The 52873-nt window shown below is 34.4% G+C and overlaps 1 protein-coding gene and 1 long non-coding RNA gene across 3 annotated transcripts; one reads left to right on the forward strand and one right to left on the reverse strand.

Moving 5' to 3' along the window:
• Window positions 1-21481: 21481 nt before the first annotated feature.
• On the forward strand, window positions 21482-36678 carry LOC103487257 (probable UDP-N-acetylglucosamine--peptide N-acetylglucosaminyltransferase SEC). 2 transcript variants are annotated; one of them, XM_008445522.3, is made up of 28 exons: window positions 21482-21918; window positions 22456-22601; window positions 22762-22860; window positions 22945-22995; window positions 23794-23910; window positions 24212-24268; window positions 25021-25140; window positions 25272-25334; window positions 25460-25538; window positions 25872-25981; window positions 26093-26146; window positions 26232-26299; window positions 26404-26506; window positions 26709-26911; window positions 27374-27470; window positions 27942-28013; window positions 28106-28182; window positions 28258-28374; window positions 28454-28538; window positions 28614-28781; window positions 29232-29342; window positions 29420-29506; window positions 29598-29725; window positions 29815-29897; window positions 30020-30125; window positions 30222-30368; window positions 35723-35843; window positions 35915-36678. In XM_008445522.3, exons 1-28 carry the CDS (start codon window positions 21744-21746, stop codon window positions 36026-36028), a joined length of 2958 nt encoding a protein of 985 aa, XP_008443744.1. In that variant the 5' UTR covers window positions 21482-21743; the 3' UTR covers window positions 36029-36678. The 2 variants fall into 2 exon arrangements, with proteins under 2 accessions (XP_008443744.1, XP_050937154.1); XM_051081197.1 differs by lacking the exons at window positions 21482-21918; window positions 22456-22601; window positions 22762-22860; window positions 22945-22995; window positions 23794-23910 and adding an exon at window positions 24906-24955 and having other exon boundaries at window positions 24229-24268.
• Window positions 36679-38931: 2253 nt separating this feature from the next.
• On the reverse strand, window positions 38932-39600 carry LOC127147179 (uncharacterized). The gene is made up of 2 exons (XR_007818379.1): window positions 39288-39600; window positions 38932-39105 (listed from the first exon to the last, which is right to left on the reverse strand). It is a non-coding gene; the product is annotated as an uncharacterized LOC127147179 (long non-coding RNA).
• Window positions 39601-52873: the final 13273 nt, after the last annotated feature.

Genomic DNA, 52873 nt, shown 5'->3' on the forward strand with positions numbered 1-52873 from the left:
TCAGGAGAACTATACCACCATAAAGAAGGAGTTGCTCATAGTAGTCTTTATTATAGAAAAATTTAGGAGTTAAAATGTTGGATCCAAAGTTATAGTACACTCTGATAATTCTACGATCAGATATCTCATGGCGAAAAAGGACGTCAAGCCGCAGTTGATCATATGGGTTTTATTGCTCTAAGAGTTTGATCTGGAGATTGTAGACCACAAAGGTATCAAGAACCAAGTGGGGGATCACCTATGGCATCTAAACAATGAACCATTCCAACGCTCGAAGAAAGAGATTAAAGATTATTTTCCTGATGAACAACTATTTTGCGTTGAAGTAAAAGGAACCCTGGTATGCAAACATAGTCAATTACTTGGTTTGTAAAACATGGCTGCAAGACTTCAACAGCCAGCAAAAAAGAAGTTGTTTCGTGAATGTCGATTTTGTAGATGGAATGAGTCATTCCTTTACAAATTGGGCCCAGACCAGATATTCAAAAGGTGTGTTCCTGAATATGAGACAACTGAAATAATCACCAGGTGCCATGAAGCACCCTATGGAGGGCATTTTGATGGACAAAAGTAGCTGCAAAGGTCTTGCAGAGTGGATACTTCTGGCCCTCTCTTTCAAGATACGAGGAACTTTATGGTCAACTATGGTCGGTGCTAGAGGATGAGGAACATGTCTCATCGTGACGAAATGCCACAACAGTCCATTCTAGAGATTGAACTCTTTGGTGTGTGGGGAATTGATTTTATGGGATAGTTTCCTCAATCTGGTGGCCATTTGTACATCTCATAGGATATGGACTATGTCTCGAATTGGGTTGAAGCTATATTCTACACGAAGAACGATGCGATAACAGTAAGCAAATTATTGGAAAAGAACATCTTCATGGGATTTAGGACACCTACAGCCCTTATTAGCGATGAAGATTCTCATTTTATTAATCACATTGTGGCTAAACTACTCATGAAGTACAACATCAACCATAAAGTTGCTACCGCCTACCATCATTAAACAAATGATCAGACAAATGTCTCCAACCGAGAAATCAAGAAAATATTGGAGAAAGTCATAAATTCATTCCACAAGGACTGAGCCAATCATCTGTATTTAGCATTATGGACGTGTCGTACCTCATATAAGGTGCCCATTGGAATGTTGCCTTACACGTTAGTCTTCGGGAAGGACTGTCATTTACCACTAGAATTGGAGCATAAGGCTTGATAGGCGTGCAAAAAGTTAAACTTCGACAATCAAGTCATAAGGAAACTAAGGTTACTACAATTGCACGAGCTTCAAGAGTGGCGTTCTCAAGCCTATGAGAACACAAAAGTTTACAAGGAAAAAACGAAGACATGGCATGATCCATGCGAATTGCAAATTGGACAGAAAGTATTGCTCTTCAATTTGCACTTATGTCTATTTCTAGGTAAACTTTGTTCATGATGGTCTAGGTCGTTTATGGTTAAAGAGATATTTCCGCATAGTGTTGTAGAGATCGCATCACTAGACAAGAAGAATGTGTTTAAGGTAAATGGTCAAAGACTCAAGGCATACTATGAAGATGAGACCGCCTCAAAATCTTTATGAACTTAACATAAAATTTGCCTTCATAAACATTACCTTAGATGCATTGATGTGTTTCTACTTTACTACAGGATCATTTTTAATGCAAACGTATCACATTTTTATGCATCATTTTATCGCTTTGTTTTTCTTTATTTCTTTTCATTTTGTTATGTCTTTTATTTCTTTATTATCTTCTTTACCACTTTCTTATCTGCTTTCTTTATTGCTTTTTAGTTAGGTTAGAATAGTTGTTTTGTGCCTATGGGGAATCAAAGGAAAACTTCTACGTGCGTAAAGGAGTGACTTGTTAAAAGGTTTGCGACATACAATTAGGCGATAAGATACTAGTTTTCCAACCGAAAATTTAGTATTGCCTATGGAATTGTACACTGCATGGTGGAATTCGAAGTGTTGTATTGATTGCAACAACCATTTTCACTTCTAAATGGATACGCGACTCTATGTCAGATCACATTGAATGGCCTAAACCCATAATGATGACACATCTGTCACTCTTCGCTTATAAATAGCAAAGAGGAAATCCTTTCAAACCTTTACTAGCTCTTATAGCTCTAGCGAAGAATCACTCTTTCTCTTAAAACCCTAAGCCCTAGTCAAAAAACTCATCCTTCTTGCCGAAAAACTCATATGAATCTTCATTACTCAACCAATTCATGGCAAACAAAAAAAAGGACAGCTCAAAAACTCCCATCATCTCCAAATTCCTATAAAGGAAGGGGGAATCGTTCAAACCCTCACCTACCATGAAACCCATATCTAGCCAAACCAACAAATCTCATGAGTTCTTTTCACAGAAGCCCAAACCTGAGGGCTCTACGAGGAAGATCACCATCAAATCAAGAACGCACGAAAACCCCTCTCAAAGTCGCTTCATTAGACCTAATTCTGAGCAAGCTCAAAGAACTCAAGAGAGCCACGGATTCTGTCATAGAACCAAACGAATGGATGAAGCAAGAAGAGAAAATCTATAAAGACTTGACTGATTTGGAACTTGGGTTAAGTGTTATAGATCACAAAGAAGATACCCAGCTTGGGTATAAGCATGTAAAGCTCAGCTCGAAAAAGGTAAATTCTGGGCACTAGCGCATTGCCTGAAATTATTGTAGAATAAGACGATTCAACAAGGGTTTTAAGATTCATTGAGGAACTAAAACACGAAAAAGAAGAAAAAAGAAAAGAGGAAGAAAGAATGAAGATAATGAGAAAGGACAAAGAAAGAAGAAAAATGGAATGCGCATCCAAGATACGGATGTTGGATAAATAGAAAAGAAAAGAGGAAGCTGAGGCGAGGAGAACAAAAGAACAAGAGAAAGATGATCGTCTCCACCAAACTAATTTCTAGAAGAAGAAAAGAAATGTTAAGTCCCTGGCAGGGACAAAAGAGAACTTGGCAGAAGTCCAGACCACCGATAAAGCAAGGAAGGAGGAGCTTGCAAAGTTAAGCGAGCGAGTGGAAAATGTGGTGGAGAAGAATAAGGCTATCAAAGACCAGAAAGTGGATAACCTTGAGGTTATGAAGGAAGAGTTCACTTAGGAAATAGAAAATATGAGCCCTCTTGAGCCAAGACTGTCGTTTGAGGAATAAAGGCTAAAAGCCACAGCACATCCCAAGCAAACAAAGAAGAAGGTTGGGGCATCTAGACCTGTGGATGTCTGACAAGGCATGGAATTAAGTGTCCAAGACCTAAAGAAGCTAATCAAAATTGAGTGGGGCTTATTTCCCTTTAAGGGACCATTGCCAAAGTTCTTACACGACCCCATTAAGACATTTAAATGGGAGAAATTCTTTGAAGGGGACATCAAAGTCTACTTGGATGTTGTCAATATGTTTTATGCGGCGAAATTCCACCCAACAAAACTGTATGCGGCAGTAGATAGGGAGAAGGACTCCCTCGACGCGGAGACCATTAACGAATTGTATAAACTCCAAAATGAGGTGGAAGCATACCCTGGCAACAACTTGATCAACAAACTCAGGGTATCCCAAAGCAAATATTAAAGACAATCGTGTGGCCCGGGTAAATACCCTCATAGGGAGGTTGCAACTTTATCCACATCAGTTAACAACGGAAGCCAATGTTTGGCTTTTCTTCATGAAGAAAAAGATCTTTCCCACGCAGCATGACATCAATTTTGAGACTTAAGCTTGTCGTGTTTAGAATCTAGAAATATTTTCAAGTTTAAAGTAGGCGAGGAAAGGATGAAATGTTGGAATACAAGATCAATTAGAAACGCATCCTGAGAAGTTTAGTAAAGCTTACGAAAGGGATAATGATTAGAATCCTAGGATAATTCTTGAAGAAAAACATTATTTTAAATTTGAGGGTGTCATAACTTGTAGAAATACAAGCTATTGTAGCCTTTTACGTAAATAATGAGACCTTATTTCATAAGAACATAAGAAAACATGGGAAAAATTATAGAATTTGATTAACTTGTATATCGCATGCTATAAAAGAACTTCATCCCTGTTTTATTGCATTTGACATGTTTTATTACAAGCAAAAAGAAGTAGAGCTTGGTGATAGCACATTACATAAAGAGACACGTCTAACCAACTGCGGTAACAAGCAATCAAGCTAGGCGATCTGATGCACTAACAGACAAATTCGGTTGGCGCAAATGTTAAAAAAGGATAAAAAGACATCTGTACGACGCCAATGCAACTTTTCAGAAGCATTAATGATGCATGGAATGTATTGTCAATGTCATTCCTCGTGTATAAATAGATGCCTCTACTTTAGAACCGGGTGTGCAATCTTCAAGTTTACTCAAAATAGCTTTGGGATCTTAGTTTATTGGATTTAAGATTATAGTATTCAATTTCTCAATAACGACTTTATTGAATAGAATATGATTACAAACTACGAGTTTTAGGACATAAATTCCAACACAAGTTTATAGAAGATAGCCTCAAGATCTTAGTTTATTGGATCCAAAATTATAGTATACTTAATTTCACTAACAATTTCTTAATAATAAATTTATTGAATGGAATATGATTTTGAACTGCAAACTACGAGTTTTGGGACATAAATAAATATTGATTTAAACCATAAACTAATAATTGTATCAATTTAAACCCTGAACTTTTGGGGAAGTATAAATTTAAATCCCAAACTAACAGTTGTATCAATTTAAACCTTAAACTTTAATGAATATATCAACTCAAACCCTAATTTTCATACATGCATCAATTTAAACCTTAACTTTCATAAGTGTGTCCACATAAAATATAATGCATGACTTAAATTGATACATTTATATAAGTTCAAGGTTAAATTGATACAATTATAAAAGTTTAGGGGGCGTTTGAGGCAAGGAGTAACTTATAATAGTCTGGAGATTATAATAGTTTGTGTTTGGGTTGCAAACTATTATATAGTCTCTGTTGGGGTGCAAACTACTATAGTCTGTGTTATTATAAGTTGTATTTGGGGTGGAGATTATTATAAGCTGTGTTTGGGTGGAGACGATTATAATTTGGGTTTTTCACTACTCTTTTTTTGTCTCCATACATGATGTACAAGAAATAAACGTTTTTCTTTAAGTGATTTTAGTAAAGGTTTGTTTGGAATAACTTAAGAAAAAAATGTTTTCTAAAAAATGCAATTCCATTTAAACTTTTTTCTAAAAACTCCTTGAAAGAAAAACATATGCGTGTTTGGCAACATTTTTTTTTTCAAAAGTGATATTTGATGAAAACTTGTTTGATTTGTAGTAGAGTAAATGATTGTGTATAAATAAATAAATAAATATATATATATATATATATATATATATATATATATTTGTCCATAGAGATTTTGATAGAAGTTCGACAACGATCATCGAGGATGTTGGTTTGAGGTGGTGGGGGATAGTCACGGTAAAATGATAATTAGAGGTTGGTGGAGTGGTCATTGAAGGAAAACGATGACAATCACAAAAAAAAAATGGTTGTTGGTAGTTAGCCGATTACAGTTATAGAAAAACAATTGACAAAAGTTGACTAGTAAAAGGTTAACATTAAACAATTAACAAAAATAAGCGAACAATGGCCACAGAAAAATTATCAACAAAAATTGATAGGCAACGACCACGAAGAAATGGTGAAAGAAAGTTGGCTAACGATAATTGACAGAGATGATTGTCAAAGGTTGGTTGGTGAGAATAGCTGAAGGTGTTGACCGAAATGTTTCATACAAAATTAGAGAGATTAACCATTAAACACACAAAATTTATTTTTCTAAAAGTCAGCTTTAGGTGTTTATCTTAAACCACATTATTTTATAAACATTTTTCAACATTTAGTTTAGGTGGTTGTTAAACACATGATTTTTTAAAAAAAAAACTTTTTTTTTAATCTAATCACTTGAAAATGCAATCCAAACACACCCTAAATCTTGTTAATTATGATGTTAATTTAATAAATTAAAGTTAAAACTTGATTTTTTACTACTCTTTTTTGTCATGCATATATATGGTACGTGAAAAACACATAAATCCTAAATTGATATTATCAAATCTTCTTAATTAGGATCCTCATTTGATAAATTTATGGTTAATCTCCACAAAGTTGTAACACCCCGTTCTAAGTTTTTCCTTCTAACCTAGATCGTGGTGTGAATCTACTCTTTAAAACATTTCTTTTGAAATGTAAGATTGATAAAATGCTTTTCAAAAATTCTATAAAAATTTTGGCAACACCTCTCCTAAAATATAGGTTAGCCAAACCTGTAAATGGGAGAAATTTTGCACTTTTATATATGTATATGCAACTTCAGAATCCACAACACATCAAGTGTGTCTCACTACACACTCATCCTGACAATTACAGAGTTTCAAGTAGGGTTCAGATTCAAACTAGATATCACATTACAGTCCAATGAAGGATTTCTCAAAACACGAGTCCTTAGCGCTCTCTCGCTACATTTAACCTCCCCAAGATGCAATACAAAAGTTAACTATACACATACAAAACAATGGAGATCTACAATTGATGACGATTGTTCAACCTATGCTTGGCCCTTGATCGCTATCTGGGGGGGAGAAAACATTGAAAACGTAAGTTGAAAACTCAATGAGTGGCAAGTTTCTAGAAGTAAAACTCATAAATCATGCTCAAATAGAAAATATGTAAATATGCATTGATAATGAAATATTAGTTAAAACATCATTATCTCATAGCCACTAATCAACTAACAAATCTATAATCAATCTAACCATAACAAGGTGTCTAAATATACAACCAAAGATAGCTCGCACATGACAAAGAATCATGTGGCCAAAACTAGCTCACGCATATTTAGTACCCACCACGATAGAACCCTCCATCATCTAATCCAATTCAATCCAACCATGATAGCATACTAAATATACGACTCGGAATAGCTCACACGTGATCCATATCTACAAGAAAACACGCGGCCAAACGGAGCTCACGCATACTTCGCACCTACCACAGTAACAACATCCATATCGCTCCTATGTACACATAGAGCCACCCACCATGGGTTAAGCTAAGCCCGAAGCCATATCACAATCCTCCACCCACATCCTCACCTAGGCTCAGGTTCTTGGATCTCTGGTTATGGCCTCTTTTAACCCCAGAACCCCCTAACAACCATAAGTTGCACACGAAAATAAATAAACATCGGTTAAACATATTTCAAAACCAAGTATAATCAAAAACTTGAAACATGATTATATAAAGTTCAAGCCATATGCATTCTTAAAATGGTAATGAATAACATATTGTTTAAGTATAAATGGAAACAAGAATTTGAAACCCGTTTTTTTTATAAAATCCAAGGCATAACATTCTTAAAAACGCATTGTGTATACACATTGTTTCAACATAAATGACAACATGTCATAAAAAGCTTAAGTCGTAGTAGCTCCCAAGCCATATCATGAGATAACATGTACAAATATAAAGAATGCTTGAAAAAAAGCCACTCATAGTCAATAACTCGATCCCTCGGGGTTATACGTTTTTCCTACTTCAATTTGGCCTGAAACAACGATCAATTACCCTAAGTTATCTTCACATATCAAGATATCACAACTATCTCTAAAATACTACATCATGACAACTCAAACTATTTATGGTTCAATGGGTCGAACTCCACTTTTCTTATTAATTTTGTATCATTCACCACATGCTTTAATTTAGTCTAAAATTTCACTTTTGGACCCTTAAACTTCAACTTAAACTCCTAACGCTACAAGCACCCAAACTTAAGTCGTATTTTAAAATCGTATGCTCTTATATCCCATGTCCATACCCAAGAGGTTTAGATCCATTAACAACTCAATATCAATCTAACGAGTCAAAACTTAGGAACTTACCCAAACTTGTCTAAAACGACCTTAAACGTGTTGGTCAATGTTACTAAGTCCTCCAAATCTTCAATCTCTCATACAAAACAATATGGGTAATACCAAGTTCATGCTGAAACTAAATGGGTATTCACAAAACTCTAAGAAAACTTACTAGAACTTCCCAAAATCTTACAAAAGGCTTACAAATAACCTCAACTTCAATGGACAATACTCTAATGTCTTTCTAAACTTGAATCTAGCATCCAAAATTATGGGTAAGGTAAGTTGAGGTATCACCATTTGAAGCCAAAAATCAACGTATGTTCAAGAATTCCATGGAAAATCAACTATCAATGAAATTTTACCAAACACTAATCAAAGTAGTCTTATTTCTAAAGAACAACACCCTCACGACCTTCTAACTTTGAAAACTAGCTTTAAACACCATGGGTTATTCAATATTATCGTTAAAATTAGATGGGTACTCAAGATTGACTCTTAAAATGCTCAAAATGCCAAATTCCAAGCTTTCGAATTGTTGGACAACGAGTCAAACTCTTCTAAAACTCGAATCACCCATCAATATGTAATGGGTATTGTGAAAACCAAATCGAAACTTAATGGGTAATTGAAACTCATCAAGAAATCCAACTAAAATAAAGAAGATTTACCCAAAAACTTAGATTTGACGATAAGGAGTCAGAAAAGAACAAAGTTGGCAGCGATTCAGCTTGTAAAACAACAGTGAACAATGGTTAGGTGCTAGACAACTCGACTGACAACGAAATCCTTAGAGGGACTCGAATAGAACGACTTTGATAGAGCCCAAAGACTTCAAATTTACATCACCTGTAAAGGGTTCAATGTGGGGTGGTTGTCATTTAGTTAGATGGGCAGCGTGACAGCGATTTATTTGGCGTCGACGAGCCACAATACCCACCCTCGTCATCAATTGCACAAACCTGGGGTAATTACACTTATGCTTCATTAATATTGAAGCATAAGTGCAATACAAAAGTCAACTATATATATACCTGGGGTAATTACACTCATGCTTCTTTAACTACCTTGAAGTAGAAGCTGTTACATTACCTTTATGCATAAGGACACAACCTAATCCTTGTGTCGAGCATCACAATAAATCATGTACTCCTTCCTTGTTACAGGAAGTGTCGGGATAGATGTTGTGACTAATCTTTTCTTAGGCTCCTGGAAACTCTGTTCGCATTTATCCGACCATTCAAACTTAGCATTCTTCCTTGTCAAAGCTAACAAGGGTAATGCTAATCGAAAGAAATCCTCAACAAAACGTCTATAGTATCCTGCCAGGTCTAGGAAACTACGTACTTCTGTCGCACTAGCCTGTCTCTCCTAGTTGACAATAGCTTCCACTTTTCGCGAATCAACACTAACTCTATCTGATGTAACTACATGCCTTAAGAACACTACCTGTTTCAGCCAGAACTCACATTTGCTGAACTTGGCATACAACTGTCTATCACGCAGTGTTTGTAAAATAATCCTCAGATGTTCCTCGTAGGCTTTTCTATCAATTGAGTAAACTCGTATATCGTTGATGAACACTATCGCAAACTGATATAAATACTGAAGAAAAATAATGTTCATGAGGTCCATAAAAACTGTTGGTGCATTCGTTAAATCGAATGGTGTCACTAAAAATTCATGTCCATACCTCGTTCTGAATATTATCTTAGGAATATCTGATTCTTTAACCTTTAACTGATGGTATCCTGACCTCAAATCAATCTTAGAGAACACTGCTGCTCCCTTTAACTAGTTAAATAAGTCATCGATGCGTGGTAAAGGATACTTATTACATGTCGTAATCTTATTTAACTGCCTGTAATCTATTCATATTCTGAGGGTACCATCATTCTTTTTTACAAATAACACTAGAGCTCCCCAAGGTGATACACTTAGCCTGACCTATCCCTTGTCAACTAGTTCTTGCAACTGTCAACTAGTTCTTGGAAAAACATCAAGAAACTCATTCACTACCGTAACATTTTTTAATTTCACCTTCTCTTCTTTCACCTCTAATACGTGTACAAGAAACGCTGTACAACCCTTTCTCAACAACTTCTCAACTTTCGAAGCGAAAATCAAACTTGAAGGGATAATCTTTCTTTCACTTCTAAAAACCACTTCAACGAAACTTGGTTTTCTGAAAATCACTTCCTTCTTATGGTAATCCATAGAAGCATACTGAGTGTATAAGAAATCCATTCTCAAAATTACATCCAACATCTATAATTCTAGTGGAAGAAGATCCACTAAAATACTAAGACCTTCTACTAAAATCTCATAATCACGCAACACTTCATTGACAAGTGAAACATCACTAACTAGAGTGTATATAGACCCCTTAGATAAAGGCTCGAGTATCCTATTTAGCTTAGTCAAAAATATACTAGAAACAAAGGAATACGTAGCACCTGGATCTAATAAAACATGTGCAGGCACATTACAAATAAAAATCGTACTAGTAATAACGTCTGGTGCATCCTATGCTTCTTGTTGAGTCATAGCATAGAACTTTCCCTACTGTCTAGGTCTTCCAATAACTCCCCTCTGCCTTGCACCATTAGCGCCCTCTCCTGCAACTAATGAAAATCTAGGTTGTTCAACTGTTTAGGACTCAACCCTAGTCCCTTTGAACTGTTGTTGTCAACTGTGGGTAATCTCTCTTGAAATACCTTGACTATCCACACTGATAACACACACCAGCACCAATAAGACACTAACCCTGATGGTTACTGCCACAACTAGCACATGGGGTTTGCCTGACTATACTAGCAATAGACTTCTGACCTGTATGTGGTCTTACTGCTGATCTAGCAGACTGACTAGGTATTCTCTAGCTCTGCCTCTAATAAGCACTACAAGAACTCATATGCCTCCATGCTTGGCCTCCAGACCAACTCTTAAAGTCTTGACGGCCTAAAACATTTACCCCAGGTGTGAACCTCCGTTGCTCACGACCTCTAAAACCACTAGTTGTTGAAGCCTCACAACTAAGCTCCACTACGAAATTCTCTTCTGTTATACTATACTCCACATGAAGGGAAATCTCCACTAACTCAGAAAAATCAGTCCACTTACCAATGACTGCAACTAGGGTACGTATCTCAAAACGTCGCCCTCTTTCAAACTTTCAGCACCTGTCACACTCAGATGCCATAATAACATCAACATACCATGAAAGCTCAGTATACTTCCTCTCGTACTCGGTTACTAAAAGTAATCCTTTCTTTTACGCTAGAAACTCATCCGTTTTGGCCTCGAGTATGTGCTGGGATAATACTTGTCTTCGAATATGCCTCTAAAAGTCTGCTAGTCTAAAGTACGTGCATCACTACGTCTGGCTAAAATGGATTTCCACCACCCTTCTGCCTCTTTCTGCAACAGGAATGTGGCCAATCTGACTTTTCATTCCTCAGGACAGCTCATCACATCAAAACATTTCTCAAGCGTATTTAACCAAACCTCGACGTCATTTGGATCTAGCGAACTGCTCATTTCTGACCCTCATTTGAACTATCGCGATACTGAATCCTCTTTTTGATTGACCCTGGTAAGATCCTACATCACGTCCTGATCCTGTCTGCATCGTTTACGAGTACGTGGTAACATGACTCCTACAACATATCAATACATCATACATGCTATAAATACTTATCACAGATGCATGATACCAAACGTCTACCCACATTCTATTCCTGACTCAACTTACTTTTATGCCTAATTAGACGACGCTCTGAAAATTCTACCTGAACTAACTTGACATCTAACTTTTACTTCTTAGTTTTTTCTTAGATCTAACTGCTCTATCTCATTTCCCATGGAGCTAACTTGGCTCTGATACCAAGTTGTCACACCCCCTCCCGGACTACTTGCTAGCTTAGCCCGAAAGACGACGTGAAGTTGATCGACATTGCTCTTCTTTAACGATATCTATCGACTCTGTTGAACTCTTAAACTAGATAAACTTGTTAATGTAGTATATAAACTATTATATATGCAACACAACACATCGGAACCTAGACTAATCATAGACATACATGAAATGCAGCCCTGAAATAACTAATTTAACAAGTAAATCTGATGGAGACACCATAACCAAAAGCATAACCAACAAAGGTTTACACAACCATAACACCTAGAGCTTACACAAATTGTAGAGTATCTATATCATACAAAGACATATACAACATAATAAACCAGACTCTATGTGTAACTCCAACCACGTACTAGCAATCGATATTAGAGTTTCAGTAGACTAAGGCAGTCTATTAGGTATCAGGAGCTCAATCTTTACCTGGAAAGTGGGAAAAACATTTTGGAAGGATAAACTATAAAGCTCAGTGAGTGACTCAATTTAAACTGTAAATTTAAAGATCATAACACTTGAAAACTTTACACATATAAATCTATTTAATTAAGCCATAAATATAAACGTGTAATAATAGTAGTAACAACTTTCTCAAATACTCAACATGTACATCATTTAAATCTAGCATGGCATATTAAGTATACATTTTAACTAACAAGCCAAATGTATGTTGTGTAGGACACGTCCGGTACAACCAACATTTACTAGCTTTATGATGTAATAGGAACCGTATAGCACTCTCATCGTCTTTGTCATAGTGAGACCCGCCTAGCACTCACAACAACATTGTTGTTACGGAGTACACTCAACGACAACAACATTGTTGTTACGGAGTACACTCAACGACAACAACAGAATCTAACCTGTGTGCACACAGTATCATATAGCCTCGAGCTCAATATCTCAGTCATGTAGTCAACAAGAATCCTTAGAAAATCATACGAAAACATTAAAACAAATATGCTATCTTTAGCTTTCGTAAAAGTCAAACTTATTGAGATTGTTCGTGGAAACTAAAAATCTAAAAAATAATACTTGCTTAAAATGATATTGTTTCAGCTACTTTTCAGGAAGTCGATAATAATGTCCTCATATAGAAGTTTCATCATAAAACCTAGGCTTAAACTTATGCTTGAAACCGTTCATAGAAATTATGTTCTATTCATAGAAATATAATCATACATAACAGTTAAAAACAAATGTTTTGAAATCTATTTTGTCATTCACAGCCTTAGGCTAGTTCCCTAGAGTGTAGACTCGGCTTATTTCCTCTCACCTGTCAAATGAACCAAAACCGAGCGTTAAAACCTTATATAGTCTTGTATCTTAATACTAACTTAAGATGACGCACAAAACATAATATTCAACAATTCCAAACTTAGACATAAAAGAGTATTTCTTCTATTTTCCCAGAATTTTCCAGATTTAACAACTTAACTTCAAACATTCATAACTTCCTCTATACTTTACCAAAATTAATGTACTTTATATTACACTCTTTATTTTTAACTCCTCTACAACTTACTTGAAGGAAAGAAAACGAGATTCTCAATATATTGCTATATACATAGCCCGAAACAGAGGGAGTCCAAAAACTCAAGTCTTCTACTATCCCCACACTTGCTCCTGAAATTACCAATCATATTAAGCTCACGATTTCTTCATACAAGTTGTAGGAAATGTCCTAAGCTTTTCAAAAATACCTAATAGAGCTTATAACACCCTCTGTACGATCGGGTAAACTTGAAAAACTAGAGTATTCACGAATTCGCACCCAAAATTTATGACATGAATGCCTCTTCGAAAAACACCAATTTAAAATCAGAATTTGCTCATGCATGCTTTACAAAACTTGTTAGAAATTGAATGAACTTTCCAAAATAATAAACCTCACCTTCTAATTCTTTCTGAGGAGTTCAAACCGATACAAAAACCAGAAGATGTCTCTGTGAATTCAATCTGTCCAAAAATTGAATTGAGCTTGATGTTCCCCATCCTCTTCAACCTTCAAATTGCAGAATATTTGCTTCCAATCTTTACAAATCTTCTCTCAACATAGAGCTGAAGTTGAAGAATCAAAAGTGATGAGAAATGGGGAAGAGAGTTTTGGCGGTGGAGAAGATGAATGAGAAAAAAATACCAAATAATATTTTCCCACTTCCTTTTTTTCTTTTATTTATTCTCTTTTTAAAAGACAAATATATATATATATATATAATGTTATTTTCATTTTATTTTTTCTTTATTTTTTTAAATCCAAAATGATTAACACAACGCGTTTTTCTTTAACAACTTAAGTTCAACTTTCTATATTATATGACAATAGCAAAGAATTTAAAGAGAATCCCGGGTTTACAAAAAGTACGTTACTTTAAAAGATATAGAGTAAATAATGTTTCTACTATTTGATAAACACTTGCCTCTATTTGATCGTTTTCATTATGGAAAAATCAACCAAAATATTTATAAAATCACAGTATTAAAGATAAATTATTTTTGTCGTTTAAAATATTATTTCACTATTTTTCCTTATTCTCTCTAAATATTTAGTCATATTTAAAATAAAATCAAAAAAAAAATCAATAATTAAGTCATTTTATTTTCTTAGACATGAACAAATTGATTTAGCACTTTTGATAAAAAAAATGATTGTTTGAAAGCATTCCCACATATATCCCAATGGGAAAATTGACAAAACTAGCACCATTTTGGTTTTGTATTTCAAAAATAGCACGATCGAGATCAAACCAAGATCCATAAAATATTTAGATGTTTTAGATCTTGGCGCGAGATAAGTATTATGTGAATTCAATATGTATATCTCGAGGCATTTCAGGACAACTATGCCCCGAGATATGCATTTCGTGAATTCCTAATGTAAAAACTCGGGACATCTCAGGGGAACGATGCCCCGAGAAATGACTTCTGTGAATTCCTTATTTGAAACTCGAGGAATACATTTGTTCGTGGATATGTCATGTTAAGCTCTAATTGAGCGACCTATTAGGCGACTAGAATAGGATAATGCAATAAAATGGGTAAATCTTATATATTCATTGCTATTCTTCTCATGATATGCATGTAATACAAGTTTTTCTCTCTATCGTCCAACTATAAGCAAAGAGATGTTTCCTAGTAAATCCAAGGTCGAACTCAGGGAATTAATGTTCCTATTAAATCTATCACACAACTAAACTCATATTGTATAATCTATACATTGTAATTAAGAACAATATATTTTATCCTAATTATGTACACTAAAGTGTAATTGATGGTGCAAGGTGATCGTGGAGATGGAGCATGATGGAAATATATTCATTTTACAGGCATGACATGAAGGAATATTAAATTAACGAATCACAATGTAATGTGTATTAACATTTTGAGGCGATACAAAGCATCTATTAACTTCAAAATTAAGGCGAGCGTCCTTTTGGCACCTTCGCCATACTTGCTCACCTCTCGGGATCCAATACTTAAAGTTAAGTTATGATTTGTATCTAATCGGTTTGTATATATATTGCAAGTAATTTATCCTAATTATCAGTTTGTATATATATTGCAAGTAATTTATCCTAATTTAACACGCGAGTAATCTTCCGATGTTTTCACTACACACATTAAAATTCTACAACTTATGCGAATGATAAACTTGGCAATGAGAGTGTTTGCTACATTCTCTTCGCCACTCACTTAGTTAAATAAGTGCTCTCACAATGCTTTGATGCTTTGATGCTTTGATGTTCGCGATCAACAACATATTGCATTACTAAAAAACTAATTAAGTAGATTGAAAGTGGATATTAAAAGAGAAATGGGAGAGTGATAGAAGAAATTCATTAATATTATAAATATAACTTTATACCTTTCGCCCATGGAGTACATTTTACAAATTAATATAAGAAAAACATAAAATAATGGAATATAGAGAGAAGTAAATCAAGCCTCAAAATATGATTTCTCATACTCCCCGACTTTGATTTTTGCTTGTTTTCTGAAGGAAAAATGGTAAAGGAAGAACTCTTTCTCTTTTTGTTCTAAGCTCTCACCTAAAACTCAAGAAGAATAAAGTATGGATGATAGAATAAGTTGCTCTCCAGTCCAATTTCACATACCTTATTCTAAAGTAGAGTCTTCTATTTATAGGCAAGGAGTGATGTTGATAGGATATTCCACACTTCATTAATGCTTACGATTAAAGTTGTATCAGCGTTGCATAGTTGTCCTTTTGTCCTTTTTCTGACATGTGCACCAACCAAATTTGTCTGCTAGTGCATAAGATTGCCTAGCTTGTTATGATCGTCGTCGCGTTGGTTGGACGTGTCTCCTTACCAAGCTTTCTATCGTCAAACTCTACTTCTTTTTGTCTATTATCCTATAATAAGACATATAAAACACAATAAAAACAGGGATAAAGCTTTTGTAATATGCAATACATAAGTTAATCAAATCCTTTAATTTTTTCCATGTTTTCTTCTGTTCTTATGCGCTAAGGCTTCATCATTTTACATAAAAGGGCCACAATAACTTGTATTTCTACAAGTTATCAAGCATCTCGAAACAACAATGCCCCAAGAAATGTCTTTTGTGAATTTCTTATTTAAAACTTGGGGCATCTTGGGACAACATGCCCCAAGCAATGCCTTCTATGAATTCCTTATTTAAAACTTGGGACATCTTCAGACAACAATGCCCAGAGAAATTCCTTTTGCAAATTCCTTATTTATTACTCGGGGCATCTTGAGACAACGATGCTGAAGCAATAAATAATAAATCTCGGTAGATCTTGGGCTACCACTGCACCGAGATATGCATTTTAAGAACTAAAATGGCTTCAAATTGACATTCTAATGAAGAAATAGTCGAAGGGAGCAAGATGATGCGTAGTTTCAGAAACTAGAATAAGAAAGGTTTGAACTAAAGTCAAATTTCTTCGCATTGTTATTCATCTTTAGTTTAATAAAAAGAAGATGAATAAAAATAGAAGAAAGAAAAAGAAGGAATTCATTGTTATATAAAGTCAAATATGATGATTTATGAAGGTATTTGTTCAATAAATGCAATGAACAGATAAAAAAAAAGAATACAAGACAAAGTAACTGCAATTGTTGAATGAAGAAAAAGAATCACCATCTACCATTTTTCATTTTGGTTCTCTAATACCCAAGCTCTGTTTTGCCTTCATAAGTATCTGCTCAAGACTTAAGAACTCTAATGACTGGGGCTTCTATTGATAGACTCAGATTCATTTGAAGGCAAGGAAGAAGATGAACTCGACGACCTAAATCTCTCAAAGAAGGAAAATATGTTATGAAATGTTTGTCCAATTCCATGACTCTCTCTTCCCATGCTCCTTCTCAAAGCCCACGAAACATTTCTTGGAACTCCATTCGTATTGAATCCACCGTCCATTTTGGTGTACACAGCCGGTGGGTCTCTCTCATCGACCAATCTTCCGTCGAAGAATCGTTCAATGGCAAACCCACAATTGGGGAGCCTCCAGATTATTAACCCTACAGTTTCTTCGTCAACAACCAGATCTAAAATGAAAGAGAGAGGGGAAACACATCAAAGAAGGGAGAAGGAAAACAAAAGAGAGATGGGGAGTTGGATAGTGTGCCAAAAAAAGAGAGAGATGGAGTTGAGCATTGCAAGAGGGGGGTTGAATAGTATGGGAGGGGAGTTAGATAACCATAATCCCTAATTATGTTAATTGGCGGGCCAAACATGGAGTAGCTATTACCTCACTCTAATACCCGTCCTAAACAGGCCTTTAGGGTCTAAATTGATACAATTATTAGTTTGGGGTTAAAATTTATACAACTTTCAAAGTTCAAGGTTTAAATTGATATAATTATTAATTTAAGATTTAAATTATACAAACCCCAAAGTTTAAGTGTATAAATTAAAATTTTCCCTAAATTCTTTTCTTACCTTCATTTTTTATATTAATTGTTTATAAAATATATATTTTATATTATTTAATTAAAATCAATTTCGTAATTCTAAAAATTAAATAATTGATTGTAATAAATAAAAAATCACATGTACATAATTAATTAACTAACTTTTTTATTACAATATATTAAATTCATGTAATCAAAAGATGATTTTTTTTAAGTACAATTGAAGTAGTGAGATTCAAACCATGAAGCGCGTAGTTTCTCACATACTTATACCAATTAAACTATGCTCCGATCGTAATAAAAAGATGTTTATTATAAAAGTTGATTAATTAATTTTAGCATTAGTTAAATTAACTCAGTATAATTAGTCATTTTGTAATTTTACAAAATATAACAAAATCTGTTAAAGTCTATTTAAGTTTTTTTTGGTTAATTTTCATAAATATAATAAATTAACACCAAAATATTTAAGGCATTTGTAACAAAATCAAAAAGTTCATGAAGTCGATAGAATTTTTTCATAAATTTCATATTTGTCCTTGATATTGTGGATGATTCGTCACTTCCTTTTCTTCTTCTTCTTTGCGATTTATTCATCTCCTCTTCCAAATTTCTTCAACTATTTTTATTTTTATTCTAAATTTCTTTAGCTACACCCTTCATCTCCTTTTGGGTAAAAAAATAGAAATTTCTTCAAAGATTTTCTTTCTTCTATTTTTATTCATCTTCTTTTTATTTATTTATTTCTTCATCTTCTCTTTCTTTCTTACTGCTCCTCTTCCAGAATATCAAGGTCGTTTAAATATCACTTTGATATGATCTAAACGATCTTTTAAATTTGAAGCATTTCATATACAATCGTGTATCTTCCTACACGATTGCGTATCATGATCGTTTAGAAAAAGAATTACAAGAAACAATTTTCCCATCATTAAAAAGAACTACACGATCATGTATCATCTCCTACACGATTGTGTATAATTTCCTACACGATCACGTGTCATGATCATTTAGAAAAAGAACTACACAAAGCATTTTTCCCATCATTAAAAAGAATTGCACGATCGTGTATCACATTTTCTACGCAATACACGATCATGTATCAATATCGTTTAGAAGAAGAATTACATGAAACATTTTTTCCATCGTTAAAAAGGAACTACACGATCGTGTATCATTTCCCAGAAGATCGTGTATCATTTCTTACATGATCGCACATCGTGACCATTTAGAAGAAGAAGTACACATGCGTGTGGTCGATCAATCACGTGTTGATTGGGGCATTTTTGGTATTTCCCATCATGGGCCTGTAAGTTTTTTTCATTTTCAAAATTGTTCTATAAAATGTAAATATTTTATCGATCTGTTAGATTTTTGAATTTTTTTTGCTATATTCTCTAAATAGTTTCAATTTTTTGCCATCCACAATAATTTTCCTTTTTATATTAATATTACTTTAATTAACTATCCAATTAAGCTTGAAAAGATCTATATATATGAAATGATTCCTTAATTATTAACTAATTAGTCTATTAAGTTATATAAGATTACCACGATTAATTTTTAATATAGGATTGTAAAAGTGTTCTAGGAGTTTCCTTGACACTAATGGCATGTTTGGGGAAAGGGTTATAAAAAGAAGGATTATGTTATGTAACCCAACCCTCCTTTGGGGGAAGGGTTATTATAACCCTAGTTTTAACCCCCTCAACCTTTCCTTAATCCTTCTTCAACTCATCCTTAATTTATTTCTTTTTCATTTATAATTTCTATACTAATGTGTTTTGTTAATTTAAATCTTTTTATTTAAAAATATAGCTTATTTTTAAGTTATGGATTTGGTACACTTACATTATTAAAATTTTAATTTCTTTCTTTACTCTTGAATTAGGTAGTTTATTGTGATTACATAATTAAATTTTTAATTTAATTACGTTCAGTCAACTTTACGTTTGAATTCATATCATAACATTTGTGAAATTAGAATTTTGATATCAATCTCAACCTTATTGTATTTTGTTAATTAACTTAAATATCTATCAACTCAATAAAAAAATGGAAAAAATTTAATAAACTACCACAATTACAACAGTTATCAAATTATAAGGATTATTTGATTAAATTAAAAATTAGTAGGGCTGTAATTTCAACAAACCTATTATTTAGAGGTGGTTTGTCTATATTTTCCACTTTCATAATGTTATTTTGGTTATTAAATTAAGTTTTGTTAAATTAACATAACAAATCTTTTGTTATAAAGATGGTAGGTTTATGAATTTTTCACCCATAATTGTTGTAGAATGACTAAAATAAATATTTTGACAGTATATAAATCACTGTTAAAAATAATAAAAATTAAAGTTAATATTTTTAAAGTATACTAAAATAAATTGAAGAGAAACCTAAAACTAGATTTATTGTAATTTTTCACTAGAAAACTAATTTATAATAGGTAAAAGCTTTGATTATTATTTTCTGTTTTCGGTACTTCTCGTATTTCCAAACCTTTTTTTTTTTGCACTTATTTACATGTTTACGGATTGCGTGTCACATTAATAAAAATCAATTTATTGAAACGTAATGTATGCTTCAAATGTTGAAAATGAAAGTCGTATTAAATAAATTAAGACAAGTTATTTTACCAAAACTAGGACAATTTGATAAATTAAAAATACGAAATTCGTGTATTAGATTTTGAATATGATTTTTTTAAAAAAAAATATTCGCATGTAAAAATTACTTAAAAAAGATTGAAAATGAATGTCGTATTTAAAGAAATTAAGGCAAATTATTTTACGAAAACTATGACGATTTGGTAAATTAAATATACAAACTTGTGTATTGGATTTATAATATGAATTAATATATATATATATATATATATATATATATATATATATATATTCCATAACTCTTTCCCAAACATTTTATCATAACCCTAGGTTTATCATAACAATACATTTATCATAATCCAGCTCCTAAATAGGGTGAATTGTCATAAGAGATTAGTTGAGCTGTGCGTAAAATGACCCAAACAATAGATATAGAAAACGGTTTTTAAAAATATAAACGTTATAAAATATAGTAGAAAATCTTAGTTTTATTAGGTTGAGAGAGCAAACACATTTCTGAAGGGTATATTCTTATTTAAAAGGAAGGAAATTTGTTAATCCTAAATCATTAAAGATTGAAAAGTCCAAAGCCACAATTTTGAAGAATAGAACTTTATATAATTAATCATCACAAAATGGTTGATTCTCGTTTGGGTTTTCCTTTTATGTAGTCATGTAATCAGTGGACGATTAATGGTATTAGTAAAATCGTTTCCGCAAAGATAGATTCTTACTTTCACCAATCAAAGCAATTCACAACTTTCATTGACACTCGAATCCCAGACTTGTGAACCATATCAATATTCCGATCGTGCTCGAAGGTTGAAAAAGAGAAAGAAAACAGAATCTGGACATAGTATCAATCGAAAGAAGAAAAAAAAAAGAAGATTCTGAAATACATAAGAAAGTAAAAAAAAGAAAGAAAAAAGAGAGAGAATTCTATAGAACTTTAGAAGAGGAGAGAATATGGGATCTCATGCCAAAATTTCTTGATACACCTCCCACCCACTATTTTCTTCTAAATACGTGTCCATAGGAAACGAATCTAATATCACAACGGCTCAATCTGAACCATCCACGTCAACGCTCCAGATCTCTCCTCTCTTTTGACCTTTTTCTTTCTTTCCTCCTATTTATACGCATTGCCTCTCTCTAATTTCAGCTTCTACAAGACAAATCCCTTTTTCGACCAATTCTTCTTCCTCTTCTTTCTCTCTCTCTTCCCACCATATTCCAAGAAGAAGTACTCGAAAATTCCAAACTGACGTAGGGTTTGGTTGGTTTGGTTTTTCCGAGCTTTCCCATTTCTTCTTCGATTTGATTTCCTCTCTCTGTTTTCTTTTGTGGCTTTTTGTCGCTGGACCTCCGATCTGGTTGGTGGCAGTGACCAATTTTTTTGATTCTCTCAAAAGATCGCGGTTATGATGTCGGTACAAGGCGAGGTTCGCCATCAGCAGCTGCTGCCAGGGACTGGGGCTGTGGTTGGAGTTTCTCGAGCTGCTTTTGGTTCTGATCGCAACAGCGAATCGTTTGTGGGAAAGGGGGAACCCCCATCTCTCAGCCTGGTTACCTTCGAGAGTCCTGATTCTCATGAAGGTTTGTAATTTCGTTTCTGAATTGGGATTTGGGGATTTGTGATGAAAATTTAGTTATTTAGTTAAAGCCCACCTCTTGGAGGTGCTTAATGCAGTGGTTAGTTGATGATAATTTTGTAAATCGGTGTTTCTGGAGGGGATTTCTTTTGTGTGGTTTAACTCGTTCATGTATTGGGGATGCCATGCTTGTGTCCGCTAGCTTTGGGACTAATTTATTCTTAGATGTCTATTCTGTATACTGTTCATGTCATTTGCAGGAAAAAAACTGTTTTGGCAAGAATTTTTATGGGGTTACTTGCATTCTTGCTATTGATTTTGAAATATATTTCGAACTAGAGTTTTCATTCATTGCATCTTAACTAATATCAAAGAGAAGGAAGAACAAGAACTCGAGGAGGAGAGAGAGAACCCAAGTGGTTTCACTTCCCTGCCCCGTCCTTGTTATGCTGTTTACTTGACACATCAAAAATTAAATAAAAGTATATTTTTAACTTCTATTCTTTAAAATACTTGTTCTAATATCATGTTTGTTTTATAGTTGATGAAGAAACCTATCTGGCTCTTGCTCATCAGAAGTATAAGAATGGTGACTATAAGCAGGCGCTGGAGCACAGTACTCTAGTATATGAGAGGAATTCACTTCGCACGGATAATCTTCTTTTGATGGGTGCCATATACTATCAGGTATTGTGCTCTGCATGGCTAGGCCTCATAGTATGATGAATTGTTGTTAATAAAGTTACCTATAGCTTTTATTCACCAATTCTCTTAGATTTCCTTATGCTCAATTCTCAATGCTGTAATGATTCGATATTCAAGTATATGCTCGACTATTTCTTTACAGTTGAGTGATTTTGATATGTGTATTGCGAAAAACGAAGAAGCTCTCCGTATAGAACCACGTTTTGCTGAGTGTTATGGAAATATGGCTAATGCTTGGAAGGTAATACTTGTGATTGTGCTTGGCATTCTAATTGTTCTTTATACGCAATGGGTGTTGATGCTACTGCCATAATGTTCCATACAGGAAAAAGGAAATATAGATCTTGCCATTCGTTACTATCTACACGCCATTGAGGTTTGTAAAGATTTCCGGTCCCTTTTCATGTAAAAGTGATGCTGATATAATGACTATTAACGATGACCATACTAACTTGTTATTTACTTCTTTTATACTTGGGCCCATAGCTGTATAGATGTAAATGCTCTCCTTTTATTTGATAAACCCTCATCAACTGCACAGATTGTTGATAACGGTGTTGTTGTATGTGAATCAATGATTTTCACTCAATATCAGTTGTTGTAGTGAAAAATTAACATTTTCTTGAGTCAGTTTCATCTGGAGTTTTGAGTGTAGTGTGTTATAGAGTTCAATTTTCTAGGTCTCTTGGTCCGTTAGTTAAGGTTTATACTATTGAAGGAAGTAAATAGCCTTCTTAAGATGGGCAAGGCTTGGCAAAAAGGCAGTGATGGCTTGTTATCTGATGATGATGTCTCCACCCTATTTTATGCTCTAGATGTTGATTACGGAATTTAAATTTATTAACTGTTGGAACTTACTTTTCATATCATGATATCATCAATGAAATGGAGGCTCTATCTTTCTCATAAAAAAAAAAAAAAGAATACTTGGAGTTGGGATCTATGTATTTCTTTCTGGCTAGGAGTGCTTGCTTTATTAGCGTTTAACCTTGTTTGATGGGGTTGCTTGAAATAATTTTTGGGGAGTTTCTTCCAAATTTTCTAATTTGTATTCTTTTTCTATGTGGCTTGTGGAGAGTTTAAGGGCTATTACACTCGAACTATGCTTCTAATTGCTCCTTTCACTTTGAGTCTGTGCAAGTGTGTTCCTCAACCTATTTTGCTGATGCTGCAGCTTCGACCCAATTTTTGTGATGCATGGTCAAACTTGGCTAGTGCATACATGCGGAAAGGCAGGCTTGGTGAGGCTGCACAATGTTGTCGTCAGGCTCTTGCATTGAATCCTCTTCTGGTAATTTCTCACCCCCACTCTTTTTCTGGTCCCTTTTCTTAACTGGAGCCCCCATTTTGATTTTTAATTGGGCTTTTCTTGGGGCATTTTTCATAGTCCTCATGTATTCTTTCATTTTTTTTCTCAATAGAAGTCTGGAGTTTTATGCTGATTTTTTTTTTTTTTTTTGTTTCTTTTTCTCTTAATCTTTTTCTTTTTCTCTTCTACTATCTAGTGATGTTTGGGTTGCTATCATGAAAAATTAGCTTCTTTGAAGCAACAAGAATTTTGATACCTTCCTTCTGTGTTGAATGGAAAATAGGTTGACGCTCATAGCAACCTCGGGAATCTCATGAAAGCACAAGGGATGGTTCAAGAAGTAAGTACCTTAAAGTATTTTCTGAATTGCCCCTTTTAATTTCTGAATGTGTGATGGATAGCCGAAAGTTCGATGTTCGGGATCTGGGATCTTGAATCATCCCTTCCCAATAGACTATTTAAAATGCGTTTAACCATGAACTTAATCGATATTGTGAACAAGTGCATTTATATGTCAGATATGGTTTTAACTCTCCCAACAAAATAATTTCACATAAACCAAAGTAATTTCCTTTATGAGAAGATAATACTAAAAGGGATTGGATCTGAAATCCTGCCTTTTTCTCTTTACACAATGGATATCCTCCTTTTTTATATTTTTGTAACTTCTATTTTTCTTTAAGAAATTGAGATATCATATTTGTAGTTAAAATAGTAAAAGTAACATCTTAAAGGCTTTAGGGATGAAAAATCCCTAAGCCTTATTTAGAAAAGATGGAAAAAAAAGGCCATGAAGGAGAGCAGAGATAGTACGAAAATAATCAAATGAAGTGTCAACTTATGTTTGTTTTTAGTAGTTGGGAGGAAGAGTGTCATCTATTGACTATTATTTAGTTTTTCATACTTAATGTCCCTCTTCCTCCAGTAAAGTTACTAATTGAAACAATTCATTTGTGGAACTGTGTTGGAATCCACAGTTCGATACATATTTTCAATTTGTTATCTTCAGGCCAGGGAACAGATGATGGTTGGTCTTGTTGTTACTTCCATGCCAAGTCTGCAAATTGTCAAGGAAACTAACATTTTGTGCAGGCGTACAGCTGCTACCTTGAAGCTTTACGTATACAGCCTACATTTGCTATTGCATGGTCGAATCTTGCTGGTCTTTTCATGGAATCTGGTGACCTTAACAGAGCACTTCAATACTACAAGGTATTCTTGCTCTTTTTTACTTCACAACATTTCACAATGAAACACACCTTCCATTAACCTGTGCATGGAGGTTTTTTGGTTGCCTTTATCACTTGTCTTTCTGAACGTTTTTGTACTTTTTAATCTTTTAGGAGGCAGTGAAGCTCAAACCCCAATTTCCAGATGCCTACTTGAATCTGGGGAATGTTTATAAGGTAAGGTGTTGTATGCCTTATATGAGCAGGTCCGAGGGCTGCAAGTGTTTGTCCTTGCGTTGGAGAGTGTCTCCTCTACCCTGGTATTAGAGAAAAAACAAGAGGTTTCTTTTGCTTTTTTCCAGGCTTTGGGAATGCCTCAGGAGGCAATTGTGTGCTACCAACGTGCCATTCAGATGCGACCAAACTATGCTATAGCTTATGGTAAGTGTTCATGCTTAATGAGATGTTTTTGAGTAAGATTATTGTGACGTGGATGCATGGATGCCCCTTGAGCTAATAATTTTTTTTTTGTAAGATCGGGGAACATTCTAAGAGATAACCCTTGAACCATGTTTTAAGTTTGGCTTCAATCAATTTAACTGTTCTTGTTTTATGTGAAAAATCTTTTGGGCTGAGCTTTTTCCAATCTTGTGCCCAAGAGTGGTAGCTTAAGTTGCACATTTGAAATGTATCGTTTACATCTTGTTTTGTTGTTTAATAGCTGTCTCATTTTCACCTCTGCTTGTGGTTGACGTGTGTTTAACAATATTTCAGGTAATTTGGCAAGTACCTATTACGAGCAAAGTCAACTTGATATGGCAATACTTCATTACAAGCAAGCTATTACATGTGATCCTAGATTTTTGGAGGCCTACAACAATTTGGTTGGTTCCACATGATTTATCATCTTAAGTGGCCATGAGTTTTTATTATGTTTTCAAATTATCTTCTACTCTCTCTTAACATATACTTTGTTCTGTTCTGCTATCTTTAAGGGTAATGCTCTTAAGGAGTTCGGCAGAGTGGAGGAGGCTATACAATGCTACAACGTATGTTTTTGTCGATTGTCATTCTATTCTTTGTTTAGTTTATGGTTATTGTTTCCAGTGATTAACATTATGTTGCTGCATGAAGCAATGCCTTGCTCTGCAACCAAGCCACCCACAAGCTCTTACCAACCTTGGGAATATATACATGGAATGGTACATATTTCACTGTCTATGATTACGATGTTATATATTCATTGGTATTCATTTCACTGCTTCTTTCAGGAATGATTTATAAGAGCTGACTTTTGTACCTACAGGAATATGGTGCCTGCTGCTGCTTCATATTATAAGGCCACACTTCGAGTAACTACGGGACTGTCAGCCCCCTTTAACAATCTTGCCATCATATACAAGCAACAGGTAACAAAGTCAGAGATGCTTTAGTCTTTTTTTTTTTTTTTTTATTTAATGGTTCGAATAACACCAAAGAAAAATGGACAATAGGAACGAGTAGAAGTCCCAACAATAAGGTTACAATAGAGAGGAGCTTGGGAACTGTTAGAATAGTTTGATTTTCCATTTAGAATTTCTGTCTCTAACCCATCAACTCAATCTACTGCAGGGAAATTATGCTGATGCAATTTCTTGCTACAATGAGGTCCTTCGTATTGATCCATTGGCAGCTGATGGCCTAGTGAATAGGGGTAACACCTACAAGGAAATAGGTAGAGTGAGTGAAGCAATTCAGGACTACATACGGGCCATTAATATCCGGCCTACCATGGCCGAAGCCCATGCTAATTTAGCTTCAGCTTACAAGGACAGGTATATCCTCTCTCCCTCCGAAGGCAAGATTTTAACTGTGCCCCTAAAATTTTGGTGCAATTTGTCTCATTTGTAAATGATTTGATCATGTTGTCATCAGATTCATGTGTAAAAAATTGTTGTCATCCTGTTTAATGGCTTGTTAATGCTTCGATCTGAAACAATATAAGAGAGTTTACTGCCCACCTGGTTCAAGGTGGGTCTTGGCAGGACTCTGAAATAAAAGAGGTGTCCATATGATTTTTTTTTTTTTGGAGCTTTAGTTTTCAGATCAAGCAGACTGTTTTCTGTAATGTTTGAAGTGGCCGCTCCTGTTATACACAAAAGATGCGAATATTTAACATTACAAGTTCTTAAAATGGAGCCAACTGGTTTTCATTCACTTTTCCCTCTATTGGATGAGGACAAAAATGGTGACTGTTTGTATTGGTTTTAATTTGGTTTAAATTCCTTGGGCTATAGTGGACTTGTAGAGGCTGCTATCAAGAGCTATAAACAAGCATTGCATCTGCGGCCTGAGTTCCCCGAGGCAACATGCAACCTTTTGCATACTTTACAGGTAATGTTACAATTTCAGTTACATTTCCCATGGTTTTTAGTTAAACAAAAGAAGCATGAACTGTATATTTTTACTGGAAGCATGGACTGAAAAAAGGTTTCACTCATCTCCATTTAGCCTTGTTTTATTTCTTCAACTATTGTGTTTAACATCAAAATTTTGCAGCCATAAGCTCCCCATGTTTGTTGCTTTTGTTGTCAACTCTTCTTCTATGCTGTTGTCTATATATTAGCCTATTTGCAACATTTTGGTCTAAAGCTGTTATGAGTGAATGCATGTGTCTTATGAAGCATGTCCTGGTTCACCAAGTTTTCTACATTGAGGCAGAATTCAAAATTGGCAATTGGTGTTACTTTATCCTTGTTTTTGGCCAGCTTGATGAATTTCTTAGATTTTGTTCTTGGTGTTACGTTGGCACCAATTTATTGAGTCTTTGAAGTTTTGTGAACAAGAATATATGTTCTTTTGCAGTGCGTCTGCAATTGGGAGGATCGTGATAAAATGTTTGCGGAGGTAGAGGGGATCATCAAGAGGCAAATTAATGTTAGTGTGACTTATTTTTACTTTACATTCTCACTTTTTTTTTTCCAATTTCTATGCAATGTAATTTTTTGTCCGGCTACTCTTTGTTTCAGATGTCTGTCCTACCAAGTGTTCAACCTTTTCATGCAATAGCTTATCCGATTGACCCATTGCTTGCACTTGAAATTAGGTACAGTAATTCCCCCTTTGCATATGCTCTTCAAAATGAATGCAGCTCTCTTAAGTTTTCTCTCTGCTATTGCAGCCGCAGTTATGCATCACACTGTTTGAAAATTGCATCTCGATTTTCACTTCCTAGTTTCAATCACCCTTCACCAGTTCCCATAAAGCGAAATGGTGGGTTTGAGAGGCTTAGGATTGGGTACGTATTTACCTAAAGATACCCTTTCTATTCTTTAGAAACTGTTCATTCTACTGAAGCTCTGTCTGTTGAACTGCAGCTATGTGAGCAGTGACTTTGGTAATCACCCCTTATCACATCTTATGGGATCTGTTTTTGGCATGCACAACAGAGAACATGTTGAGGTATGAGCATTTTTGTTTTGACATATTCGAGAAACCTGTTTCTCCTGTTTCTTCTTCTGACTCCTTCCTCTTTAGGTCTTTTGCTATGCTTTGAGTCCAAATGATAATACGGAGTGGAGACAGCGAATTCAATTTGAAGCTGAGCACTTTGTGGATGTATCCGCCATGACATCTGATGTGATTGCCAAAATGATTAATGAAGACAAAATTCAAATACTAATAAATTTGAATGGCTATACTAAGGTATAGGTTTTTTATCATGTTTTTATTGATGAAGCTCAACTTCTGTTTAAGATTCTGTTTCTCTTTTATCTGATGATTTTTCTTCGGACATCGTTTTCTGAAATTATCTTGAAGATTGCTCTTCATTGCCTTGGATGTTCAAATAAATGTTTCCTCCTTTTCTTTTGCTTCTAATACTGAAATCATGAATTTGAGTCCCGGTGAAGTCCATTGATTATTGTATTGGAATGTAAACATAGAAAATAGGACAATATGTTATCTGTGTTGTTTGTGTACTATTTTCTAAGAGGACTTGCTTCTTGCCAAATGATTTTTGAGTTAGAAATGTAATGCTAACTTTTGAAAGCTTAAAGCTATTGGTTAAATATATTTGTTTATTTTAATTCTTCTTGATGTTTATTATTTATTATTATTTTTATAGTATGATAAATATTTTGATGCACTTGGCAGGGAGCTAGAAATGAAATATTTGCCATGCAGCCTGCACCCATTCAGGTATCGTACATGGGATTTCCAGGAACAACAGGAGCCACTTACATAGATTATTTAGTGACCGATGAGGTGAGCTTGGTATAGGTTACAATTTTATCTTCTTGATGGTTTTGTCAATTCTACTGAACTTATTTTTCTGCTTTCAGTTTGTTTCACCTTTACGTTATGCACATATTTACTCTGAGAAGATCGTTCACCTCCCACACTGTTACTTTGTTAATGATTATAAGCAGGTTAGTACTTTAAAATGTAATTTCGTGCTGCTGTGTTAGTTTCTTTATTAGTTTTGCATCTGCCTCATCTATTATTTGCTGTGCAATGCAGAAAAATTTGGATGCGTTGGATTCAAACTGCCAGCATAAACGTTCAGATTATGGGTTACCTGAAGGGAAATTCATTTTTGCTTGCTTTAATCAGTTGTACAAAATGGATCCAGAGATCTTCAACACCTGGTAACATTATTTCTGTATTTGACCATTGTTTTTTTCTATTTTCTTTTTTACAGTTTTTCATCTCACTGGATGCTTTCTACTGGTATCAGGTGTAATATTCTTAAGCGTGTGCCGAACAGTGCACTTTGGCTTCTCAGATTCCCAGCTGCTGGTGAAATGAGACTTCGAGCATGTATGAGAAATTTATTTAATATTGTTTTCAGTGGTGATAGAAATATTCTCATGTGCTGAGTTAGTTATGCTATTGACATTGAAAAAATAATTTCTACTGGTAAATGAGATTATCTTGTGCAGATGCTGTAGCTCAAGGAGTGCAACCAGAGCAAATAATTTTTACAGATGTTGCCATGAAAAATGAGCACATCAGACGTAGTGCTTTGGCAGATTTGTTCCTGGACACGTTAGTCATCATCTTCCTTCATTTCTATGATGATCCCTTACTGGTTTATGTTAATTACTTCTTTTGTTTGGTTACTGACATGATATTCATGTTCAGGCCTCTGTGCAATGCACATACCACAGGAACTGACATCTTATGGGCTGGTTTACCGATGATTACCCTGCCTCTCGAGAAAATGGCTACTAGGGTTGCCGGGTCTCTCTGTCTTGCAACTGGACTGGGAGACGAAATGATTGTTAGCAGGTGAGTATTTTATTATTGTACAACTTCTCTTGAGCTTGTGAATATCATTAAATATTCTGGGAACTTTTGCTGTTTGGTAATGGAAAGACTGGATGTTACCATACGGGTGAGCAGAAAAAAGGGCTGCTTCGACTTCTTTCATCTGTTCAATCTCCATCCTGTGGGTTTCTGAATGTTTTGCATGAGGAGAATTACGTTTAATTGTTTAAAAATCACAAACTACAATTAAAAGTAATGTGTAAGGTATCTCCTTACGTAATACCACCTTGAGTACAGAGGGAGCTTAACCTCGCTTTCCCCAGACTATTTTCCAATACCAAAAGCCTTCCAATTAACATTCTTCGTTCTATTTATAGACTGACCACTCCTCACTTTCATACAAGCTAGTGGTCCCCCATGTAACTAACTTTCACCTGTAACTATCACTTGTATTTCCCTTTTGACCCCTTCTAGAATATTTCAGTAGAATTGATGACCCAACATCACCTCTTGGGGTCAGATGAACCTTGTAGGTGGGGAACTGCTGTTGAAAATCTGCAGCGATCATCCAAGTTGCTTCATGATCAGGAAGGCCCATCCAATTTACAAGAAGCTGAGTGTTTGAGGATTTTGACGGAACCTACAAGATACATAAGTTCTGCCACCCATTCAAAGTCACCGTCAATATAGGAGTCCAGCCTGACTTGTTTTATATTTCTCCAACAAATTTCTTAAGTTGGGATACATGAAAGATTGAATTGTTGCTTTTGATGTAAGTTCTAATTCGCGTGCCACCTACCCTATTTTCTCAATCACCTTATGAGGCCAAAGAACTTCGGTATCAGCTTCTCATTCCGCTTATTGGCAACCGATAACCGTTGGTATGACCTAATCTTCAAGTAAACCTAATTGCTCACTTCAAAAGCAACTTCCCTTCAATTTTTATCGATGAACCCTTTCATTCACTTTTGGGCCACTGCAAAGTGTTCTAAGAACATCCATTGTAACATCACGATCAATGAGCATTTGATCTATGGTTGCATTTGTAGTCTCCTAATTTCCATAGGTTATCAAGGGTGGTGGAGTCTGCCGTGAAGTGCTTTGATAAGGAGTCATCTTGATGGATCCATGATTTGTGGTATTATGTACAGTATTCCGCCCAATGTTGCCACGAAGCCCACTGTTTTGGTTTCTCACTACAAAGCAATGCAAGTATATTTCTAGCCCGTTGTTTATGATCTTTGTTTGACTTTTTGTCTGAGGGTCGTATGTTGTGCTTCAACGAAGGCTGGTCCCTTGAGAATTAAAGTTATGTCTGGGAAGGGATCAAGAAGATCTTATCTCGGTCCGTCACAATATATCGTGGAAGGCCATGGTGCTTGACTATTCCCTTGATAAATTTATCAGCCACAATCTTTGCTAAGTCGATCCACCACTACTAGTATGGAACAACTTCTTTTGATCGTGGGAGTCCTCCAATAAAATCCATTCATATATTGTCCTAAACACATTTAGGAACATGAAGTCGTAGTAGCCCTGCTTGACTCACAACTTGTGTTTTATTCTTTTCACACATTGTACAGTGCTCCATGTTCGTCTCCACATTTCTCTTCATGCCTTCCCAATACAATTTCCCTTGCACACGTTTGTACGTACATAGAAACCCCAAATGGCTACCTATCACCGAATAATGGTCCAAGTGTAATGCTGGAATTAGTGTAGAATTCCGGGATAAGACTAGCTTGCCTTTGTACTGTAGTGTATCTTGGTGGATTGAGAATTTCAAAATGTAATTGGGATCCATACTATTAATGGTTTTAAATCTTTCATCACTTTGGCCTTGACCACTTCAATGTCAACTAAGCTTGGGACACTTAAATTTGCTAAATGGGCAACCTTTGGCAATTGTGAAAAGGGCATCAACAACCTTGCTTTTTGGTCTCGGTGGGTACTGAATTTTGAAGTCATACTCTAGCAGTATGGAAACCCATTTCTGACATTCTGGTTGGATCACCCTTTAATCTGTTAAAGACTTGAGTGCACTTTGATCTTTTTGGATGATGAAACGTTGGCCCAAAATAGTTTCCATCTTTGAATTGCCGTATGTTCTCGTTCGTACATAGATTTTAGATGAGCATGAGGGGAAGTGTAGGACTAAAGAAGGTTGCGGGTCACTGCTTTTGCATTAGCACAGCCCAATTCCTGAAGCACCAAATTCAACTATGAATTACGGAGTAAATTTACGCAAAGCAAGCACTGATAATGTGATCACGACATTTCTTAGTTTGTCAAATGTGTCTTGTGCCTCCCACGTCCATTGGAGGCTATACGAAGGAGTTGAGTCAATGGTGCTGCTAAACTCCCATAGTTGGCATCAAAACACTGGTTGTAGCCAGTTAATTTAGGGAACCCTCTCAATTCTCGGAGGTTTGTTGGTGTCGGGTATTCTATCGTCGCTCTCAATTTCTCCAAGTCTGCGCGCCTTTTGAAACACTTCTCCAAACATTCTTGAGCTAGCCTGCATTTGTTTCCATTCAAATGTAGGGAGGTCTCTTGCAAAATTTGGAAAATGAGGTGTAAATGTTGCACATGTTCACCAATATTGGTGGTGTAAATTAGTAACCATAAAAAAGAAAAACTAGGATGAACTTTTGGAAATATGGTTGGAATATTTGATTCATGAGTGTTTCGAAGGTTGGGGGCGTGCATTAGACCAAAGGGCATAACCAAGAATTTGTAATGTTCCTCATGAGTTTGAAATACTGGTCTTCACATTCTAATTTGATGATAGCCTTATTTTAGATCCGGTGTAGATCTTTGACCCATGGAGTTTGTCAATTATCCCAATAATGGAATGGGAAAATGATTTGGCACTCTTGTATTGTTTAGTGCTTGGTATAGTCTCTATCAGCCGTCCTTGATCTTGAGTAAGGACATTACTAGCTTGTATGATTCTCGCCTATAGCATATCATCCACCATTTTTTCACTTTCATTCTTTGTACGATGTGTGTACCTGTATGGTTGTACATTCACTACCACTGCTCCTTCCACAATATCGATTTAATGATTGATTTCACGTGATGGTAGTAAGTCTCGACATCTGAAATAACTTGAGAATTAGCGGTGCATAAACTTTCTATTTGTGTATTTGGTACCAGGGTTCATGATAAGATTTTTCGGTTCTTTGTATCCCTCAGTGCCCGACATTCCACATAAATCCCTTGATATTTGTCTTCCCAGGCTTTCATCATCCTCCTTAGTATTACTTTGGTTTGTGTCAGCATCGAATCCCCTTAAGTATTGTTTTTGTCGTTCCTCTTCCTATCGTCATTGTTAAGAACCGCCAATCTACTTCTGTGACTACGAATGTTTGAAGCCACTACATTCCCGAAACCACTTCGACATCACCCAATTCTAATGGTAGGAAATTCTATATGATCATCATCTCTCCTATCGTTAATAATACTCCCCATTGTTCCTTTGCCCTTAATGGCCAATCCTGTTCCCATGGTTACTACAAAATGCATCGTCTCGACCATAGGCTATTTCCTCTTTTACTATTCTTTGGTCAATGAAGTTGTGGGTTGCTCTACAATCAATGATAACTTCTCTCTTCTTGATGTATCCTTTCATTTTCAATGTTTTCGAGGATGAAAATGTCATGATTGAGTTTAGAGAGCTTTGTTGCAACCACCACTTCCGCTACTCATTTGCAGCTCTACGATGGTCTTCTCATTTGCTCGATCTGGTTGAAAATTTCCACTTCATTACCTTCCTCATCTATGAACATACTCATACTTTCTAATTCCTTTGCTTGCACTGATGGCGTTCTCATCTCAACGGAAACATAAACCCTTATCTCTTTTGTTTATGAAATTGGCATTGGAAAGATGTCTCCTTGGATTTTCCCTTCTATTTGCTGCTGCCATCACATTTCCTAGGGTTATAGGACGTGTGTTAGGGTAATCTACACGTTTCGTTTCTCCTGCTTTCGTTATAACTGCTTTAGGGTTTACGAAGTGGGCTGAGTTGGGCCTTTTATTTTTCTTTTTTCTCTTCATGGGCCCTTTCTTTATTCTCATATCGTTGGGCTTTTTCATTACTTCACCTGGCTTCATGGTCTCTCAGCACTCCAGTTCGGTCTTGATTACTTGATTACCTCATCTAAAACCGTTACAAAAGTTTCGAGCAACACCTCCTCAGAGAGATGCAAAACTGGCGCCATCATCTTCTTGAACCTTTCGTAGTACTCTACCACCATCGTTTCTTGTTGGATTTTGAGGAATTGCCCCACCAATGCTCCCTCTTGTCACGAGCGAAAATGATTCAAGAGACGGATCTTCAGGTCTTGATACCCTATCCTCTTTCCCACCGTTCAACGCTACTCCCTCAAAGCTAATCACATATGGTTACTTTTTCATGGTCAATGAGTTTATGAATTTGGAAGTACTCTGCTCGAAAGAGCCACGAATGTGAATCATCTCCTTCAAAGATGGGCATCTCCACCTTTTAAAACTTCCTGCAGTCTGCTACGGTGACTTCTTCCGCTGTTTTGGTTCAATTGTCGACTCTACCATTAGATCAGCTTTTGTCTTCCCCTTTTTGGATGATGATCCGCTTACAACCTCGGACGACCCTGGTTGGCTCCTGATCATTGCTATTTCTGCCAAATAATGCTGATACTGATTTCAACAGTGCTGCCAACCTTCTTCAATTCCAGGTAGCTCGTCCACCCTACTCTTGAGGTTGATGTTTTCCCATTTGGTCGCTTGTGATTCTTTTCTGTGCCACTTTTCAAAACTTGTCCTGATACCAATGTGTAAGGTATCTCCTTACTACTTTATTACTCAGGAAAAAGGCTGTACGAAGGCTTACAAAAATACCTCAAGTACAGAGAGCTCAACATCTCTTTCCCCAGACTATTTTCCAATACTAGAAGCCTGGCCTAATTAACTTTCTTTATTCTATTTATAGACTGACCACTCCTCACTTTCATACAAGCTAGGGGAGACCCCCTGTAACTAACTTTCACCTGTACTTCCCTTTTTACCCCTTCTAGAATATATCAGTAGAATTGGTGACCTAACATAATGCTTCAGGTTCATCATTTGAATGTTTTTTCCCTCCATGTGACAGTGGTACGGTCAGAGTTTGTTTCTGTGCTGAAGTATCATGTTCAATGTTCATTGCAGTTTATGCTGCAATTTCTTCCATTGTTTACAATGATATTTTGCTTCTAAGTATGAATTGATATATATGGTCCTTTTGTAGGTTACTGCTTTTCTTATCCTCATGATCACCGTCGGCCTAACTTTTCCGGGTGATGTAAAAAGTATAGGTGGTTCTCTGATTTATTTTGTTTTGACATGTGTAGCATGAAAGAGTACGAGGAGAAGGCAGTAACATTGGCATTGAACCGGCCAAAACTTCAAGCACTCACCAACAAATTGAAGGCAGTGAGGATGACTTGCCCTCTATTTGACACGGCTCGATGGGTATGCCATGTGATTTAACATTTCACGTTTGTGTTTTGGGTTAGAAGTCACTAAACTAATTTCTGTAATAGGTGAGGAACTTGGAGAGATCATACTTCAAAATGTGGAACTTGCACTGTTCAGGGCAGCGTCCGCAACATTTCAAGGTGACAGAAAACAATTTGGAATATCCCTTTGATAGATAGGTAAGAGCGATGACACGGGATTGTATATAACAAAAGAGGGGAAAAAATTTGTGTATAATATGTATGAGGGGTATAATATATGTGTGGATCGAAACGGATGTTGTAGAGATGTCATAAAATGAATTGAGATAAAAGTTATTTGGCTACAGCAGCTCAGCCATTTCACGCCACTCATCTCATTGTATCTGTAAGCCTTGCTGGTAATTTTGATGTGATCTAGTCGTATCCCTTAATGTTTCGTCAGAATGAGAGTTTGCAGCCATTGTCAAGTGGAGTGAACAGGTAGATTGTTTCGACTTGATTCAGTTTGTTGTGGTATGATTGTTGGTAAAAAAGGCAAGCAGCAGAGTGAAGCACGTAATATACATTTGTTGGTGAGATTACAAAAGGAAATGTTAGCAGCAGGCAGCTGTATTGTTATTATTTTTCGAGAAACAGTGGCTGATTTTTGAGCCATTCTTTTATATGTTGGTATTCAAGGGGGATGAAGCAGTTTGATTTGAATCTGTTGCATGAGAGTTTTGATCTTTCTTTGAATTAGATTATAGAGGTTTGTGGAATTTTAAGCCTTAGACGTGGATGGGTAAAAAACATGTACATGTGATGGCTTATTTTCAGAATTCATTAATATTGAAGGTGCCTATTCTATATGCCTCTAGTATTTTGAGTGAGTATTTTTATAGTAGATTATATCAATACAAAGATAGAATTTAAAAAACTTCAAATGTACCTGATTCTCTAGATGGGGTTTACACCGGATATTATGGATGTGGATATCCGATAAATTTGGAAGGAATGAGCGAACACCAAGAAAGCCATTAAATGTTGGTGTATGCAATTGATTCTGTTCTCCTCCCATAATCAGTTTCAACCAGTAAAAAATTTAAAATTCTTTTTGGTTCAAATTATGGGTTTAAATTCGTGTCTACTAGATCCTGATCTTGATTTCAAAAGTGTCTAAATAGTCTATTGGGTTTTTAATTTTTGAAATTTGTTTAAGAGATCTTTGAGCTTTTAATTTCGTATTTAAGTTCAATATGTCCTTGGTTGTCGAATTTTTTAAACACTAGTGGAATACATTAGATTGGATACATGAAATGAATAATAAAAAGGCTGTTTTGAGTTAACAATTGATGTGGTAAAGGATGCATGAAATGAATAATAAAAAGGCTGTTTTGAGTAAACAATTGATGTGGTAAATTGAGTTGACCAAAATTTAATTGAGATGGACATTCACATTATTTTAACTAAAGACTTTGGTTTTCTCTAAAAGAAATTATCCTTTATTCTTTATATTCCTTTACGTTTCCCTCCACCTCCTTGTTCTCCATCCCCTCTGGAAGACTTTTCCCTTCTCCTTCCTTGTTTTTCTTTTCCTCGTTTATTTTCTTTGTTCTAAGAATATAGTTGAATAAAACATGTAACATCCAATTCCGGCATAAGATCGTAAAATTGGCCAACCACTGAAATCAGGAAGGAAAATTGAACTCCACAGCGAATTAAACTATTAGAGATCTTTAACTTGGGGGTCCCGTTTGCAATTTCAGAACGAATAATTGGCGAGATATGGTGCAATTGTGTTCAGGAATGGGGGTGCGACCGAGGTAATGGTATGACAAAGATGGGGCAACTAATGAAGAGAATTAATGATAAAAGTTAAAAGGAAGAGGGAAGAAAGAGTAAGAGAGAACCCCATGGGAGAACATGAAAAGGGAGATTGGAGACGAAGAACGGGAATAGCGTGGGGAAGAGAAACAAATAAAAAGTATAAAAGTCAATTTAAAGAAACGCCATGTCATCTGTTAAAAATGTTCGTTAGGATGATCACTTTTCCATCTCATTTAAATTTTATCATTTCAATTTGTCACATCAAATTTTCGCCAGTCAATTTATTGTCAAATTTAACTCAAGGATTTTTTAGTTATTTTTCCAATATCAAAGACAAATGCACGTTTGAAACTCGAAACCAAATTCGAAACCAAATAAACACAATTCTAAAACTTAAATGACTAAAAGTATATTTTATTAATACAATAACATCCAACCAATACCTTCATCGATATTTTGGAAAGGTACATTCATTTAGATCAATACTTAATGTTCAACATGTAACTATGAGAATATAACAAACATTTGAATCAGGTTTAATAACAAACAAATCATGAATAATCGACTTACTTTTAAGAGTGCAAAACTAGATATGTATAGAGTGAAGTGAAAATCGATTAATTGATTAATTTTCAACCATTGGAGTTTATAATTTGTAAGTTCCGAAGTTTCCCAGCTTGCTAGTTTATATGAACAATGAGAAATCTGACTTTGCTGATTGAAAAATGGAACGGTCCATATTAATATTTGATATATTAAATAAGAATAAAACATATTTATTGTTTTTTTTTCCATTAAATATTAAATAAACTTATTAATATATTGAGACACGTGATATATATAAATTTAAATTTAATGATACATATTAATTCTTAAATTGGCTAATTGTTGAATTTTATCATTAATAAAGGAGTAACTATTCACAATTAACCGAAAATTCTCCTCAAACACGTTTAAACGTGAATTCTCACAGCTTGAGTGTTAATTTTCTTTTGAATTTCTTTCATTTTAGACGAGACTTATATGCTTGCATGTATGTATGTATATATATTAATTAGTGCCCATCATAATATTTTTCAAATGGAAGTTTAGCTTGAGCTATATATTTACCGTCTCATGTTTTTAATCTTAAGAAATTATAACAAATATGCCATTATAAACTGAATTTAGATAAAAATAGTTCATAAACTATACATTAATAATAATCATTCCAAAAACTTCCACATGAGAATTTATATATTACTCAATTATATTTGATTGTCACAAAATAGTAAATAAAACAAAAAAGAAAGAAAGAAAGAAAATAGAGATAATTATCACATCTCTATAGCAAGATTTTATTTAAGTAGTCTCAATAATCTGATCTCATGACTCTCTCTCTCTCGATACATCCACTCATTCGAACATATAACTCAACGAAGTCATATATCAATATTTCTCCATCACGAGTTATAGCTTCAAATTATCACCTATTGTTAATCAGAATATCAACAAAAAAAAAAAAAACTCTGATTACTCCAAATTCAAAAAAAAAAAAGAAAAACTGGAAGAGAGAGAGAGAGAGGAAGAGCATAATAAGAGCCAAGAACTTTGACTTGCCGATAAAGGCTACTAATAATTCATAAGGTTTCTTCAAAGCAAGATAGGCCACCTTTGTTTCATCAAACTAATTATGTCAAACAATTTCCTCCGATCGCAGCCCTCCTTTTCCCGGCCGCCTTCTGCCCGAAACTACCGCCATCTTCCACCACCACGCCGGCCCCCGGAAAATCACAGTTTTTTGAGAAAAGCGACGATCGATCACGAGCTGAATGCCTAGGCCTTGCTTGGCAAATATTTATACACAAAGAACAAGTAGTTCGTTGTTCTTTCAATGACACAACCGATGAAGATAGGGTCTAGAATTATTATTTAAAAAGAGAGAGAGAGAGAGAGAGAGAGAGAGAGAAAGAGAATTTTGGTATTTTTCGTTTGATATGTATTTAAAATGGAAGAATCTTAATATATATTAAAGAAATGAAAATGGGGAATCTTCCAAGAAATACCCTAACATAATGTGACCCCATTCACAACATTAAAGGACAAAAGAGAATTGATATTTAATAATAATAATGTGAGAAAAAATGAAAAAGAAAGTGTTCGTTACAATATTCATATGCCCACCAGCTCACTCCATTTGGAGCATATATATTTGGGGACACCACCAAATGTTTTTTCTCATTATTATCCATACTACTATATCCCCTTTTGTCTTATTTTATTTTATTTTTAATATTGGTTATTATTATATGATTTTATTTTTATCTTATAACAGTAAAAGACAAGTATTGTAGGCATACCAATTCATTAAAGTTTAATATGAATTGGATTTGTATAAGAAAATACACTTTTCATGTATATGTTGGTTGTTAGTGACATCCTACACATACACAAGTTCAACACAAAGTTTAGTTTCAAATACTATGACCATGTTTACCATAATTAAATTAAAATGAGTGTAATTGTAGTAGAATTTGATCGTGGGACAACCATATAATCAGTTTCAATCCTAAACATAAATGCACTTTTTCTTTATTATGTTTATTGAGACATTAGAAATGTATATAATTTAAATTATCTGTTTATTGTCGTCTTATATTGTTACTATTTTGGTCGATCAATAATCGTATGTAACATAAAACTAATTGTGACAAATCATAATTCTCATATTGTCAACAATATTTTCTTGTGAATCTTAATTATGTAATTTTTAAAGGAACCATTATTCATAGTTTGGCAATCAAATTGCGTTTTTGATTATAGATATGGATATTGATTCCATATTTAATTATGATTAGAATTAGTTCTTATACAATTCTAACCATTAAAATTTAGTCTTTATGGTTTGATAAAATCTTTGTAAATAGTTTATATAATTTCATAGAGTTTTTTTTTTTTCTTTGATAATCCCTATCATAGGGATTACTTACGAAAATTTTATCAAATCATGTCAATTAAATTCAAGTTATAAATTAAGCAACATGAATCCAATCGTAACTATATTAGTTACGTTGGTGGTTATTACTTTGTTCTTGATGTTGATGTACAAATACCCATTTTACTAAATTAGTAAAGGTGAGGTGATCTATACATTTACTTACATGATATGATATGGTATTTGTTCGGATTTGTGCTTTTCCCCCGCACTTTTCCTCTTCTTCTTCCATCTAATCTCCATAGGACAAAAATACCAGTAAACATGAAAATCTGAATCCAAACAACTACAGTGAATTCTCAGATCAATGCTCAACTCAATCTGTATTTTCTTCATCACTCACTCACTAGTCCAACAAATTTTGCGATTGTTAATGCAAACTTTGATCGGAGTCGTTAACTACACATCATATACACTAAATTTGTGCTAAAATTAGCAAACATCAATCAAAATGGTTTATTCTTAATAAACACACGAATTTAATTAAATTGTACATTTTAAAAGTGCAAAACTATAATGAACATAAACTAAAAAACTATATAATGAAACATGACAACTTAATAGGATAGAGAGAAATATATCCCCTTCCAGCTTATGACTTTGTTTTATTTATTTTCTAAATCTTCGTACATTCCTAAGTTTCATACAAATTAATATAATGTACAACCTTTTTCCTTTTTTTTTTTTTTGAAGAATACAATGTATAATTATTTCTATGTTTAAGTATATTTTAATTTAGAGAAAGCTTTGAATGTATAATTAATGCCTACATTCGCATTATACGATATACAGAGAGTAAATAAAAGTATCGTTGCATTTTCTTAGTTTTTCGATACGTGTGTTTAGTGATAGATCCAAGATTTTATGTAGAGGTACAAATTTCAATACATATATATAATTTTAAATACGTCTGTATAATATCCAAATCATATAATATTGCTGAAACGAACATAACTAGTTAGTATATGAATAGTGGCCGATCTAAAATTTTATATTAGGAGACACAACTTTATATAAGTTTATAATTTAACTTCTAAATTTGTATCATATATAGTTCTGTTTGAAAGATATACTATATCAATGACATCTCGATTTGTGTGTTTAATAATTTGTACCATACAATTTTTAAAAATATAATGTAATTATTAGCTACAAAATTAATATTTTAAGATTGTTTAATACAACGATTAATTTCTAAACATTTTTTATTTTATGAGATTTTTAAATTCTAAAATGAAAGTTTATACATATACAAAATAGAGTTAAGAGACTTATTAGAATCAAAATTAAAAGGTAAATATTTATTAGTTATAATTTTAAAAACTAGATATTAGATTGGTACTAAATTGAATGTAATTTTAAAATATCATTAAAGCAAATAATGAAACAAAAAATTTACAAGTGGAAATGGTGGTTGTATGTTTTAATTGTCAAAAACTAAAAACCAAACAAGTCTAAATTTTTAAATACATTTGTATCTAAACTTGTACCAACAATAAAAATGAAATTAATTTCTACGTGTGTATAAAAGTTTAAGAGGTATTTTCAAAATTATAACAAAGCGGCACTATAATTACATTGTATAGAATAATTTTAAAAACAGAAAAAGCCTATAGACCTATAATGGAAAATATCAGCCCCCGTCAACATGGCCACTCGCACGCGTAATATATTTGGTACACGATCTTGTACCAAAATAGATTTGACTACACGATTGTTTAGATTTGGCTATCCATATCTAAACGTTTTTTTTTAAGAAGGTTTGTCTTTAGTACAATCGTTTAGGTTATTTTTTGTACACATTGTTTAGATTTGATCGTTTAGATTTGGCTAATCAGTTAAATTTGGGTAGCTAAATTTAAACGATTTTTTTCAAGATTTTGGTACACGATTGTTTAGATTTAGCTATACAATCGTTTAGATTTGACTAGACGATCATATAGATTTGAATGATATTTTTTCAAGATTGTCTGGTACAGATCATTTCGATTTAGTTATACGATCGGGTAGCCAAATCTAAACGATCGTGTACCAATATCTAACGATTTTTTAAAAATCTTTTATATTTGTTAGATTTAGTTGTAGCCAAATCTAATTGTGTACCAATATCCAACGATTTTTGTTAAAGATCATGTACTAAGGCCTTTATATATATTTGATATACGATCTTGAACAACCAAATAACAGTTTGAAATAAAAAAGAAAAATAGATCTTTTATATTTGTTACACGATCTTGAACCAAATAACAACTTTTAAAAAATTGTAGAGAAAAAGACGATGGAAAGGAAAGAAAAATTGCAAAAGAACGAGGATGAAAAAGAATAACAAACCTGAAATATTAAAAAAAAATGGCCGACTTCATAAACTTTTTGGTGTTTTGTTATATTTATAAAATTTTCCCAAAACTTAAAAGGAATAAAAATTGGTTAGGGGTTAATTACTAAAAATATAAAAAAAAAATTGAATTTGCTTAGATCCAAACCTAGGTGCAAGGAAAGGGTCCATAAAATCCCTACCCCAAACATCAAAGATTTCCACCTTCAATGTTTTATAAACTCAAATTTGAGAGGGAATAAGATTATTTTTCTTATTGTATATGCACAATCTTATGAAAGACCTTTTACAATTATGGAAATTAATAAAAACAATAAAGGAAAATATTTACCCCTTAAGTTGGTTTGAAGGTATCTTCCATAACCACCTGTTAAGCAATTGCCAAATTTTTTCTTTGGGAGACCTTTAGTCCGTATATTGACAATATTGTTTATGAGGTTGGAAGATAAGAAATACACACCGTTTCTACTTCATTCTTTTCCTTTATGAAAAAAGGCTTATAAACCTTTATGCGCTTTGTTCTATCATGTAGAACTGAATTACGAATGATAGAAATGACAACTTATTGTTACAATAAACACATGGTTGTATTGATGCAATCTAGAAATTTTTTTAATACCTCTTGTATATTCTTTGGAACAGACAAGCAATCTACCCTAGATGTGAAGACTGTGGCTATTTATGACAATTTCTGATGATATGACATAAAGTTTGCAATAAAATGTTTAGTACAACTACAAACACCTTTTGTTATAGCTAAGGTAACATCAAAATCAAACACGATCGAGAAGGTAATTTGAATGGTAGAAGAAGGATGAAGCATGATTAGCAGAGTATTTTGAATGAGAGAACGAAGGAATGAAAGAAGAAAACAAATGTTGTAATTTTTACTGTTGATACATAAAGTATGCGCTTTCATGATTGCAATAATGTATGGGTTTGTAAAGTAAAAGTACCATACGATATGGTTCTCGTGTATCTATCAATGAGGATCTAAGCATGCAACCTACGTTAGGCGATAAGACTTCATATGCGATAAAAGATGTATTATGCGTAATTTCATCACGTTGCTTAAACTTTAGGATTTGTCTATTGTGTACAAGTTTTCCTCTCTCTTGTTTAAGTGTAAGTGAAAAGAAAAATTTCCTGGATAGGCTAGGGTTGAACACATAGATTTTATGATAATAGAATTCTAACGCCTAGTTTTGCCCTTATGCGGTGTTTGTACAATATCAAGTTATATATTCATAGTGTTTTCTTAATGTAGAGTTACTATGATGGGATGCAATAATGACATGGTGAGAAGTGAGTACGGATGAACTCGAACAAACTTGAACTTTGTATACACAGAAGAATAAGTGTACGAAAACATTATGTAATACTATGATGAAATGAAAAGTGTTAGTTTTTGAAGTGATATGAATTTCATATTCGATCTTAAATTAAAACGAACCACCTCTTGGTGTTTACTACATATATTCACCTTTCAAGATACAAATGTTGAAGTTAAAACATGCAATTTTTATCTAAGTAATTTAAATTTGACTTTCATATTTTAACCTTTATTTAAGGCAAGCAACTTTTTGGAGCCTAAATATCACACCACATTCACATTCTGATATGTGCGATAAGGTTCAAACCGAAGAACTGATTTTATTTCTAAAATTATTTTCTTCTCTTGTTTAATAAGGTCTCAATCACTTGCTCTCTTGAATATTTTAACAGAGAGCAAAGGTTACAACAAAGAAATTATGTTTATTCTCTTATGATGGTATTTACAAAACCCAAGTTCTTTATACAGAGGAACTTGGTAACAACTTTCTAACTAATTAATAGATAGGCTATGTAATTGATTGTAACAAACTGACAATTTTATTGTTAATACTCCCCCTCAAGTTGGACGATGAGTGTTTATGATTCCCAACTTGGATATTAGTCTAGATAAGGTAGATGAGGGTAGTGCTTTAGTGAACATATCTTCTAGTTGTAGGCTGGATTAAATGGGTAGGACTTTGAGAAAACCATCAATTATCTTGTCTTGGACGACGTGGCAATCAATTTCTACATGTTTTGTTCTTTCATGAAACGTTGAATTGAAAGCAATGGCAATTGCTGCTTGATTTGCACAAAACACTATTGTTATCATTAAAGCTTTTACATGAAGGTCAGTTAGTAGCTGTGTGATCCATATTAATTCATTGCTGACTGATGCTAAGGCTCTATACTCGACTTCTTCTGAAGATCTTGAGACAGTTGCTTGTTTTTTGGATTTCCAAGAGATTATGGAATCTCCTAGGAAGATGCAGAACCCAGTGATGGATATTCTAGTGTCAAGATATGATCCCTAATCAGCATCAATAAAGGCCTTTAGGTGAAAAGAAGCAATAGATCTTATTAGAACACCTTGTCGTGGAGAATCTTTTAGGTATTTTAAAAAGTGGCGAGCAGCATCTAAGTAGATTTTTGTAGGATTTTGGATGAACTGAGTGAGACGGTGAACAACAAAGCAAATGTTTGGTCTAGATATCTGGAGATATATTGATCTCCCAATTAGTCTTCTATAGCAGGTGATGTCTTCTTCAGTGAGAGGTTTTCCTTCATTTTTCAATAGTTTCATATTAGGATCCATTGGTCCTGTAGTTGGTTTGGCATTAAGGAAACCAGTATTTTTAAGTATTTGAAGGCAATATTTTCTTTGAAAGAGCATGAGTCCTTGTTGGGTTCGTGATAACTCTAAGCCCAGAAAATATTTTGCTTGTCCCAAATCTTTGAGTTTAAAATGTCCCTTGAGGGTGTCTTTGATTGAGTGGATAATTTGCGGAGACGGTCCAGTTAGTAGTATGTCATCTACATATACTAATAAAGCTACAAAGTTACTTCCATTGCCTCAGGTAAATAGTGAGTAGTCAGACTTTGATTGGTGAAAGCCATGCGAGGATAGTACTACTACAGACTTCATAAACCACTATTTTGAGGCTTGCTTAAGACCGTACATGGATTTATTGAGTTCGCAAGCTAGCTTTTCTCCTTTTCCTGGCACTTGTGAGGTTTGATAGCCCAATGGTAAGGACATATGCACTTCTTCAAACAAATCTCTATTTAAGAAGGCATTGTTTATGTTCATTTGACTAAAGGACCAATTATAGGATGTAGCAAGGGCTAGAAAAGTCTTGACAGTGACAATTTTCGCTACTGGTGAGAAAATATCTGAAAAGTCTATCCCCTCTTGTTGGTTGTAGCCTTTTGCTACAAGCCTTGCCTTGTATCTGTCGACTGTGCCATCTAGGTTACATTTCACTTTGTACACCCATTTACAGCCAACGATGTGATGATCTTTTAAGAGGGATACAACGATCCATGTGTTGGTTCTTTCCATGGCTTGTCTCTAATTCTGGTGTTTTACAGCTTGGTGATAGTAAGATGATTCATATATAGAGGCAACATTTAGTGAGTAGTTTTTGTGATTTTGGGTATAGGCATTATATGAGAGGTATTTTGGTAAGGGGAAAGGGTGATTTGCTTTGGAAAGTGAGGTTGCAATGGAAGTCTTTTAGGTAGGAGGGTGGACAATGTTGCTGAGATGACCTTCTTGGTGCTATGAGGATGGTTTATTGGGTAGGGTTATTGGTTTCTTTTGAGGTTTCAGTGTGGGAATTTAGATCATCATCATCATAGCTGTCTTCATAAGCATTTTCTGATATGTGATTTCTAGCAGTATGATCTGTGATGGTGCCTTTGCTTTCAAGGTAGTCAAATAAGGGACATGGTATGAAAAATTGCTGAAGGAAGTCATTTATGGTGGGATCGTCATCTCCTTTGATAGAATGAAATGGAAATGGTTCTTCAAAGAATAAGACATACTTGGAAACAAAGCGTTTCTTTTTAGTTATGTCATACAATTTGTATCCCTTAATACATGGTGAGAATCTCATGAAAGTGCAGGGTTGTGCTCTTGGATCTGTTTATTGGAGGTGTAGAGGCATAAGCAAGGTAGCCAAATGTTTTTATAATGTTGTAGTCTGCATCTTTGCTAAACAAGTAGCAAAAGGGGTGTTGTTTGAGAGCAAAACCATGGGTGTCCTATTGATTAAGTAAGCAGAAGTTAAGATACATTCTCCGTAAAAGGTAAGGGGAACTTTGGATCGAAACATCAAGGCTCTTGCTACATTGAGAAGGTACTGATGTTTTCTTTCAAGGTGCTGATGTTTTCTTTCAATAACTAAGTTTTGTTAAGGAGTATAGGCACATAAGAATTGGTGGGTGGCTCCAGTTTTGGCAAAGAAATCTCTGAAGTTCAACTCAGGGGCATTATCAGATGAAATGCTTTGATTATCTTTGAGAATTGGGTTTCAATAAGTTTGAAAAATTGAGGAAAGATTTGTAGAGTGTCATTTTTATTTTTCAAAAGATAGATTCAGGTGTATCTTGACTTATCATCAATAATAGTAGCAAAATAAGAATGACCAGCATGTGTTTGAGTTTTAAAAGAACCCAATATATCACAGTGCACTAGGTTAAAAGTATGTTCAACAACATTGTTCAAAGAAGGAAAGACGCCTCTATTTAGCTAAGGAACAAATATGATAGACTTCTTTACAATTTAAAGAATCAGAAATTTCTATCAATTTTGATAGTTCTTTTATTCTACTGATAGAAGGATGTCCTATTCGGTTGTGCCATATGGATGTTGAGGCTTTACATAACAGTGCAGTATGTTGGATTGGGTGGTCTTTACTCTTTCATCTTTTATTTTGAGTAGGTAAAGTCCACTGAATAGTTCAACCTTCCCAATCATTTTTAAAAGTGACTTGTCTTGAATGATACAATTAGAGTTAGAGAAGGATAGAGAATATCTTTTATCCTTGAGAATGCTACTCACTGATAGTAGATTATATTTGAAGTCAGAAATATAAAGGACATCTTTCAGTATCACTTTCTTTTCTATAGAAATGTCAATTATGTATTCAACCTTTAGGCGAGTTTTAGTCGGTAAAATCACTTATATGTTTTGAATGTTATGAAGGTTATTGAACATGGATTTTTCATGACATATATGTGATGAAGCACTAGAACCAAAGATCTAAACTGAAAAATTGGTGAGTGTGGTAGAGAGACAAGTACCTGTTATATGAGTAGTTTCTGTTTTGGAACTATCACCATTTTGGGAAGTGTTAAGGTGTGTTTGGAGCATATTTAGGAGCTATGAATACTGATCACTGTTGAGGCTTGTAAAGAATGTAGATTGGTTGCCTTTAGGAGCTTCTGCTATCTTCTCACTTCTTGTTTGAATAGAGTTGCTCTGTCTCTATTGATGTACTAAGTTGTTATTTGCCAATCTGTGACTAGGTGGATATCCATGTAGCTTATAGCATTTGTCAGCAATGAGGTCTTTGTAACCACAATTAGAACATATTGGACGCGTGTCTTTCTTCTTGGATCTTTCAGAAGAAAATCTTTTCTCAATGTTAACCATCAGGGCTCTAAATGGAAGGGGAAGATCCAATGGGTTTTTGTCTTTCTTCTTGAATGATAAGGAAGAACACTTTATTTATTAGTGGCAAGGGATCAATGAGCAAGACTTGGGCTCGAAGAGTACGATTTATTCAATCCCATAAGAAATATCATTATAAACTCAACGTTTAAAAAATCAATCATCTTTTTTGACCCTTTACAGGTACATTCATCCATAGGCCGGTATTCCACTAGTTTTTGTTATATGATTGTAACTTTTGCATAGTATGTTTCAATTGAAAGACTTCCCTGTGTAATGGTCACCAAGTCCTTTCGCACTGATATATGTGAGGCCCGTTGATTGTTGGTATCTCTTCTTTAATTCATCCTATATTTCTTTTACACTTCCATTATAGACAAGGTTGGCGGCAATTTCTTTTGAAATGGAGTTAATGATCCAAGAAGCTATTACATCATTGTTACATTTCCAAGCAGAGAGGTGATTACCTTTTGAAGGTTTGTTGATTGCATCGGTTATGAAACCAATCTTGTTCTTTCCAGAGAGTGCAAGCATTATCGCTCTACTCCATGATGAATAGTTGTTCGATGTTGTAAGTAGTGTGGAGACTATGTTGGTGGTCGGAATGAACAAATATGAAGCATGGAAGGATTCAGTTGGGTATCAAGTTTAGAAGAGGTAATTGATGGAAACGAAACAAGCGCAACAGATAAAAGGATCGAATTTTATTCTAATTGCATCTAAACACTAAGAAATTAACCATGGAGAATTACGCATATGAGTACAATAAACATATGAATACTATAAACTAGGGCATACACCCAAATATTCTCCCACTTGTCCTAGTGCACAAACTCCATAGACTTAAACTATTTAGGTGACCTTCAAACAATTTAGTCGTGAAGGACTTTGTAAACCAAACAACCATGATTTGCTCAACTAGTATCGAGGTTACTACAACGTCACTATGAAGTACAATTACCCAAATACGATAGTACAATTTAACTTTACGCTTCTTCATACTACTGCTCCTCCATTTAGAGTGAATAATGATTTTGATGTAGACTTTCTAATATCTTTAGAAATCAAAATTAGTGTAAGGATCAGATCCTTAGTTCTATACACGAGCACTTAGTCTTTTAAATTTTTAAACTATCTTAGAATATATTTAATGACAATCCAACTCTTTTGGAATTCTGCATTTTATATATAAACAACATTTTGTTTATATACGATGCTTGAGACTGGCTAGCACTCTATCCTTGTAGTTCCAAACAATTTGGATCTTCAGAACACATTGTGCATTTTCAAAAACTTTATTTGAAAGTGCATGGCTAGTCATTTCTAGACGCCAGATAGATAACCTACATCATTCATCGCCTTTTCTTAAGTTAATGGATCGTCTTAAACCATCATTAAATATGACAATTTGGTTTCGCTAAAACCAGGTAACGGTCAGGTTGATGAACAACCCTCCCACTAATTTGAGGAACTCTCAACTCTTGAGAAGGACGTGACTAACCAAATTTCCTAGTTTTATCAACTACTTTAGTGGATGAACTAGGTTTATCTGTAACGTCTTTTGAAATTCTATTCAATACTAATATACTATGTGGTTTGGTGATTCATTATAAAGCGAACCATGTTCGTAGTTTCTTCTTTCTGATATACCATTATGCTTAGGCGTACCAGATGCAGAGAGTTGAGACTGGATTCCATGTTCTATCAAATAGTCTTGGAATCTTAAGTCCACATACTCTCTACCTCGATCTGATCGAAGTGTCTTTTATAGTTTTACCTAATTGAATCTCAACTTCAGTCTTATAATCTTTGAACTTTTCAAGAGAAACAGACTTGAGATGCAATAGGTAAATATGACCAAACCTTAAATAATCATCAACAAAATTGATGAAATATTCATACCCTCTTTGAATTTTGACATTCAGTAATCCAAAGAGATTTGAATATATGAACTCTGATCGCATTTTGGTACTGAAACCTTTTCTAGTAAAAGATCTTTTAGTCATTATTCCTTTTAAGATAAAACTCACATGAAGATAAAGAGTTATCTTCTAACTAATTTAGAAGTCTACTCTTAACTACTATTCCAATCGTATTGGGATTTATGCGATCCAATCTTTAGTACAATATATAAGCATTAGAAGAAACCTTTTTGTCTTTTATTGGTCTTAAAGACAAATTTTGCTTCAATTGGTTTTAACTTGTATAAGTTGTTTATAAGTACAATAGAACAAAATTGAATACTTTATATAGAAAGATGAACATTTTATTTGATTTCAAAAATATTATATACATTTTTTCTGAAATACAAGAGAGAGATATTAAATTTCTCAACTTCTTGAGAAGCATACAAAACAACGTTAAGTATAAAATATCTATTTAAATAACTTCAGATCTCCCACTAATTCAGCTAAGACAACCTCTTTTGTTCCAAACTTTGAGGATGGTCCCGCCTTCTACAAACTTTTCTAAAACTAGTTTCCTTGTGCTTCCTTCTCAGCTTTCTTCTTAGCAAGGTACTTCAGGCAATTTCTCAACCAATGCCCATTCTCATTGCATTGATAACATTTACCTTTAGCAACTTTCTTTCCCTCACTATTATTGGGAGTCTTCCCATTTCTCTTCTTCTTCATATTTAAAGTTCCAACTTTAGTCTTAGAGGACGATCCTCCCACTAACTCTTTCTCTGTGGTAGCAAAATTTGCTTCCACTTCCTTTCCCTTACCCATGGTAAGGTTCTGAAATCGCTAGAGCTCATTTAGAAGAGTGGTCAAGGTGAACTCTATTTTGTTCAGGGACACGTTCGTCTGAAACGATATAAAACTTTTCGAAAGAGATTGTAAAATAAAGCTCACCTGATTTGCCTCATTGATGGGACCACCATTTACTTCAGCAATATTAAAGTGCATCATCATGTCCAAGACATGTTCTCTAACAGAGGTCCCTTCCTTCATTTGCTTGATGTAAATGTACTTAATTGCTTTGTGTCTGATATAAATGTAAATGTCCATATGATATAACCATGATCAATAAGTTACTCATTCACAGGTTGTTCGTAATCTCGGTTGGGTCAAAATACCGTTTACCCTCGAGACTACATCTTGTTCCTTAAGTTCCACTGATCCACTATTGAACAATTGGTTTTAGATCCAACCTATAAACTGAATCCCTCTCGGACCAATGAGAGGGTGAGGCCCCTTGTTCAAAACTTGGATTCAGTTTTTAAGGGAACGACTTATCTACTAACCCTAAGACGGGTAGGAGTGAATTCCGTCTTGCACCCTATGTCCCTAGCCATCCACCCAGTCTTACCCCTGAAATGGGAGCTTATTAAGCCAGCGCCATTGAGCTGCCCTTATCTATGCAGATCTAAGGATAATATTGTTTGAACAGAAGTTCATAGTTAACTCAAGATTAAGATTAAGTTACCTAGGTCATCATAATCGAAATAGTCAGTTTATATAGTCAACGATGTTATAACTTAAAAGTGACTATTTCTTGCTTCCATCTTATGTAAACTCTTTACATAGGATGCCCCCACTTTCATGTCTCTACATGAACAATTTGGATCACTTCGTTTGTACTAACTACAAAGTGGGCCGCATCCATAGCGTTTCCAGAATAAGACGTCCAACGTTATTCATACACTATAGACCGTTTGGGCTATACTCGAACGTGATCCACGTTTATGTTTCTACATAATGCTCATGTCTACACTAGATAGTCTTGGGACCTTAGTTTATTGAATTCAAAATTATAGTATTATATTTTCAGTAATAAGTCCTTAATAACCACTTTATTGAATAGAATATATTTTAACTACAAACTATGAGTTTTAGGACGTCAATTCCAATAGTAATTAGGGTTAAGATGTGGAACTTTCGAACGTCAAACTCTCAGGTGTTGTCATCTTGAAGACTGCATGAGGGTGCTGAGGATATTTGAGCGTGGTTGTTGAATAAGAAATTTTAGAATTTATCACAAATTGCCACATCATTTACTAAAATAATTATATTTGGGATTAACTAAAAATTGGCATGTGTCCCAAATTAAATTTAAAGACAAATTGGATAATTCTAATGATGTCACGTATTTTTATTATAGCAATTGGGTTAAATTAATTATTTTGGTTCAATTAAATATTATTTAGTTGGGCTAAAATTCAATTGAGCCAAAAAATAAGCTTAATTTAACCCAAAATTAAAAATGACCCAAATCATGTGATTAAGTCCATGGGTATGGTCCATGGACCAGACCAACCCAAGTCCATAAAAGTTCACAAGGGAACTCTATAAATAGAGGAGTTCTCTTCATTTGCAGGGGCCTCCTCAACTCCTGAAGTCGACCATTGAAGATTGAAGCTCTTGAAGATCCAAGCTTTCTTCCAAGACTCCAATTTCAAGATGTTCTTTGAAGATTGAAGCTCCTTTGAAGATC

The sequence above is a fragment of the Cucumis melo genome, chromosome 2 (assembly GCF_025177605.1).
Source record: "Cucumis melo cultivar AY chromosome 2, USDA_Cmelo_AY_1.0, whole genome shotgun sequence".
Classification (NCBI taxonomy): domain Eukaryota; kingdom Viridiplantae; phylum Streptophyta; class Magnoliopsida; order Cucurbitales; family Cucurbitaceae; genus Cucumis; species Cucumis melo.

Coding starts and splice junctions, on each gene's coding strand:
- LOC103487257 (XM_008445522.3), top strand. CDS start 21,744: ATGATGTCGGTACAAGGCGAGGTTCGCCATCAGCAGCTGCTGCCAGGG. Junction 26,912..27,373: donor GCTTCAGCTTACAAGGACAG/GTATATCCTCTC, acceptor CTTGGGCTATAG/TGGACTTGTAGAGGCTGCTA. Junction 29,507..29,597: donor TTGTTAATGATTATAAGCAG/GTTAGTACTTTA, acceptor TGTGCAATGCAG/AAAAATTTGGATGCGTTGGA.